Source organism: Trachurus trachurus, assembly GCF_905171665.1.
Source record: "Trachurus trachurus genome assembly, chromosome: 1".
In the NCBI taxonomy this organism is placed as follows: Eukaryota; Metazoa; Chordata; class Actinopteri; order Carangiformes; family Carangidae; genus Trachurus; species Trachurus trachurus.
The window spans coordinates 28,805,259-28,877,126 of NC_139891.1; the positions used below are offsets into that span (position 1 = coordinate 28,805,259).

Below are 71,868 nucleotides of genomic sequence, written 5' to 3' on the forward strand. Positions count from 1 at the left end.
ATCTCGCTTTTTACTGTTTTACTGTATTATATCTACTGTTTATTATGGATGGGCTGACTGGAGAAATTAATCGCCCCTTTGGGATAAATGAAGTATTCTGACTGACAGACGACATTGGTGGTAAAAAATACACAAGTTTTGTTATGATATGAAAAAGTGTCTACTTTCTGAATCTTCACCAATATCTCCAGCTCATCGGTCTCGTTGAGCAGAGAGTTGGTGTTTCTCATGATGACTGACAGCAGAAAGGATCTCCACTTCCGAAGCCTTTAACCTTTGCACCAGCAGCAGCAGCACGGCAACCCACGAACACACCTCTTCATCTCAGCTGGAACAGGTTGGCCTCCTCCAGACCTGCTCTGTTTTCAATGAAAAAAGCTCCTTTACCCACAGAAGTATCCACCAGTGACTGACAAAACACGACAAAAACCTGAGTAAAAACTCTGAGCTACCACCAGACTCTGCTGCTACCAGTTGAAATATTATATTTTAGATCATGTGCTTCAACTATATAACCATGATGCAGGTGCTAATGATGTCCTAAACAGCCAACAGCGCATATCGCTGATTACTTAACTGTTATATCCTCCCTCCAACCCTCCCAGATCCCCAATTCTTCTCACCATCTTCCTTTTCTCCCAGTGCATGGGACTACTTAATGCATGATTGATTGATATGGATGAATATCAAAATATGAAGCCGTAAGATTGAGGGCGTTGTTGTTGTTTTTTTTCAAGCCTGCTAATGTCATCAGCGTCTGTGTAAGAAACATTGTAGTGGAGGAAACCAGAGGTGGAATGTAGAGTCAGAAATACATTTGCCAAACATTATTTGTTCCACCATTTCAATCATTTCTTTTTAGATGTGAATCTAAAATGTGAACAGTGTGACGTCTGAAAATACCTTTGTTCAATTTTTGAATACTTTTATTGGGGGGACAATTCATGCCATGCCCATGCCATGATGTGTTTCAGTCCTTGACATGAAGGTGTCATGCTCTATATTATAGTGACTGCTTAAGGTCAATAACGAAAACACAAAGTTTGTCAATAACTTTTTTTTATTAACACAAAATGTATAGATCCTATATGATTAAAAACTGCTCCATAGTAAAAGTAGTCTCTGTAAAAATGACACTTCATTTGATAACATTAGTGGCATCCATTATAGGTGATTGTGTGATGATGATAATAACACTGACGACATATGGTATTATCACATTTTTCCTTCCAGTGGAACAAACGGTCTGTGAGAGACTTTAAAGCAGAAGTAAGTGATATATTTGTGTTAATATAAGTCTTAAATAGTTCTATCTTCCGACAGCAATCACTTACATAGAGTGTTTGGTCTGAATCACGGGTCTGTCAGTCCCTCTGCTCTGAGCCGAGGAGAAAACATTTATCGTATCCTACAGTTTTTATCCAATGAGGAGAGAGAACGGCATGCAGGGCTGTGTGTGCAGCCAAGGAACGCCGTGAATGTGGCGACGTAGGGACGAGGACTGTTATGGTGCGTTCAAGGAAACTCGTATTTTTCCGACCGTGAAGTGGTACCAGTTCGATCTGGTACGAGTTCACCGGTCGGAAGTTACGAGTGGCCGTTATAGTGACTTTCACCGGTAAAACAGGTCGGAAAAACACGAGTGGGTTGCCTGGAACGCTACAAAGTCGTAAGTTGTGACTTGAAGCTGTAATTTACGATTTCAAAAGCCTACCTGGAACGCAGCATTAGCGAAAACGACCGGACCACTTACTTCTGCTTTAACTCTTCTCCAGCTTGTGTTGCAGAGTTTTGTGCTGCGTCCAACTTCCACGACTGTTTCTGTAACAACCTGATTGTTGGTTTCCAATTAAAAGCCAATCCAAGTCAAAATCAAAAGCCATGCTTCCAACAATGCTCCTGCAAATTAGGAGGTTTATTGTCATGAAAATGATTTTGTACCAAAGCCAGAAGCTACTTTGTTGCTTTGTTTAGTTTATTTCCAGGCCACAAAGGAGATACACTCAGCTCTGACAGAAAAAAGGAAGGAAGAGTCTCTGGCAATTATTTTTTTTTTTGTCCTCATTGATTTAAGCTGTGTCAGTTCATCCACAGAAGCAGGCATCGCTGGAGTGGGAGATATTTTGTTAGCGTAGGTGTATGGTTTATGGTTTATGGTTTATGCTTGGAGCTGGAGCGCTGTTCTCTGTGAGGTCCTCACTTGACCTCCATGAAGCACAAACCAGGGTAGTTGTGCCCATGAGCACTAGGGAAAAGAAGAGAGAGGAGAGAAACGGATTAGAAATGGTTAATCTGGCTGCAGGTCATTTGTCCCCCGAGACGCTGTCAGAGTCCTCACCCGGTGCGTCCAAGCAGCAGCACCACAGACAAGGTGCAGTCTGGGAGAGATCTGAAGAGCTTCCCCAGGCGACGGTCCAGCTTCCCCATCATGTGCTGCACTGTGCGGTCGTCCTGCAGGTAACATTAAAGGGGACGTATTATGGAAATATCGCTTTTTGAAGGCTCTTGAACTTATATTTGGTGGTGTTTGTCTTGCCTTCCGGCCCCCAAACTGTGAGAATTGACAAAAGAATCTGTAATTTTCAGGCTCCCGAGGTTGAAATCCGTGTGGTTTTATGAGCTGTTTGTTCCCTCACTTGTCTTCCAATGATGTCATTAGTTTTCGAGATTGCATAACACCACCCCTACCTGTGAGTCCCGGTAGAGGGGGCGGGGCTAGCAGTGGCTCATTTGCATTTAAAGGGACAGGCACTGAAACTAGCCGTTCTGAACAGGGCTGTTCTGAGCAGATGAAAACAGCTGTGATGTTTGATCCTTAGGTTAGGTTAGGTTAGGTTTAGTCTGAGCTGGAGGAAGTTTGCTGCTGCGATTAGCCTCTCATTGGCCGGAACGAGCCAACCGGCGGAAGTCCCGCCTTCCTCATCCATTACAACGATTGTGATTGGTTGAAAAACATCCAAGCAACCGGGGCGTTTTTTTCCCCTCCGATCTCAGAATTATAATTCGGTCCAGTCGGTGAGCGGGACTAGGTTCGGTTAGGTAAGCTTTATTGATCCCACATGGGGAAACTATTTTATCGCCACGTCAAAAAAAAAAAAACATACAGCCGACAAACAGCACAGAGACATCAGACTACATAAAGACAACGGCAGATGCACAACAAACACAGTAAGGCCAATGAAACATGATCTAAAAGTAGGACATGAGTGAAAAAGAGAAGGACATGATTAAATACCACAAAAGCATGATAAAAAAGTGAATAAAGAAAGTGAATCCATGGGGTATTTTGACCAAAGGTGTATTTAAGACACCTGGGAACTATTTTAATTTGTGGAAAAGAGGAATAATTTGTCTCCTTTAAATGACAGTATGTTGTTAGACATCATTGGTTTACACATTTTGGGAAATTATTGACCTCCGAGATAAGATGATGAAGTGCTCATTCTTACATATTTCGATTGGATCATGAATTAAAAAAAAAAAACATGAAGGTGCTGGTTGGCTAACGTTTTCAAGATATTTCATTATAAAGATTATAATTATCTACACAGAGGAGTATATCTGCCTAAGGGAGGGAGGGGTGTCTGATCACGATGTCTCATAACTCCGAAAGTGCAGTAGAGCAATGAAAATGGTACGAAATGGAAGTTTATAAATGTATCTCCACTTTAAGACGAACTTTTAATCATTACTTAACTGCTGTATCTTGGAAACTGGAGCCAAAGTACACTCAGGTCTTAATTTTCCTTTATTATTAGTGACACAATTCAGGTAACATTTAGCTACTTTAGTTTCCAAGGTTTTCACCAGTGCATCATGCATATTCTCAAAAACCAAATGACACTTGTAACTGTCTTATTCACAACCTCCTCCAATCCTCCGGCTTCAAGAGGCTTCAACAATCACATGTTCATGATAAGAAATGTCAAGACACAAAGCACAAGCACACTGTCAGGCAGAGAGATGCCAGGGGGGGAAACAAGTCTCACAAAGCCACCCTTAATCTGAAAAGCTTCGTTTTTTAAGTGAGATCTTTGTCTAGAGCAGATGTAGAGAGAATTGACTGAGGCTGGCAGCTGAAAGCCCAAACAGCCTCTCAACTATGATGTTCAAACATCTCCCAAACAGCTGTTGTCTGTGTTTTTAAGAGCACGGGCACAAAGCAGACCAAGTATACACGACTGTAACTACACCAGCAGCCCCATGTGGCCGTTTCTGTCATAACACACCAAAAAAAAGGAGAAATAAGCAGCAGAAAAAAGCAGAAAACAGGAAATAAGAGAAAATTATTCCTCAGAGCCAATAGTCACATACAGTATAACACAATAATTGCCAATAGTGGAGAGACAGATTTTCCTCTTTTGCTCGAGGACGGCACCAGAGAAAAAAAAAAAAAAAAAAAAAAGAACTGTGGTGTTATTCAGGCTTTTGATTAGTCTGCTGCCGGTTGTCAGGCTCAGATGTGTGAGATAAAAACTAACTTACAAGCGAAGATACCTGAATCCACCCAACGGTAGCTCGCTGCATACTAATGAGTAATGTGTTAGTATGCTGAGGTATAAAAAGACACAATGGCAGATTTTAAATAAGACTCATTTTTGTGGATTCATGTGAAACATTGTAATACGTACACACTATTAAGCATTAATAAATACTGAATTCTTCATTTATAACGCATGAATATTCATTACTATGTAGTTTATAAATACAGTCAGTGTGTATCAATGATGAGTAAACATTTTAACTGTGTTTATAAATTACATACCAATGAGTATTCATGTGTTATAAATGATGAATTCATTATTTAAAGCTTAACCAATGCTTAATAGTGTGTACTTATTATAAGGTGTTACCGAAACATGCTACACACATAAACTTTACACACTTGTATTTAAGGTCCTTTATTGTATAAAGTGAGATTATCGCGACTTTTGATTTTAGATACTGGGCCTTCAAATGAGCTGTCAGGACTTCTGTAACTTTGTGATGTCACAACATCACAAAGACCTCAAGCCCCACGGGATGCGGTGTTCTTTTACATGAAATCTGATATATTTTTTTTATTAAATCAATCAGAACACAGTCAGCCAATCAGAGGGGAGGCTCACAGCTTCTCCTCTACCACTGTTAACCCCCGGAGGTGAAAGTTCACCTTAAACATGTGAATTCAACTACTTTAGTCCATTTTTTAACATTGTAAAAACACCGACTGTCTTTTGCTACGGACCGCAACAGTCCGTTTTCATGGATACATGACAACAACTTCCATTCATACCAGTCATACGTGCCTGACGCGGAGTGATAGCCTAGCTGTGATAAGGCTTTAGAATAGTAGCCGTGATATATTGCTTAATTATACCACGGTTAACAACCAATCAGATCGCCGGATTTCACCTTTCCGTTTTATAACTTCAAATAAAGTGTAAAATATGTGACTTTTAAAAACGTACAACAACCATCTACCTGTTTCTTACCTGCGGATCGGTGTGCATGTGGGTCCTCTCCTCGTCTTCCCCCTCAACATCCACTGGAGTCTCTGCCGTTGCCATGGCAGCCCATGACTTCAAGTGGGGCGGAGTCAGGGACGGACAGATGACGAACTCCTCCTTCCAGAGGTCGTCGGAGGAGCTCAGGGCTGAGAGTTTGCCCTCTGAACTCTCAAACTCTGCCGATCAAACACAAGCACGTTTCACAATCTGTGCACAGTAACTTACAGCAGTGACGAGTGAAAACTGCAGCTTCTCACTCACGTATGTGCGCATGTCTTGTTGTGCGTTTTCCAGGTTTGGCGGACAGGATTATTCTCTCCACCGCCCCGAAGTGACCGAACGTGTCTCTGACCGTTTCCTCCGACAGTTCACACTTGGTGGTTTTGAGCTTTGGCAGCTGTTTGCCGTTCACTCTACAACAAGGCCACGACCCGTTCGCTGTTTTAACACCGTCTAATAATGTGTGTCCGTTGACCTTTGGAGGAAGGTTTATGTGCTCGGCCACACGGGGCTTTAATTTAACAGCGTAGAGTTGATTGGAGTTGAGAACGTCATCCATCAAAGCATCAAGAGTCAGATCCAGGTCCAACATTGACTCATTAACAGGCCTCTGGACCTAGAGACAGCACACACACACAGATATTGTTTATTGTATTGTATTCTTTGGATCCCCATTAGTCTACATAATGATGAAGACTATTCTTCCTGGGGTCCACATTAAATCAAACACAACAATACAGTGTTAGTACAAAAGAAAAAAGAAAAATTACATGAAATCATTTATCGTAAACAAGATTATAAAAATGCATATTAAGTGGTACAATGTGAATAAGTTAACACGATCAAGAGGATGATTACATGATTATCAAATAGTTACATGATTATAGACATGACATGATCAAGAGGAGTAATATATTTTTTTTACATGATTATAAAATAGTTACATGATTATAGAAGAGTATACATATGAGATAACCTAAAGCATAAATAAATGTACAACACAGGTGTAATAACATGCTTGAATTCAACTTGACATGATTGCCTAATATAGTAGTAATCTATTGCAATATAATATTATGACAAAACACAGCTTCTCTCAGTTTCATTTTAAAACTGGACAAATATGATATGTTAGAGATAGTTCACCAAAAAATTAAATTCACCCTCATGCTGATGAATACTCCAGAGTAGTTTTTTATTTCTCAAAGTGCATCTGGAGTCCCGGGAGGCCGGTTCATAGTCCAACGAAATCCTTATATGAGAGTCAATAGCGCCTGACACAAAAAGGTCCATAAAACTACACAAAAACCTTGTAATATTCCACCTTACTGCTCATCCACTGCTATCCAAGTGTCCTGAAGGGATATAGTCCAGAGTTTACTCGAAACAACGTCATTTAGGACATTTTTACATCCTAAACAGTCCTGTATTGAATTTGCCTGGGGCGCGTTCTCGTGTTCACACGATGCATGCGAACGTGACCGGACTTCGAGTAAACTCTGGACTATATCCCTTCAGGACACTTGGATTGCAGCGGACGAGCAGAACGAAGGAATATTAAATGGTTTTTGTGTAGTTTTATGGACCTTTTTGTGTCAGGCCCTATTGACACTCATATAAAGTTTTCATTACTACTCCGGAGTATTCATCAGCATGAGGGTGAGTCAATAATGACTGAATTTCATTTTTTGGTGAACTATTCCTTTGACTACAACATAAAGAGGAAAAATAGGCAGTTACCTTCATGGACTGTCCCTGCAAATTAAGTCCATTCAAAGTCTTTACAGCCAGTGCAGCTCCCTCCAGCAGCTCAAACTCGATCTCTGCGTGAACCTGGAGACCAAAGCACATCCAGAGACAGAGAGAGAGGAGGTTTAATAGAACCTGAGGCAGCGGGAAATATGTTTTATCACCAGATCAAGGTCACAGGGCATCAAAGAGATAGTTTCCTTTTTCACAATAATACAGCTAAAGGAAAAGGGTTCCAGTGTGTCTGTGTAAATACTCATTACCTTTACCATTTCAGAAAAAAATAAACTGTCACCGTCTCTTAAGAGCTTTTCGGTTGTTCGTTGGTCAGGTGGTAACGGTTTCTCTAAAGGAAAAGGAGGATAATAACGCAGGTGAGACGTACCCTGACAGCTGTGTCCAACATTTTGACTCTCCGAACCGGTCCACAGCAAGAAAAAAGCCGCTTCACTTCCCTCTCGGAGAAACCTGCAGGTAACGGCCCGGCAAACACTGCACACATGTCGCGAAGGTTTTCACACACCTGCAGGATAAATACACACACACACACACACATACAGTAAATTATACAGTAAACTAATAGTCTGCCATTTGACATGTATAATGTTTCAAATAAGTGGGTCACCCTCTGATTCTGCTGCTCCTGACGAGAAACGCACCCGTTCAGGGAAGAGAAGTGGAGCACAGAGAGGAACGGACGCTTGGTCTGTCTCCTGAAGGACGACAACAACTGGAGAAGAGAGGAGGATGAAGAAGAAGGAGATGTAGGTGAAGAATGAAGGGGAGGATGGAAATAAAGATAAGACATTTCTGATATCTATATATCTATGTTTTGAACCAAACAAGCAACTTCACGCATCATTTCCTACTCTGTCACTTTATTGTTTCTTTTTCAAATAAGGAGAAATTGCCATTTAAGAATCTCTATCAAAACTTTGCAACACTGTTATGTTAACTTAAATACCACAGGGATCATAACATCTTCTGCAAATCTTCTTTCATCTTCTGCAAATGGTAGATGAGTTGCCAGACGAATTAATTTCTCTTTGGGGATTAAAGGAATAGTTCACCAAAAACTGAAATTCAAGAATTCCGGGAGGGGGGTCCATAAAACTACACAAAAACCTTGTAATCTTCCTCCATACTGCTCGTCCACTGCAATCCAAGTGTCCTGAAGGGATATAGTCCAGAGTTTACTGGAAACAACGTCATTTAGGACATTTTTACAGCCGTAACGGTCCTGTATTGAATTTGCCTGGGACACGCGCTCACGTTCACGCATGCACCCGCTTGCACTATGGAAGAAAATCCATGAAAACTCGCAACATCGGTATTTACATCCTGCTGAGTGACCGAGTGACACACAAAAACAAGAGGGATCTGCGATTTGATACTTTTAAAGAAATAAGAAAGATTTTGTCTGCCGCGGCTTCCGTAGTGAATCGTGTTAACGTGAGAGCACGTCCCAGGCAAACTTCAATACAGGACTGTTTAGGCTGTAAAAATGTCCTAAATGACGTCAGTTTGAGTAAACTCTGGACTATATCCCTTCAGGACACTTGGATTGCAGCGGACGAGCAGTATGGAGGAAGATTACAAGGTTTTTGTGTAGTTTTATGGATGTTTCTGTGTCGAGCGCTATTGACTCTCATATAAGGATTTCGTTGGACTAGAATTTCATCTTTTGGTGAACTATTCCTTTAATAAAGTCAGACTTATTCTTATCTGATAAACAGGAAAACCAACAAAACTCTGCTAGTTTCAGGGTCCAGCTAAACAGTGTTTACTCGGGTGAAGGTCAAATCAAACCTCTCTAACCTCTTTGTCAGAGTTGTGCCACTGCTGAAGCGACAGATCCAGAGCGACGTCCGAACGCCGCCCGAAAAAGGCGACAGAGCGGCCGAGTGTCTGCAATATGTCGGCAAACCTGCACAAAGAAGAGGAAGGGCGGAGAATTTGTCAAATGTATCATCACCAGGACGTGTGAGGAGAAGGATTTCAGACCTGAATCACTGGAGATAAAAGATTTTTCTTTTTTATTCTCCCAACTGGATTTTCAGATAGTGGGGCAGTTAAACCTCACAAACCCTGTGATTGCAGCTGAAATGATCCATTACAGACTTGTGAGGAGACAATTTCAGGCAGGAGACAGAACACGGCTCTTTTTTTGAAAAAGCTCCATTTTTTAGAAGTGAAAAATACTGACTTAGTACCAAGACCAGAAACTGTGAGGATGATACGCATCAGTTCTCAGAGAGACAAAGGGTGGACAACATGGTGTGAGTGGATGTAGAGGAAACAAAGAGAGAGGTGCACAGGCTGCATCGGGTTCAGTACTTGTGACTTGGTGGAGGTGCAGGTGCAGGTGCAGCGTCAGTGAGCTCCTCCTCCTCCTCCTCCTCCTCTATTGTGTATCCCCACAGCTCCTCCATATGATGCTCCACAACCTGACAGAGAGAGATGTCGTGTCAGCTCTGTATGTGCATGTGCATGTGTTTTTGTATTTGTATTTGTGTGGTAGGAGAAGAGTGACACTTTACCTGACAAGGTCCTGTTTTAATAAAATACTGAGCCAGCTCCAGGGCTGCCACCGCATCCTCGATGGGATCGTGACCCTTCCTCTCTTCACTCTGTATTTGCCTCCTGGGACACGAGTGGACAATTGAATAATAAGTCATGACGGCTGAGAGAGAAAGAGAGAGATGCAAACACACACAGAGGGGAAGAGTGAACTTACTTCAGCACCGACTCCGCCAACACCTTGAGTTTAAACCTCTGTCCAAACTCTCTCCTGTACAATAGTGATGTGTCGATAACATGCCGGTGGATCAGCTGCAGGGAGCACACACACACACACACACATACACACACACACGGCATAGGTCAAAAAAACTGAAAAATGAATGTCGGTGCTTGTTATAAAGTCCCACCTGAATGAAAATACCTAGGTTGTTCGTACACTACTGAGCTCCTGTTTTGTACCCGTTAGTATCTGAATCAGAAAATCTGAGCTCGCCTCGCAGGCCGAACAGAGAGAGAGAGAAAAAAAAAAGAAACACTTTCTAACATTTTCTCACTAAACACACACTCCTGTTGAATTTTCTCTGCGGTGTGTGTTTGCAAAGCTTCACCTGCCTCGTCCTCATGAAAGATTCAAGACCCCCTCGAACTGCACTCTTTCTTGTCAGGATCAATTCACGGTTGTTGCAAAAAAAAAAAAAAAAAAAAAGAAGCAGAGATCAGCGGCGTGTCGGTCGGTCGTCACTCACTTTCAGAGCTGTGAGGTCGTTGTTGAGCGAGTGTCCGACCAGGACGGCGTCCCGCGGCAACACCGTCCTCAGCTTCGCCTGGACGTCCCTCAGGGTCGTTCTGACCGGGCGCAACATCGCAGCGGTGATACCAGAGAACCTGTCAGGAGGCGCAGGGCAGAAATTACCTTTAAAGGGATAGTTCAACACTTTGGCAAATTCGCCTATCGCCATAACCCCTATAGTCATAGCAGTAGGTTCGTTACCTTTAATTATCGGTGCATGTTGTTTTGAGATCTGCGGGGCAGAGACGTGAGCTGCTCAGTGAACATAATGGAGGTGAACGGTACAACTCCCCTGTCCCTCATCAAACTCATCAAATACACAATCCAACAACTCCAAAAAGCTCTCATGGAGAAGATGTGACCTGCACATTCACCACGCTATGAAATAATTATGCATAATGACACATGAAGCAAATACTCTGAACTACTTGCACTTTTGAAATCACTCCGCCCAGCAGCCGTATCAGGAATGTAGCTCCGGCTGCATTTGCCTCTAAAACAACTCTGTCTCGTAATGTTACATGATTATTTCATAGCGTGGTGAATGTGCAGGTCCCAACTTGTCCACCAGAGCGTTTTGGAGTTGTTGGATTGTGTATTTGATGAGTTTGATGAGGGACAGGGGACCTGCACCGTTCACCTCCATTGTGTTCACTGAGCAGCTCACGTCTCTGCCCCGCCGATCTCAAAACAACATGCACCGATAATTAAAGGTAATGAACCTACTGCTGTGACTATAGGGATTATGGCGATAGGCGAATTTGATAAAATGTTGAACTATCCCTTTAACCTTTAATATAGTATGTGATGATGTTGGTTATTAATAATACAACATGTGTCTGTGTGTGTGCTTACTGGGTGAGGTAGTTCAGGATGCGGTTCTGAGGCTTAACCAGCTCGTCCAACACACATTTCCCATCGCTGTCCACCAGAGAGACACGTGCCAGCTCATTGCCTTTCTCTGTAAAACACTGAAGCACAACAGCAATCATCATCTGCAGCTCAGTTGGAAATAAAGGAATGAGTCAGGACGCAATATTGTGACAAGATCTTGTCAGCGGAAGTCATAATATCACCATATGCGGGATGCTGAGAGGGAAGGAAACAAAAAGGAAGCAGCAAAACGAAGGAGTGAAAATCGTTCAAACACAAACAGCAGCTCAACACGGTTTAGGTTTGGAGGTGAAGCAGAACGCAGTGATGTGCTGCAGACTCGGCAGGGTGACAGCTGCAGCCAGAGGAGGTGTCTGACAATTTGAGCTGCTCTTCAGATAAAATACTGAGAATGGAATAAAAAAAATCCTCTAAAGTGACGGAGCTCGTTCTGTGAGGTGGTAAATATCGATATCTACAACCAGTCACATTAATACGCTCACATTTAAAGAAGCTTACAGTCACTTGGTAAAAAAAACTTGATAAAACTGGATTTATTGTTTTTTTTAAGCGGATTTAAACTACTGGTCTTAATTTTCCCTTCAAGCATTTGTTCATTTTCTCTGCCGTTGAAGATGTTTTCTTGCCAGGAGCAGGTGGTTGTTATTGTCACTTTACTTCACAAGAGGCTTCAGCTATTGTTGCATTTACAAAAACAAGAGGTTATAATTCCTGCTCTGAGTGGCACTTCATCTTCAGGGCGAATCGGAGGCAAAGTGACCTAACTTCAGTAGATGAAAAGACATAATAGAGATTACAAACAGCTTTTAATGCTGATGGAAGCTATGCAACAATTGCAAAACTTATAAACGGTGCCTTAAAAAGAGCATTTACACTACTAATGACTATAAATCGCCCATTTAAAACACTAATTTGAAATATTTTTCACATATTTACCAAATCTAGTCTGTGACATTAGTGCAGTGTTTTTCAACCTTGGGGTCGGGACCCCACGTGGAGTCGCCTGGAATTGAAATTGGGTCGCCTGAAATGTCTAGTAATTGATTTTAAAAGAAATTACTAACTATTAACTAATTATCATTCTTTTAAAATTATGATTAAAAACACCACACACAATCTTAAACAACTATATTCTATATTTTCACTGTCTTGAATATAAATTGAGTTCAAATAAAAGCTGGCGCATCTTGATTGGCAGCCGCGATCGCAGGGTCGCCAGAAATTTGTGATATCAAAATGGGGTCACGACCAAAAAAGGTTGGGAACCAGTGCTTTAGTGTATCTAGAATGTGCATATGCTGCCAATCAATAATGAATGAAATATGAATGTGTTTGAAACTGCAGTAAAATAATAATTAAGAGCAATTCACCATTTCACAGTCCAGTCCGAACAGAGGGCTGCTGTCGGTCACACAGTCGACGCTGTCTGTGCTCACAAACTCCTCAAACCCTGTTATCCCTGTGTCAACAGATACAAAATTGTGAGGAGGTGGAGGTGTCCATGTCCACAAAAAGACATTTTTCACTGCACAAAGTGACCTAAAAAAGTGGCACTGCATTTCGGCGATGCTGGGTGAAACAGTGACACATGACAGATTTCTGCTGAGACTCAGGAGGAGCTGAGGGTTTGTAAACTTTCCTCTCAGACTGAGTCGTTTTACTGTGGATGTGTTCGGACAGAGATTCACCTCTGACAGGGAAGTGTCTCCTGATCATCTCCTCCTCGGTGAGGACGTACGCTGTTTGTCCTCTCCTCCGTGTCCCGAACCTGGTGATTACTGGATGATTCCTCAGAGCTGCAGCAGGAAACACAGGAACACAGACGGTCACAGAGAAAAAAATACAGAGAAAAAACACAAATAAACAATTAAAGCTGGGAGATATTTATGATAAAATGCATTATAAACTGATGATATTCTGATTTCAACAAGTATCAGATCCTTTACTTTAGTAAAAGTAAATGCTTTTGTTTATAGTTTTTGTTAGATAAAGTAATCTTAATAAGTTAATGTTATGGCTGCTCACAGTGGTGATAATCAACTACTTTATATTGTGGTAGATTAATCTGTAACAGTGTGCCATTTTTTATGTGTTAAGTCAATATTAACTTGTCATTTGTATGCAAAACAATAGAAAGTGACAAGTAAGTGTCGTGAAGCTGTAAAATAGATAAAGAGCAATTAAAGGTAGAATGTGACATTAAATCTCAAATATAGTAGACGCTTAACAAATAATGATAATAAAATATAAATATTTCAGGTAGACTACTGGTTACTTTCCATGATGAGAGCCAAGAAAAGGCAAAAAAAAATACAGGTTTTGTTTTGATTTAAATATTTCTTGGACATTCATCTCATGATATTCTGATAATATTAATATCACATTTATATAAAATCTCACCTTTGTGCAGTTCATTGATTTCCTTGTGTGTTTGCGGAGGTGATGAACTTTGGACTTCACTGCTGAAGATTTCAGACGCTACATTACTGGATGATGGCGTGAAGGTGACCCTCTGTAAGAACCCGAGAAAGACAGACATTAAAAAAATACTCAGACACAGTGAACAGGATTTCTCTTTCTCAGTATGTTCGTCACATCCCCACTCGACACTCACAGAGCTGTAGCTGGTCCTGAGGTGACGCAGGGTGAGGTAGTGTTTGTAGAAGTGACTCTGGGTCAAACTGTCCACAACGACGACATTCACACCTCGGAGCTTCCTCTGGTGGTGGAGACGACACCAACTAGCAGAGACAGAAAAAAACAGGAGGAGGATGATGACAGAAAGAGAGATTTTTAAAAAATACAAGTGGGCGTAATGTGCAAGATAAAGGACTTCAATTAGATGTCTTTACGACTGTTGATGTGCAGAGACACAGTATAAGTAAATTACAGCGAGTTATTTGGTGAAATAGATCGGATCTCGCTGCTAAAGTCATTACCTGGGCTGTTTGATGCCACCTGCTTTCCCCAGAGCGGCATAATGCAGCAGCTCCGTCAGCTCATTCACTGTAATTGGTTGCTGGAGGCGGTCGAGCGGCACAGAGATCCTGGGCGAGCGAGGCGGATGCACACACTCCTCCTCCGGCTTCTCATCCCCCCGCTCCGTTTTTAATCTCTTGGCCTCTTCATGTGCTGTCGGGGCAGTGCTCTTTCTTTTCCCGCTGCTGCTGCTTGTTGATAATGATGACAATGATGATGATGATGATGAAGGCTCCATGTTTGAGCTGATGTTCCTATTGGGAAATTTAAAAAAAAATACATACATATATATATACTTGAATGGCACTCTGGTTGTCAATAATGAACTTCAACAGGTTTATGTCCATATAAGTTTTTACAAAATCCTCTTTTGAAATTGAATTTCCTTCTGAGGTGCATATGAGGGGAAAACATTGGACCCCTGAGTTCAGCCAGCTCAGGCTCTGTGTCTAATCATGTTTTAAAAGTTGGCACTGAAATAGAAATGATTACTTTCATTTTCAACAATAACAGCCACAATGGTCTTGTCTACACTGACAAATAACTTGTTGTAAATTCTTGTAGCCCAAGAAAACATCTCCTAATATCTTGTGTTGAATGCCTTTACAGAGTTCATTTATTCTTTGTTCTGATATAAACTTGTTTAAATCATTATTTGTCACCACCATGATACATATAGTCATCCTTCCTTGTCCTGTTGCATTGGTATTTGGAAGAATAACATCAAGTATTTTAGATTTAATAATTAGACAAGTAAAGTTTTCTTACACAAGTGATGCATAAAAGATTAAATAAACAAAAACTAAGATATAGATATTGATAGGCCTACTGTATATAGATTTTTGAATACAAATGTCTTTACAGAGTGGTCATAGAAACAAGTGCAGTTCATGTTACTTAAACAGGGTGGTCTTTTTGGTTTGAGTATGTGAGCATTAGAGACATATCATAACAGTATTATAATGTTGTTTTTAATATATCGAGCTGCAGCTGCCATGTAAAGACAGTTATTGTATGGCTGATTTGTCCAGATGTGATTTCGATGTTTTTTTCTAGGTTGTGTGTTTCATGTAGGCTATATTAAACATTAAAGCAAGGCGTATGAACTTTAAATGTGTCTAATAACAGCGAAGATTAAATGGTTTCACTAGTCAAGTGGCTGAACTTCTCTCAGGGGTCAGTTTCTTGGAGTAACTAACACACGAAAGTTTACATACCGCCGGGTACCTCACTAGCAAACACGTCCAAAGAAGAGTTTAAACTACATTTACGATGCAGGAGTGCAGCATATTTACTTTAAAATCTATGTCTGAGAATAAAAACAACTGTAAAAATGAATAAATACCAGATGTTATTGGCTCAGCTGGTTCCAAATCCACATTATTTAGCTACCCGGTAAAAACACATGGCTACAACACCGGTGCTACTGTACGTTACTAGTGTCACGTAAAGTTCGTGTGCACTAGCACGACTTCCGGTTTCTGAATTTCAAAATAAATTAACGTATCGCCTTAGTGAGTCCGTATGTGTCGCTAAAATTGAACAGTCTTTACTAAATGTTCTCTGGTTATATTTTACTTTATATATATAAGACTAACGCTATATCGTTATGCCTTTATAGTATTCGTGAGTCATCTATATGCTTTTATTTTGATAGAACATAGTAAAACCGGAAGTTTAGTTCGGTCAATTCCGTTTGCTTTTCTGTGATCGACTCGGATCGACTACACGCCTCACAGACGAAACTAATCGAGCTCAACATCGTGGATCATTATGTTTCAAAAAAAGCAGCGCGTTTTCTTACGTTTTAAAATTAGCGACTCTTAGACTCTGATAACTATTAATTTCACGTTTTATTTTTTACTGCCTGGTAAAGTCACAAACATCTCACCGGTTCACTAGATCCAAGAAGATGTCGACAAAGAAACTGGCCAAGTAAGTGACCGATAAACCACCAGACATTAGCCTGTTGTTGACTAGCCAAATAACAAACTGGAAAGACAAAGACACGTGTTTAATGTGTACAAAAAAACTAACGCATTTCTGGCGAATTCAACGTGAACTTTTAAGGTAATTTAGTGCAAGAAAGAAGTTGTCGTGTTAGCGCTAATTCAGGTTTAATGTCTCCACAGAGAGCTCGGGTTGTTGAGGCAGCGGAGCCAGTCCTCTGGGTCAAAGAAATCTCTGGTGTCAAGTGAGTTGTTGTTGTTATGGTTGTCTGACTTGAAAACGTGTAACTGCGAAGTTGATGTTTAAATTAGATGATTATAATATTGTGTGCTTTATTTCAGATCAAATATTCTCATATATTATCGTGATTGACTTTGAGTCCACTTGCTGGCAAGAGAAAAACAACTGCAGCCAGGAAATTAGTAAGTAGAGTTTAGTTTCTTTTCAATATATAGCCTATGTACAGTGCAGTGACATTTGGGCACCCCTGTTTAAAATTTCTGTTAATGTGAACACTAGTTAAGCAAGTGGAAGATGAAATGATATCCAAAAGGCATAAACTTACAAATGACACTATCCCTTTACATTTTAAACAGTATCATTTTTATTTTTTACATTTCACAAAATGACAGAAAAGGAAAAGGGCCCACTACAAAGGTTTGAGCCCCCTGCATAGTTAGTACCTAGTAGCCCAAAACCAAAGACAAAGAAAAACACGCACTCTCCAACAAAACTCTCAGGAACAAACTGAAGAGGTGCACGGCCAAAAGATAAACTTAAAGAAACAAAAGAAAGGCCAGCAGCACTCGTGTCCTTCTCATTGTCTTTTATTTCATACTGCGTCGGCGCTTAACATGTACAAACCGGTTTCGACAACGTCTTCCTCAGTGTGCAAAATACAGCAGGAAGTGATGCATTTAAAAATTCATTAGAAAAATGTAATCACAGGCAAATCCACAGGTAAATAGACCCATTAAAAAAGATTTTTAATGGGTCTATTTACCTGTGGATTTGCCTGTGATATTTGATATGTCTGGGTTGTTGAATATTTGTTGTTTTTCTATATATTGTTACATTTTTCTACATATTTCTATTTTTCTAATGTCTGCAATTTGTTATTTGTCTCGAATGTTAATACTGATCAATCAAGTGATTAACCACACCTGTGAGTATTTAAATGCATCACTTCCTGCTGTATTTTGCACACTGAGGAAGACGTTGTCGAAACCGGTTTGTACATGTTAAGCGCCGACGCAGTATGAAATAAAAGACAATGAGAAGGACACGAGTGCTGCTGGCCTTTCTTTTGTTTCTTTAAGTACCTAGTAGCCCCCCTTTTGGAAACTATCACAGAGTGTAAATAGTAAATAATATCTTGTCTGATACCTTGGTCAAAGTTATCTGAGAGATCAAGTCTCCTGCGTTTCCTGTTATTCTGCAGGCTGCTGCTTTGTTTCCCCTTTTCACTCTAAAACTGTAGAAAACAAAAATGATATACTGATATTGCTTAAAATATTGCAAACATGTTTAATTTTATGCCTTTTGGAGATCATTTCACCTTCTACTTTAACAGAAATTTTGACCAGGAGTGACCAAACTTCTGCAGGCCACTGTATTTCTTATAGAACCACACATATTTCCCATCTTTATCACCAATAACACTTCTCCTTCTTGTGTTTCCACCTTCCTGTAGTTGAGTTTCCAGCCGTCCTGCTGAACACCTCCTCAGGAGAGGTGGAGTCAGAGTTTCACACATACGTTCAACCTCAGGAGCACCCCAACCTGTCCAAGTTCTGCACTGAGCTCACCGGGATAACACAGGTGTCTGTGCATAGGCATAAATATACAACTACAAAGACCACTGCCGTTTTTTGTTTATGTTTATCTCTATGTGGTTTTATGTTGCGTCACTGTCTGCTTCATTTCTATGTCTCTCAGGTGCAAGTAGAGGCAGGGATCCCCATTCAGATCTGTCTTTCTCGATTCTCCCGCTGGCTGCAAAATCTAAAGGTGGAGAAGGGTTTGGTGTTTCCCAACAGACAACAGAGATGTTCTGCACCTTCGCCCTCTCAAAAACTGTGTACTTTCCTCACATGGTCAGGTAAAAGTCTTTTTTATTGGTTTTTATTGACCTTGTTGAGGCCATAAATTATAGGTAATGAAGTTGATAAACCAACTCATGTGGTCTCAGCTCAGTTAATAAACAGATTATTTCCTGTGCTGAAAAAAAAGAGAAAAAATCACGTAAAATGTCTTCATACAACAACTCTTGCACAAGAACTTTGAATGATTTGCATCTGTTGGTACAAATGTAATGTGACACCAGTTGCGTTGCGTATCAGACTGGGATCTCGGAGTTTGTTTACAGTACGAGTGTAAGCGCAAACAGCTCCATAAACCTGATGTGCTCAACAGCTGGATCGACCTGAGAAGCACATACAGGGTAAGTACAAGCTCACTTGCTTTTTCTTTTTGACATCTGCTCTCTTTCATGCTGTCTAACCTATGATTATGACCAAACAATACATTTGGTAATTGATTAATCTATCAGTTATTCTTATTATTTAAGTTTTGTTTTTAAATTATATTTCATGGTTTTGACAAATTTAAGAGTTTAAAGTAAAGTTTTCAACTTTAAGGCAAATTGATGTAAGTAGGGGAAAGCAGCAAAGTCCACGCTGACGCAGCTGTAGCAGTTGATAAATTAAGCAAATTGTTCATTATCTTGTTTCTGAATGATCAGTTTGTCCAAGCCTAATCATGTTGGCCTTTGTGTTGTAATAAATCCATACTCTGTTTTTTCTTTCTAGCTGTTTTACAGCAGGAAACCCAAAGGCCTGAATGGTGCGCTACAAGATCTGGGAATACAGTTCGCGGGGAGGGAACATTCAGGTACGAAATATAAACTAAAAATCTTTGGTCCAAATAATTTAACAAAGAAGACAGACCTCAGATCTCAGCCTATGTGTGTTGTTTTTCTTCTTCTCCTCAGGTTTGGATGACTCCAGGAATACAGCACAGCTGGCAGCGAGGATGATGAGGGATGGGTGTGTGATGAAAATCACTAGAAGTCTTGAGAGGGTGAGTGGCTGTCGTCCAGCGATGCATCCCAGCTCCTAAATACCTGCCCCCCCCTTCTAACTCCAGAGGCAGCACCTCTTATGTGTGATGACTACAACCTATGGAGATGTTCATGAATTTTATATGTTGGCTTTTTAAAGATGTTTTATATAAATAAACAAATATAAAAGTGGACTGCTGCAGTTAATAAACCATGATCTTTCTGATTCTTATGTGGTAAAATATTTATAATTCTGTTTTTTGGTGAAATTTGAAATACATCTTTCTGGAGACGGAGCGAGATAATTAAACATGCAGCTCAAAAGGCTGTGCAATATAATCCCAAATAACCTTTAACACAACCTTGACAGTTTCAGAGGAAATCTGGAATGGGGTATATTACTGTATGTGAGTGGCTGACTTTATCACTCATCTTATTTTCTTCTCATAGACGCCACCAATGGTCAAGCCCATGTTTGAAAACAAGACTGCAGACGACGACAACAACAAAAAAGAAAAGCCGAACCCCATTAAAGAGGACGACAAACCATCAACATCTTGTCAAATAAAGAACAACATGATGGATTTAGACACAAAGGGAGGCCCAAGTTTGGTTCAGGAATCTATTCAGATCTGTGAAAGCCTAATATCACCGAAGACTCTTCTGGCTGGTACGGGTACACCACTGTGGGGTCATAGCAGGAGGTCGGTTACCTCTACTACCTCAACCAATACAGTAAACGGATCTTCACCACTCAGTGCCATCAATAAAAGCCTTGTACTGTGTTCCACTACTCTGGGCTCCCTTTCACATCTGCCTAAGCCAAACCAGTTCTCCAAAACAGCGAGAGCAACAGTGCAACTTGTGGAGGACAAGGAAAGTGAAGAACTTCTAGTGGAAGAAGAGGAGAGGTGTGGCTCGTATGATGATGTGCTATTGGATGAGGATGGACAATGTGACACCGAGTACATGTCTGATTTTGACAGTGGGTGTTATATGTTGGAAGACTTTGACAGTTCAACAGAGGGTCAGGTCATATCAAGGGAAAATACAAGTGTGGAGAAAAACTCCACAAACTTATCCGCACACAGAACGGACCAGATAAAGAGGACGGAGCAGCATCCAGCGATCTCTGAGCCAGACGCATATTTTGCTGTTCCTAAGGCCGTTACTTGGAGGCCCAAAACAAAAAAGCAAGAAGAAGAAGGACTTAAAACTTCTCTTCATCTCAAAGAGAAGTCAGATGGGGCGCCACAAACCTCCAGAACAAACACACCTTCTCCACTCAGGCACAAACCTTTCATCCCAGAAAAGACCTCCACACCTAATACCTCCTTTGCCAAGCCCAAACCAGTCAGCGTTCAAAACAGAAAGTTCAAAGAGACTCCAAAGTCCTTCTTTACCATCTACACTGACCCAACTAAACAGACTGCAGCCCCAACTCACCCGTTCTCGAGTAGCATCCTCCGCTCTATGTCAGCCAACACCCTCTCATCATCTACCAATAATTCCTTTATGTCTATAGCAAGGAAAGACTTAACAAAACAGACTGCAGCCCCAACTCACCCGTCCTCGAGTAGCATCCTCCGCTCTTTGTCAGCCAACACCCTCTCATCATCTACCAATCATTCCTTTATGTCTATAACAAGGAAAGACCCAACAAAACAGACTGCAGCCCCAACTCACCCGTCCTCGAGTACTTCTCTAAACACCTCTAAGACCGTCCTCCGCTCTTTGTCAGCCAACACCCTCTCATCATCTACCAATAATTCCTTTATGTCTGTGACAAGAAGAGGGGGACAGAGGATCACATCCCCACTGTGCTCTTGCGGCCGTCGTGCAAAGCGCCAAGTCGTGTCCAACGGTGGTCCGAACCAAGGCCGAGGGTTTTACTGCTGTCCGGTCCGCCGGTCGGGCAGCGGGGGCAGGATCCAGAAGGGGTGTGAGTTCTTCAAATGGGAGTCGTCGCTAATGAAGAGCAGCAGTGCAGTAGTGGCCTCTCCTGCTGTCAGGTCCTCAGTTTCTCTCTGTCAGATCAGTTCAGCTGTGAACTGTCATCCTCAACAAAGGTCAACACTAAGAAAAAGCTATTAAGGTTGTACAGAAACAGACATTTTCAGTGGGAAGTATGACTGATTCCCACAAAGATGGTTCCTGTATAACTCTACTTTGTTGGTTAAACTGTGTCTCCTCTGGGAAAAGCTTTAGTTTATTCCCTTAATTGTAAGTCCTTGATAAAAAAAAAATCTTCTGCTAAATGACTAAATGTAATTTAATGAGGGAAAAAAGAAAAAGCCTTGAAGAGAATTGCTTGAAGAAAATGAAGAATATTTATTTATTACACTACCACATGTATTGGAGAGTTCTCCTTTTATGAAGTACACACATAAATCAAATCAACGCCTTTTTTTAAACATTTTATATACTACTGAGTTACTGAGCCCCTTTTTAACGATTTGCTGTCTATTTGTTGTTTTTATGATTTTGCGACAGTCATTTGTCTCTGATATTTGTAATGTGTGAAATCAGTAGTAAACAGGTAATTATTATGTTATTGCTTTGAGATTAAATTAAATGTTATATAATGAAAATAAAATTGAATTCTTTCCAACTGGTGTACAACTGGGTTTTAGAGTTTGTGCTGTTTACATCCTGGATGCTCTTTGTCTTCATATTTATTTTATTATTTGGAAGGACACATTCATGATTTAAAAGAAAAATCATTGCACACTTTCCCACTTTGCCTCAGTCCATCTCAGATGTGTTTGGGCACAAATAAGTTGGCAGTAAATAACTTGCACTTGTAGATTCAGTGGCAAACTGTTCTCCAGAGTGGGTTTTCCAAAGAGTTTGTAAGTCTATGTGTTAATTTCCTTTGTACAATCCTTCAGGTTTTATATGCAGCGCTACCTGAGGAATCAAAGGTCATCATGGGCATATAGTGTTGGTTATAAAAACCCCGCCCTGTCCCTATATATGTGCAGAGATTTCTATGGATATTCTGAAATGTTTAATAAAAATTATGGATTGTAGATGGGGAAATAACAAAATTCCTTGTGAATGCGAGTTGAGAAATGTCCTTGTGTGATAGAGGGGGAGAGATGCAGTATGAATGTAGGCTACTGCCGATAAATTTGCAGAAATTATATGATGCGTTCAAATGAACATGGAGCAGAATCACAAGAAAGGATGTTTCCAACAATTTGCTGAATCCATGCCATGAAGAACCGTACTTATTTTGAAAGCAATTGTCGGTATTTTTAAATTATACCCTGTGAAAGTGTAAATTGTAGGTATGCTAACCCCCAGTAAACTCCCAATAAAGGGTAGAAGAAGAGTTTACTGTATTTTTGTTTCGCGAGAACGCCGAGGAGTTTTGTCCCTCCTCGCACGCCGTACGGACTCTCCAAAAAAAGAAAAGCGTGCTATGTTGTGACTGAATGAGACGTCGGTCGTTCCCCTGAAACCTGAAATAGCCGCACTTTCAACTTGAACGCATGTTTGCACTGAAACGTGAACTTATCGTGGCTCCTACGTCGTAGCCGTCGCAGTTTAAAAAAAAACCTCGCGTGGTCGAGCCGAAGCCGCCTGAGTAGTAACCAAAACAAGAAGGGTAGCCCGCCGCTACTGAGCTTTTAAAAAAAAAAATACAAGGGTTAGGGTTTGGAGCAGGACGAAATCCTCTCTGCTAACATGTCAGCCGCGCAAAACGACTCGAGGAAGCGGAGCAAGAAGCGGTATGGGCACCACAACAAGCGGTGGAAGGGCTGCAGGGAGCTGGAGGTGGGCATGGAGGGGATCCTCATCACATGCAACATGAACGAGAGGAAGTGCACCGCGGAGGCCTTCAATCTGCTCAATGAGTACGCAGACAAGCTCTATGGACCCGAGAAGGTGAGTGAGAAACACCAGCATGTGTCCAGTTAGTTACACTAAATAATATTTTAACCAGAGGACACAGTATATAAATATAAATATATCATTATTTGTGTTGGAAAGCTACATATACAGCTACATAGGGCTGCAGGTTGAGATTATCTCTGTGTCCAGACTGGGATCATGAGCAGGTTGGACAAGTGAATTGCAGCTAGTAAAAGAAGTAGAAGATATAAGTTAAATTGTGAAGTTAGTTTGTATTAATTAAGCCGTAAAGTGTGTTTGTTTCTTATATTGTGGTAGCCAGGGTGTGTTGTTGCTTTGAAATGTACTGCTCCTTAAACATATGTCAATTTAAACTACATGTCAACCTGCTTCCTTTTTCAGTGTTGACTTTGCTCAGGGTTGAGTCATAAAAAGAAAATGTACACAGGAATAGCTGATGTAACGCTGACACTGTTATTCAATAAAAATATAAGTCAGGAACAAATAATAATTGAGCTGGCTTTAGTTTTTTATGGTTTCCTCTGTCTGGTTTGATGATATCTAAAATTTGTTTTCTTACGTTGTCTCTTTGGACTTGGTTTGGAGAAAACTAAAATCAATTCAAACTCTTGGTACATATAATGAAATTTCCATCTTTATGACTGATACAGTTGCAAGATGATGCCGGGAGCAGCAGTGAAGACGAAGAGGCCGAGGAAGAAGACGTTGATGTCGCTCTGAAGAAGGAAGTGGCACAGCTGCAAGCATCCAGAACCAAACCGGAGCGGCGCTTCCAGGCGTTGGACAGCGGAGCGAATAATGTCATCTTCATCAAAACTCAAAATCTGGGTAATTATTTAACCGAATGAAGAGTTAGTGATTATTTCTCTGTAAAGTGGCTTTACTTTGACTTTGTTTTTTTGCGTTTGTCCCAGAATCTGACAAGTTGGTTCATCACATCCTGTCTGATCTCCACACCACCAAGAAGAAAAAGTCCCGTGTGATCCTTCGGATGCTTCCGGTAAGAACTGTGTTTAATATAACACCAGTGATCACTTGATACATAGAAATGCATTATTCTACATGAGGCTGAGGGATTTATGAGCAGCTCAGCTCTGAGATGACTAAAACCTGACAATCATGTCTACTTCTTAAAGGGATTGTTCAACATTTTGGCCATATAGTCATAGCAGTAGGTTCGTTACCTTTAATTGTCGGTGTAAGCTATTTTTAGAACGGTGGAGCAGAGCCGCGAGCTGCTCAGGGCTACGCTACGGAGGCTCATGGGATTTCTTGGTTTCCATCATCAAACTCATCAAATACACAATCCAACAACTCCAAAACGCTCTGGTGGACAAGTTGTGACCTGCACATTCACCACGCTATGAGATAATAATGTAACGTTACGAGACAGAATTGTTTTAGAGGGAAATTCATGCAAAACCACCGTCTCTGTATTTACCCCTAAAACGGCTCTGTCTCGTAACGTTACATTATTATCTCATAGTGTGGTGAATGTGCAGGTCACAACTTGTCCACCAGAGCGTTTTGGAGTTGTTGGATTGTGTATTTGATGAGGGAAACCAAGAAATCCCATGAGCCTCCGTAGCGTAGCTCTGAGCAGCTCGCGGCTCTGCTCCGCCGTTCTAAAAATAGCTTGCACCGACAATTCAAGGTAACAAACCTACTGCTATGACTATAGGAATTATGGCAATGGGCCAATTTGCCAAAATGTTGAACTATCCCTTTAAGGTGCAGCCACACTGTACCTGACAAACTCGTGGAGTGTCGCGTCGCTCCCATCGAGAATACATTGGGTCGTGCCGCCGTGCGTCACCTTCGCTGCGCTAAGCATGCTGGGATACCTGACGGCGTGACCCATTGTATTCTCAATGGGAGCGACACAACACGACAAGTACGCTAGTGGTTTTGAAAATGACATAATTTTACATCAGCATTATTTGACACATCTAAAGACGCGCACATCTAAATTAGAACAGTCTCACAAATGTTTAACACTGCATTTATGAATAGTTTTGCCTGACATCCAGCCTTGCTTAACAATTAAACTTGATGTTTGAGTATTTATTGAGTTTATTCTTGTTGTCTGCGTTGTGTGTGATCCCTCTTTTGATCTAATCCAGGTGACTGGAACGTGCAAGGCCTTCCAGGATGATATGGTGAAGTACCTGACCACTTTCCTGGAGCCTTGGTTCAAAACCCCAAACTGTGGTACCTATCAGATCGCCTTCAAGGCCCGCAACAGCAGCCACAACAAGAGAGACGAAATCATCAAATCAATTGCAGGTAGGAGTCTGTTTAATCCAACTAATATCAATCAGAAAAATTAAAAAGTGAATTTCAACTTCTCGATAAGTAATTTATGAAGCTGAATTTACCTTCTTTTTTTTTTTTTTTACGATTGCAGGTCTTGTGGGGAAGCTGAATCCCAAAAACAAAGTGGATTTGACAAACCCAGAACTGACAATCATTGTGGAGGTCATCAAGGCCGTGTGTTGCATCAGTGTGGTAAAAGACTATACGCTGTATAGAAAGTATAATGTTCAGGAAGTAGTGAAAGAGGACGCACCAAAGCCTGATGTGACAACGGTGAAAACGGATACCAACACGGAGCCGGAGATAAAGGAGGAACAGGACACAGCAGAGAAGAAGCAGGAAGACGAGAAAGGCGAAGAGGAAAACGACAAAAATGCGTCGGAGATCAAAAAGGAGGTGGATGAGGGTCAAGGGGAATAAGGGTTCATATTTAAAGAAACCGTTTGTTAGCTGATTTAGACCATTAAGTTGTGTCATTTTATAGTAATTTTGTTTTAAACGGGAGAATACCATAACTCGACAACAAGATGAGGCTTGCAGAAGTCAAACAGGATCCTAATTTAATTTAATGGTGTTTTTTTTTTACTGTTGTTGTTGTTCATAACCATGATAGACCGGTACAAACTTTATTAATAAGTCCATTTTCAACAACGAGCAGTGATTTTTTGAAGTAACTGTACACATCAACAGTCTGCAGCATAACTTTGTCAGCAGCTCACAGTTTTTTAACGATGAATTTTATTTTTTGAATTTCTATGTCTTTTTATTTTTGACATTTTAAATATAACAAGGTTTGGCTCAGGTCAGCTTGTGTGTCACATGTGATGCTTGACTTTTGTAAGAACTGTTATTTCTTAAAAGCTGTACCTGAATTAAAGCTGCCTGTGTTTTTTTGGCCGTATCTTTTTTTTCTCATTTAATGATGCGGTGTGCTTCGCTGGTCGCCACAGCGAAGAGAAAGGGAATTACCAACCTGCTACGTTAACAATAAGAAGTAAATATCATGTTCACACACCTGCAGGCTCTCAGGGCTTTTACATTTCACATTGGGGTTGGAAAAATGTCCTAATTGACGTGTTGCTCTAACCTCCACCATCATCCATGAAAGTTCTTCTCTGCACCACAAGATGGAGTTAATGCCTCATGTTGCAGAGACATGGATGTCCGTGAGACAAGTTAAATGCAATTTGTGCTCACACAATTATTATCACAAAACCTTAAATATTAGTAAAATGTGCTCGTTGTCTGAGCGGCTTCGTCCATTGTCCATATAATTTTTTACCAATTTCGATTGTGAAGAGTATCGTTTATCATATTGGTTTTTAAAAGATTATAATGATTATAATGATTATCATGACAGATGTTGTGAATTTGTACATGTTCGACGACAGAAAAAGTGACAAACTGAAAGGGTAGCCGCTACGAGCTGTGATACCAAAATACTCGACTTGTTTTGGGTGGGATGGTTAATTTTCTTGAATGGTAACACGCTACGCATCAATAAAATTTGTTATATTTTGTCATGTTTCATTGTTTAATCTGTGTTTTATAGATAGATAGATAGATAGGTAGATAGATAGATAGATAGATAGATAGATAGATAGATAGATAGATAGATAGATAGATAGATAGATAGACCTTTAATTGTCATTCACACCATGAAACATGAGGAAGGAGATGCAGTACTCAGGTCTCTGTACTGTAGTAATAGTATAAATATACAATAAGTAATGACAAATGTACTCAAAGAGAATAAGTCTGTATAGGGAAAAGTTAATAAAAATATACTACATTAGATTTATCAGGAAGTGCTGGACTTAAATTGGAGCAGTTCAACAGTCTCACACCATCTGAGGCTGTAACTAACACAACAGCAGTGATTTGTCATAACTGCATGCTCACTGTGAAAATGTCAACAGATTTATCCTATTGTAGCTTTAAATAAACAATGAGTTTAATTAAGGCTGATGGGAATATCATTAATTTTGCAATATGGTCAACAGACTTATACAATACATATTGGCATGATGATGGCGCTACATCTCAATGATTATTAATCATCCTGTAGGCGGCATGTGTATCTCAGGGCTAATCTGTCTTTATCTGTCCAGCAGTTGTTGAGACACCACAATAATAAATAGGATTTATTCTCTGGGCATCACAAAGACCTGTGCAAAATTTAACAGCAAAAACCATGAAATAGCTGTTGAGATCTTTCCATCTGGCAGATATTTTTTTGCCGTCTCCAGGAGCCATGTGACTCGTGCAGCCAAACTAGATTTACTGCATTTATTATTTTCTGTCTCGTCTTCTGTGGCTCATTCAGAGTTTTGTATCTGGTCAGTTTGCAGCAGTTTCAAGCCAGAACATTTGCTCATATTTCTGCTGAATTACCTTGGGCCTCTCTCCTCCTGCGTCCTCCGAGCCCCATCCGTAGAAAAGGTCACGGACGGTTTTACGGTTTGTCTTTTTGAAGAGATCACCAGGAGAACTTGGCTTTGTTCATACATTCGTGGATAGACACATCATAGCTGGACGTCTAAAATTAAGAGAAACTTTAAAACAGAATAATAAATCTATTGTTTTTTTTATAACAGTGCAGTAAACAATGTCTTAGTCACAGTGGTTGCAATAATCACCGTGTGGAGCAGCAGCATATACGGCTCTGTAGCTCGGTCACGTATACAGTGAGTACACAATATACACAACATACACAACAACACACATGCGGATTAACTGAATTGTGAATTCCTTTTCTGCTCATTACACTTGGGCTGGGACTGTAGCCGTGACCCTCCACTCATTATCTCCACTGCATTCAACTAAAAACTCACAAATTACAATGCCACTGACTCTAGGTGCCCCAATCAGTGTGACCTGAGCTTATAGCGCCAACACAAGGGGAAAGGATTACTACATGTTTTCAGCCCTAGCCAGTGTGTTATTAGTACAATACCAATTAGACTGTGTGTCGAGCCTACAGGATGGCTAAAGTACAATGATGCCTCGCGATGATATTGCCCTCACCTTAATGATATCTCTGCTGTCAGTATATAGAAGACATACGAACAAAATTTGCTATAGATGCAACAACAGTTTTTATTCTAACAATGGGGATTTTGGGGAGATGGCACATTCAGTTCGTTAAACACACTCAGTGGAGGCTGGCAGTTTGAAATGTTTAGCATAATCAAAATCAAGACAATATTTACAGTGGTAACCACTCGGTGTTGTCCACATGAGAAAGCAGCCTCTGATGTTTTAATTGCCCCCAAGGCCATGTCTAATTAAACCTCCATGGGCGCGAAAGCCCAATGCTTTTCAGCCAAAAAACCAGGCACAGAGGCACGTACGCACTGTTCTGCCACCCAGGACTGTACCGCTCATTCAGGTTTAAATGTCATAGGCCTGTGAAACAATTGCATCCACGGGCGCATGTGCACACACGGTCCCTGGGGTCAGGATTAGCATCCACTGGTGTGACTCCATATCTGACCTTTATGAGTAGATAAGTAGTGCTCTCCAGGGTCTCATTTGTCTCACTTTACCCAAACAATGGCCTCAGCCCATTTACAACTGTAGCCGTCTCTCTCTCTCTGTCTCGCTGCAGAATGAACACGGCGAGGCTCAAATTGTTGAACCTCAAAGGTTTTCAAGGACCATGAGCTTCTTTTTTTACTGAGCGTGAATGTGGTTAAACTGACCGTGGTGGTCAAAGCCACTGAAATTTTGGATTCAGAACTTAAAGGGATAGTTCAACATTTTGGCAAATTGGCCCATTGCCATAATCCCTATAGTTTTAGGAGTATAGGTTTGTTACCTTTAATTGTCGGTGCAAGTTATTTTTAGAATGGCAGAGCAGAACGGCAAGCTGCTCAGAGCTACGCTACGGAGGCTCATGGGATTTCTTTGTTTCCTTCATCAAATACACAATCCAACAACTCCAAAACGCTCTCATGGACAAGTTGTGACCTGCACATTCACCACGCTATGAGATAATAACAGAACGTTACGAGACAGAGTTGTTTTAGAGGTAAATTCATGAAAAACCGCTGATGCGTGTTCCCTGCTGAGGCAGTTTTTCAGCAAGCAGTCTCTGCATTTGCCTCGAAAACAACTCTGTCTCATAATGTTCCGTTATTATCTCATAGCGTGGTGAATGTGCAGGTCACAACTTGTCCACGAGAGCGTTTTGGACTTGTTGGATTGTGTATTTGATGAGTTTGATGGGGGAAATCAAGAAATCCCATTAGCCTCATTAATAACGAATTATGGCAATGGGCCAATTTGCCAAAATGTTGAACTATCCCTTTAAGTATTACATTATAACCATCCATATTTATAACTAAATTAGCCAACAGAACCGAAGTGATAAGTGTGGTTTTATCAGATTTGATTGACAGTTGCTGGGTGTCATAAACAACAACTGACATTGCAAGGTGATTGCATAGAGATCACCTTTTCTGATTCACTCACCACACTGCTACCCAGAGAGAAAATGATGAAGATAAAGAGACTAACATTCATAGAGAGAAGATGATAACATTTGTTTGCAATACCTTGTATTACCTATTGATTGAGTGGCTTATCTGGTCATTATTATAAAAATGCATGAAATCTAGAATTAGAGAGTAGGATATGATGGATGTCTGTATTGTATGAAAGCTGCTATACGAACATTAAGCTGTACGAAAACGAGCATAACATTGTGGATGCCTGTGAATTTGTATTTAAGTGTTGGAGTGAGAGAGACTCACACAGTAATTTGACAGAAAAACAGAAATACAGAGACGAGAAGGTGACAGAGCTTTAGCCATAATTCAGCATCGCAGCTACATTTACAGTTCGTCCTTGTCCTTCCATCCTTTTCTTTATCAACACAAAATACGTGATCCAACCCAGCACAATAAATGCATTCATACAGAAAAAGAAAACGTCTGAGGAATGTCGGACTGCAGCATTTAGAGATAAACCGAGCCACACCATTCATGACGGGTCTATCTGCTAAAAAATCTCCAGAACAAATAAATAAGTGGACGTTGAGTTGGGGTTATTTCAACCACAAATAAACTCCTTGTTACTTGTCCTCTTAATCGTTTTAGGATCCCACAAGTTTTATCTTGTGACAGCTGAGTGTTAGGAATAATTAAATTACTATTTGCACAAACATAAAAGGATGTTTTTGTGTATTAACATTATCTGATTAATTTACTTATACGGTACTTTTCAAATTATATCTGTGGTTTTATTTTATTGGTGTCATCAATACAGTTATTTTAATAATAATTTCATTTGACATTTGTTTGTAAAAGCACTCTATAAATTAATTGTCTTGACTTGAATTCACCTTTAACCTATTTACTCAAACACATGTCTATATAATGGGCCCTTTTCACAGACGACATGTGGACACATTATCATTGTAAATAATGAAACGGATGCTGGCTCCACTGCCACATTGTCCTTATTTACAATACTGAGACCCGTCAATAGACCGGAGTCATTGTGAATGTAATAGTACATCAAGTGTCTTCCCCTCTACAACACAACAAGTACACACCGTACACACCGCACAGACTAATGAACAGATTTGAAATGTGGTGGCCGGCGTTACCTATAGCTCATTTGCATAAATCCGTCAGACCTCTAATAGCCGAGATACAGTAGCAGCTCAGCATCTGCACAAGTTGGTAACGAGATTTATCAGTATGAAAGATAAGGTCCCAAATATCAAGAAAGATTGAACAGTTTCACGTATAGGAACTCATAAACTGACCAATACTGACACAAAATGTGGTTTCTGCTTGATAACAACTCACGGCCTCAGAAATGACCACTGAGTTGAATCCACACACGTCTGACTGCTACAACAGAAAGTGATTATGAGCTTTGCTAAGCTGCTTTTTTTCCCCTGCAGGGCTATTGTGTAGTGTTTCTGCGGCTGCTGCTGCTGCTGCTGCTGCTTTTCTGCTATTTTGTCTGTCCTCTCTAGGTATGTATCAGTGCGTAGCTCTCCAGATGCTTTTGTCACGTACATGCATAGTCAATAGATGCACGTTGGTTGGTTTATATTTATTTATTTATTTCTATCTATTGTTACAGGGAGGGGGGGATATGTTCTGGAGAGCATCTGTTTCTCTGAGAGATTGTGTGTGTGTGTGTGTATGTATACTATGTGTGTATGTGCGTGTGTGTGTGTGTGTGTGTGTGTGTGTGTGTGTGTGTGTGTGTGGCAGCCAGCTGTGAATGGGGTTCGATAATGAGAAATGCTTATCAACCGTCTACAGTCTGTCAGCTCGCTGCTATTAGCCGTTACCCCCAACAATCCTACAGGTAGGCCAAGAGTGCTCCAAATGACTCCAAACACTCGTATTTGTCCCTGCAGAAAGGCAGCAATCAGCAGACGGATTTAGTTGATTAGGATTATGGTACAAGTAATTTATGGAGGAAATAAGTGGGTGATTTTTTAAGGCCTCTCTATTAATGTGTTGAAATTAGTTTTTTTTTTAATACCTGGGATGAAGTTGCTGTTTGAATTTAAATGACTGTTTATGTGATTGAAACGTGGACAAGAAAAATAAGGGGCTGCAGTTTTAGGACAGTTTAGTGGAGAGGGAGGGGGGGAAAAAGGACGAAAGTGAGTGAACAACAGATTCAGGAGGAGTTTTCTATCCATCCTCCGTCTGTCCACACACAAACCCTCACATTTACTCACTCAATCTCATCAGCGGTCTTGTCCTCAACTCTTCTCTGAGGAAGGAAGGGGTGGTGAGGGTGAGGGGGGGGGGGGATACTTTCCATATCACTGTGTGGCTTTTGCTGCAGTGAGACGCATTTTAGCATAATGCTAACAAGGACCTTGACAATTAGATAGACAGCAGGGGGGGGGGGCGTCGGGGGGCAGAGAGGCAGGAGGGCAGCGAGCGGAGCAGGGATGTGAATAAAAACCTCTGAGACAAAAAAAAAAACAGAAGAACATGGAGGCTCAAGGGAGAAGGAAGAAGTGGGACGTCAACCGTGTGACTCTAAGATGCTGTAATTACTTTTCTTTTTCTTTTCTCCGTGTTACAGTCAGTGCTTAAAAGGAAGACATCAAGACCCCGTCTCACTAATTAGAGCTGATACTCGCCTGACACACATGTATGAACACAGGGAGGGAGCTGTGTGTGTGACGTAGTGGCACTAAACTCTTTAAGATGTGATATGAGTCAATATAAAACAAACAAAACAAGAAAAAAAGATCTATTTCCCCGGTAAACATTGCAGCTATGTTGCTGGTGCATCTTCAGTCATGTTACCATGCAGCTTTTCATCATGTCTTTTTAAATGTCTTGTTTTTTAAACCTATACAAACCTACAGACTACGACGTTATACTTATATGGGATTATAAATAAGAAATCAGATTTATGGTGGGTTGGATTCAGCGTTGTTGCTTCTGTATAGCTTGTTCGCTCTAAGAGAAATACAGATGATAGTGTTGGTGTAACTGGATTTTTGAACCAACTATTTATATAGAATTAGTTATGTTTAGAGTGAATGCTTCAACACTGCAATTATACAAATAATAACAAAACAAAGGGTAGAAAATAAAAACAAATAGTAAACCTACCACATGTTTCTGTACACGAAGTTACACACAGAGGTGTAGCATAATTTCAAGTTTAAACCTAAGAGTCAGTATTCACAGTATTGAATATATGCCAAAGAAATCTGTCATTTTAGAGAAAGGAGCAAATCAAATTGACAGTAAATATGAGATAAAGTGAAAATCCAAACTTCAGGAAACAGCTAAGATACCTAAAACAAGAGACATATACATAAATCTACCTTGCACCCTTCGCCAAAACATTTTTTCTCAAGTTTTTTTGTATTTGGAAAACATCTAATTTGATGCAAAATACTGTGGTTTGATGCAAAATACTGTGGTTACATATAAAATGCTATAAAAAACTATACAAAGAAAATATTAATGACCAAATTTTCCTAATTCAACTTTCTTACAAAATCCTGGGTCCTGAGAAAGAACATAAGTCCTACCGTCCAGCTTAGTGGAAAAAAGTACGGAGCATCTTTCACAACATAAACAAGCTGGAAATTATAGTAGGAAGGTGTACAAACAATTATTCATAAGAGTCAAGATGATATTGTAATTCTGGATATGGGAGCAAAGAGTAAAACTTAGCAGAAAGTATGCAAGTGGTGCGTTATTCCTTAAGTATCAAAACAAATGTTTATGTGTACAATAATATACATCCTAACAAGACATTGTGTTTGCTGGTACATTAATTTAATGTTGAGCTTGATCTGTTGTTAATTATGTGTGTGTGTGTTTTTTTCCAGGAGGGGGGAAGATCTCACTGGATCGGACAACAGCTGCCGCCGAGCGCTGCCTGCGAGTGTGACAGTGGAACATGTATGTGTGATTTTCAGGCAGATGACAGACAAACAGAAGGGGGCTCCTTAAAGACGACATACAGCTTTAACAGGATTGGAAATGGTAGCGACCAGCTGTAAAGAGGTAAGAGAGAAAGAGCAGGGGATGAGAGTCAAACAAGTGGGAGGAAGGAGGGGTCGGCTCGGCTATACTCAAGGAGGAGAGTTGGTGGTGGATCAGTTTGAGAGGGAATTAAGTGTCATTTAAAAAGAAAGAAAAAAGTTTGTGTTTGTGCTGCAACAGCTTGGGAAGATGGAGGGAGGAAGATGAAATGAAATGAATAGACGGTGAAGGGAGGAGTGGGGGGCTCCAAGCTTTGGGATGAATGAAGCCGTTAAACACATCATCAAACGCTACAGGCACAGCAGGGGGCCGCGGGATACACACCCGTCTGAGAGATGGGTGGTGGTGGTGGTGTAGGGGTGTGTGCATGTCTGTGTGTGTGTGTGTGTGTATAGTTTTGTATTGGTCTAATAAACCATCCATCTGCAGGGAGAGGAGAACAGTGGATGCAGGGAGCTGGTGGTGGTGGTGGGGGGGTTACAGGACTCTTTATGCTCCATATTTAGGGTTTCAAACGCACAGAGACGGACAGATACACACCACAGCCCTGCCCAGAGGTTTTCTTTGATGCCTGTCGATACCGCTGCTGCGTGATGATGTCATACGGCACAGAGCAAGGGGAGGGAGAGCATGATCAAAGGAGGCGAGGGAGGGATGAAGACGCAGGAGAGGATATATCCAAGACACAACAACCACGGGACAAAGATGGCGACTGCTTCTTTACTATGGGACGTCCACCACCACCACCACAAGGAGGAAACAAGCAGAGCCGGAGCCAGAGCTGGGCCGGGCCGGGGTGGGAGGGGTGGGGTGGTGGGATGGTGGAGGGTGGGATGGGGGGGGGCTGCAGGTGCATCATTCACTTCCCTTATTCTGAAGAGGACGAACCACCAGAATGACACACTGGAACCACCACCAAGCCAACCGCAGCCACCACCAGTACCGCCGGGCTAGCACGGTAAGCTTCCCTCCGTCCGTCCGTCCTTCTACCTTTAGCCTCTTCCTCTTCCTCCGCCGCTGCCGTTTTAAACCATCAAACCCTCGGCGGCGGCGCCTCCTCCTCTTCCGATGTCTGGTTACCATCGCTCCATCCCAACTATTTTATCACGACTTTCCGTTCTTTTCTAATAACACATTTTCTACCCATTTTCTTTTCTTTTTCTCGGCCCCCTTTCATCATGGTCTTTTGGCCGTTAATATAGGCCTCTCTTTGCCATCAAAGGCAGCACATCAATTGCCTTGACTCCCAAGTGTATGTGTGAGGGTGAAAGAGAGAAAGGGAGAGAGGAGGAAAAAAAAAAAAAAAGAAGAACACCATGTATCAAAGATCAAGGCACGCTTTCATGCCTGATTTTGGCCCGTGGTTGGGTTTTTTTTGTGTGTGTGTGTTGCTTTCCATCATCTTTCCATCCTCCCTTTTTTCTCGCCGGTCTAGGGGCTTGGCGGCGCTCTCCAAAAAACCCCGTCGACGTTTTCTCCCAACGCTCGGTCGTCCAAAAATCCACATTCGCTGAAAAATGAAATCAGATTCTTTTGTGAGGAGACATTTTTTCTTTTTCTTTTTTTTGGGTGTGATTTTCTTTGAGTATATTCTGTAGCTCGCAGGCTACTGGGCCACAGCTCTAGCTCCGCAATGATGACAATACGTGAAACAATATTTGAATAAGCAGCAGGAGGGCAGCCAGCTAATCCACTGTGGCTAATCCAGTATTGGTGCGGGCCATATTGGTAGCTGGAGTATTCAACTCCATCACAATACACATCAGCAGGACGCCATGGCAGATATACTGACACTCTTACTACAGGCATGGCTGGGAAAGGCCAGCAGATGGATGGACAGGTGGATGGATGGATTGGATGGATGGAGGGATGATAGAGAGACAGATAGATGGATGAGTGGATGGAAAATGTTGATATTGATGCTTTGGATTCTTTTTTTATACTCTTTCGTCATTTCCTGTGATGATTATGTGGTAATTAGGATACTTCAAGAAAAAAGGGCGTAAATGGAACAATTACGGCCAAAAAAGGGATAAAACACTAAATCCTTAAGTGTCTTTTGTGCCTTAAGGACAATATTTATGTAAAAGTCGATAGTAAACATGAACACAAGCTAACATAATAATAAAAAAAGGAGGAGGTGTTCGACTGTACAAGATCTTTCTCCTTCTTTGTTCTGGAGCTTTTCCTCGCAGCCCAAACAAACTACTTGTCTCCAATTAATTTTCTTAAAGAGCAAAGGTCTGTCTCTCTTTCAAGAGGTATATAATGAAGATTTCACTCTCTGTGAGCATCTAAATGGGTCTTTGTGCTGGGAGGCCCCCAAGAGATAAGCCTGTTTCTGACAGGCCTCCGTACAGACGCCTAAATCTGCTGTGGCAGCTGGAACAAAGGGACCCCTGAGCTCGACCAGCACACTGACCAAAAGCTCCATCTCGGCCATCTAAAAGGAGGCTGCCTCAATTTGAGAATTAATAAGCCACTTTTATCTTCACTGGAAGTGGGTGTTTCCACCACAGACGTGACAATGGTTAAGGAGTAACTCATGTTGAGGCTCTTTGTCTTTTCCTGAGCAGCCTGCCGGGGGGTCATCATGTTGATCCCGGACCCCGGAGCAGTGACATTGTAATTAACCAGTGCTAGTAACTAATGCTGCATAACCTATATAATAATTACTGCTGCACACACTTATTAACTTGAGTGTGTGCTGCCCTAGATCATGTCATCACAAAGCAAACTTCAAACAGGGAACAAAAGTCACTAAGAGTGACAAATATAGATGAAATCCTAACGCGTTACATGTAATTTCTTGTTAAAAATATGCAAAAATAGTTTTTCTAACAGAGTTTGGGGTTATAATCTGAAGGGGGAGTTCAACTTAAAACATCAGCGGGCACGCACAACGTTAAAAAGTTTTTGTGTTTCTGTTTGTGGAGTGAGGTTGTGGAACAAATTGGATGAGGAGCTCAAGCAAGGTCCAAGCATGACCCAGTTCAAAAAGCAGTACAAACGCATTGTTTTCACCAAGTATAGGGAGAAAGAAGGGATTTAAACAATCATATGTTTTCATAAATGATTTATGTATCTGTTTATTTATTATTTATTTTCTATTTTTTGTAAATATGTATGTTTGGGGAGACTGATTGTTAATTGATTAGTGGAGAAGGGGTAGGTTTAATGCTTCATCCTACTCCTTTTCGGACATGTTGGGTTCACATTGTTATTGTTGTTTTGACTATTATCATTGGTTTTGTTTGTTTGTTTGTTTGTTTCTTTCTTTCTTTCTTTCTTTCTTTCTTTCTTTCTTTCTTTCTTTCTTTCTTTCTTGTGTTACGCATACATGTTCGAAATAAAGCAAAGAAAAGCAAAACATAAACTAAAAAAATCAGCTAAAGAAAAAATTAATAGAATCAAACTAAATCCTACAATTGCCAACAAAGTAATGTAAAATCATCATCATAATGAAATACAACCTTATTCTAATATCTGCAACAATGCCCAAAATAACCCTTTTTTAAATAATTGACATGTTGCAGTAACATATAATCAAAATGAATGACGGCTGAATTGAATTTATCTTCTTACTGTGTATGTTGACTCACTGACACACTGGGACACTGTGGAGCCATTGTTGGTGTTATTATTAGTAACTTTTTCTAAGGTGGAAAAGGTTGAGTATAGACTAATATAACCAGAAATATGAAAGGGATATGTTAACCCTGGTTTTAACAAAGCGGCACTGTTTCTGCCAGTTGACAAATTTAGATATAGACATATTGCCTCACAGTGAGTATTATATCAAATGTAGTAACCCTAAAATAAAATAAACATAGATAAAAACCTTTGGTTCAGGCTCAGATCCCTCCACTGTGTTGTGATGGACTGTCATGAGATGTGGTGGATTCATTCACTTAAGATTTGTCATAATAAATTAAGTTTTCTCTTCATTTTAGATTTGAAACTTCTTGTCTTAGATAGATAGATAGATAGATAGATAGATAGATAGATAGATAGATAGATAGATAGATAGATAGATAGATAGACAGATAGACAGATAGATAGATAGATAGATAGATAGATAGATAGATAGATAGATAGATAGATAGATAGATAGATAGATAGATAGATAGATAGATACATACATACATACATACATACATACATAGTTAGATGCATGCATGCATACATCATACATACATACATACATACATACATGTATACATACATACATACATACATACATACATACATACATACACAGTTAGATGCATGCATGCATACATACATACATACATACATACATACATACATACATACATACATACATACAATTTTAATGATCTTGATGATACGAATAAATTGTGTGTAATTTTAGCTGGCAAACACTGCATTAACCAATGTGCCAAAGCCTGCCACCTCATCCTCAATAGAAGACTCTCTCTCATGAGTTCCAGTTCATAAAACAATTGTTTTGTTTTGTTTTGTTTTGTTTTGTTTGTATGGTACTATAATGTGCGTTTTTATTCATGATTTTATTAGTTGGCATCTCACAACTCTCTTTTTGAGTGGTCCCCAACACTTTTAATTTTGTCAAGGGGGAACGGGTAATTTTGTAATGAATATTGTATTTTTATATTGTCTCTGGATTTTTATTGTGTGTTGTGGAGTGACACCGAAATAAAGCTTATCTATCTATCTATCTATCTATCTATCTATCTATCTATCTATCTATCTATCTATCTATCTATCTATCTATCTATCTATCTATCTATCTATCTATCTATCTATCTACATAGATACAGTACATAGATACATAGATAGGTGTCTATCTATCTATGTATCTATGTACTGTATACTGTAGGCTACATATACATAGATAGGGGCCAGGTGTATCAGTGTCTCCCCCCCTGTGATGACCTTTCTTCAGCTAGAGCTCAGACCTCTACAGTACTCTCTCTCACACACACACACACACACACACACAGAGTCAAGATTCATTATACATTCATAAGTACCAACGTGCCCCCAACCCCTCCTCACCAAGACATCATAAAGGTCAAGTTCATCTTCCTCTGTATTCTCCCTCCGTCTGCCCTCCCTCTCTCTGCATCGTCTCTGGAGACACTGACTGACTGCAGCAACCATAACAACACCAGCCTGTTGCAGCACGAACCTGTGTTTGTATACATGTGTGTGTGTGTCTGTGTGTATGTGTGTGTGTGTGTGTTGACCACTGAGTAAGCCAAAGTGATATGAATACATTTCCATAATGAAAGCGTGTTTAGCCTGTAAAGTCTGCCAATCAAACACACCACCAAGCATTTCATCATCATTTTCTTGAGGCGACGCTGCAGCAAACAGTCGCTCTTCATTACCGTCCTCTGACTCTGAGAGGCCTGGACACATCTCTCACTGAAGTAACTCACACTGCTGCTGTGTTTAAACACTTCTGGATGAATTTATGAGTGTAAAATAAATGGTTTCTGAGATTTAATTGATCTTAATAAAGAACAGGACTTAATAAAAGTGTCACACAGTATCGACATATGACAGTTTTTCTGGATTAGTGCTACTGCTGCTCTCAGGCATGAAAGTCCTCATTAAGAAATTAATTAACTGCTTATTGTGGGTGTATGATCAAACAGAGAGTCATGTATTGTACATTTGAATCATAATGGGAAAAAAAAGAAAAGGATTCACTTGACTCTAAAATATCCTTGAAAACCTCAATTTTGACAGACATTTTTAGCTCATAGGACCAAAATCCTTGACTGAATCTGTTTTTAAAATATGATATCAGTGTAAAATTACAGTGTCTTGCTCAGATTGTACATTATGTACTCAAAAGAAAGTGAAAATTATTATTACTTATTTCTTAAAATCCATTTATAATATTGATTATTATTAATATTGTTGGCATTATTTCAATCTGTAGTGGTGTATTGACAGAATATTATTATGGCTAAAGTATAATAAAATATCGTTATTATAGCTGTTGTTTTAATCAATTCTTGTTGTTTATCATTACCCAGGTTCAGGTCATGATGGAGACTCAGTCCATCCAGGAGTGGACAGAGATGACGACAGGTGTCTGGATCTCACCTGAGCCACCCGACCCCGGTCCTCTCCTCATGGGGAGAGCTATGACACCTCACAGGAGGCATGGTAAACCACCGTACATCACTGTTTAACCCCATGAGACTTTATTCTCATATTTTGACTATAATGGTGATGATCGTTATCAGTGGAGACACAGAGTTTAACGTGATGCTTTTGATTGCTCTGATTTATAAACTCATTGACACTGAACGATGCAAAGTCACTGGAATGGAAATGGAGTTGAAATGATCAGTTGATTTATCCATCCAGAATTTTTCTTATCAATTAATCATTTATATCAATTTTTAAGCAATTTACCACATATTTGGTTCTGCAGTGTGGGCGTATGTCGTGAATGTATTGTATACTGTATGTGGCTTTTGGAGTAATAGTTAGTTGAATAGGAAATGCTGTCTGAAAACACCTTTTGCTCTGATAAAGTATATTATTTTTTACCAAGTATCTGCTGTTTTACAGGCGAGACAGCAGAATCGATGTAATGACAAAATAACCTGCAAATCGGTCAATAATGAGAACAGTCATTAAATGTAATGTACGTGAGGCTGGATTTTATCTTTAACTCGGACTGACCTTATTGATTTTGCCGTGAAAATTTATGTTGTTTTCTTATAGTAAACAACATTGTAATTAGCTGAGAGTCAACATTCATCCTCATCCCTAGAAATAAAACTGTGCACTGCAGTTTCCAAGGTCGTGAATCAAGTGCTCAGAGAAATAAATATGGAAATTTGAGCATTTTACACTTTCCTGACAACTCAATCTCCAGCTAAATGATGAAGATCATGTGATATGATGATTGAAAGCTCCAGTACAGCCACTAAATTAACCTTTTAGTAAGATTTTGTCCCCAGTTTTTTATGTGTGTGGAGGGGAAAGGGTGATTTTCTGATATTTCTTATATAAAAAGAGTATAAATTCCATATATATGTAGAATAGCATGTGATGATAGCCAATTTACTTCATTTTGGAAATGTGAATTAAACGTTTTTTTTGTGGTAAATGATGTGTTTAATCTACTGGTAGCAATATGAGGAAATAATCTCTCTCCTCTCTCTCTTTCTTTCTCCCTCTCCCTCTCTCTTTCTCTATCTCTCCCTCCTTCTTTCTCTCTCTGTCTCTCTCTCACACAGACGCGCACTCTCTCACACACACAACCTGGTGGCAGCTCGGTGCTCCTGACTGACTGACTGACAGCCCGGCTGGAGGGGAGTGTCAGCCGGGGATGCTGCTCAGGTGGCGGCGGCAGCAGCAGCAGCAGCGTGCTCTCTCTCTCTCTCTGTCCTGTCACTCACTCCATCGGAGGACATGGGCTCCTCCGTGAACTGAACACCTGCACTGGACTACGAAATCCGAGGTGAGTCGCCTCCTCTTCTTCCCTCTTCCTCCTGGTTTTTTTTTTTTTTTGCTGTTGGTGTGTCCCAGGAGAACATGTGGCTCTCCTCCTCGGGTCTGTGTCGCGCTCACACCGGCTGCTGGAGCAAAGTGAGCTGCACCTGGTCATTCTGTCTGTGTCTGCCTCTTTTTTATTTTATTTCAGTATTTAGATTTTTTTTTCTTTTAGTTTTAACTGCATCCTGATTTTTTTTTTTGTTAGTATCAATGACAGTATTTAATTCTTACTGTTTATCATAAGTCACATAATTACTCATTACAGTCTATGAAAAGAATAGCGTTTATTTCATTTTGTCAAACGGTGTAATGACCTGTTGCCGTCGGTGGGGGCGCTGTTGGACGCGATTTCACCACCTCGACATAGAACTACAACAGATAGAACTGATATGATCTATAAAATCTGTTTAATACCAGTTTAGTGGTGGAAATTAATTCAGCAAGTTCATTCATCTGCTGTCTTTAATTAACAGTGATTCTTTACATAGGTTGGTTCATTCATTAATGCTGTTTTTTCCTTTTCTGTGAATACTTTTTTGTACTCTATTAGGCTATATATAATAAGAGTTACAGTAAAAAAAAAAAAAAAAAAAGACAATTTACATTTCAACTCCAGAACATGTCATTAACCTGTAAAATATGATGTTATGGGTCAGTCTATATGTAAAAAATGACTTATTCACGCTATGCGTTGTCTACTCAAAATACATAAACCACATTTGCAATACTTATTCTGCGCTTCAGCTTCACAACTTTTCCTTTTAACAAAGTATTTTTGAATGATAGTGTTGATACTTTCATTCAGTTAAAGAATGTGAATACCTTTAGTAGTGAATCCTCTCTTTTGAAAGGCTGAAATCTCCAAATATTTTGAGTGAACTGACCTTAAAACGTTCTGATCTGAGATTAAAGTATTTGCAGGATGTTTTTTGGATTAATCTATTCAGCTCAATATAAAATATGCCTGCATAAGAGACTGTGATGATGTACATGCACTTTATCTGAAGGCTGCGGCTAATGATTGTTTTCATTACTGATTCATTTGCCCGTTATCAAATTTTCCCTTTTGAAAGGCTGAAATCTTTTGGTTGAGTGACATGGCTGAAACAGTTATCAAAGTAGTTGAATATTATCTTATTTTTTTATTTACAAATAATCCATCAAGTACTTTTACTTACATTTTGTTTTAATCCTCATGTACTGTAATGTGGATTTCTGAATGCAGTAACTGAATACTTGTACACTGCTAATTAAACAAGAATAGTACGGTATACTTTATTAATCCTTTGCAGGACATTATTCAGCAGCTCTAATAGAATAGAATAAAGAATACAGATACGATAAAGAATAAGAATACAATAACTTAGGCTAGCAATAATATTAAGGATACAGTAACAAAATCTGCATAAAATGATAAGGAGACATAAAGGTAATAACATTTACAGACAAAGCAAACAACTGTAGAGACAAACAGACAAAAAATAAATAAATAAAAACAGAACATAATGTCATAGAAAAATAAGTACATAAACACATAAAAACTGAAAAAAAAGTAAATAGGCTACTATTTTTATGTTGTACACACCAAAGAAACCAAAAATCAAACAAAATATACATATTTCGACCTACATCTATTTAAACAATTGAAATGAAAAGAAAAAAAAAGGGGGTTTTCGTTTTAAATAATCATACAGAGGTTTTCAATCGTTTATAAATGTCTAATGTTTTCATAGCTTTATGGTAGCTAAGCTAAATTAGCGTCACTGTGCGTAGCGTCTATACGTCACGGATCTACAAACGTGCTACACACAGCGTCGGCGCGCACGTACGCACGCACGCACGCACGTATTCTCTCCGCTCCGTATTATTGAAACCAGCCACCATGGGGAGTTAAGGGCAAGACGACGGGTTTATTTTCGTTAATATTTAATATTAAAAAAAGCTATCCACATGCTGCGTTTCGGAGCACACAGTTCGCGCCAGTATCCCCAATGCAGCGGATCAAGGGGATCGGGCTTTCAGAGACGGTAGGACGGACACTTTTGTTGGGAAAACACGGAACGTTAACACACCTTAGCTAAAGCCAGCTAGCTCGGCTCGGCAGTTAGCGAGCGAGCTAACCCCAAACTAGCAGAGCGGTGCAGTGCAGCCCGGCCAGCAGCAGAGAGTGGTGCTGGTGGGGGGGTATAGTGGTGGTGGTGGTGGAGAAAACGTGCCCTCGCTTTCTTGTTTTGTTTGTTTGATTGATTTATCGATGTGAAATCGCGCGGATCTGATCGCGTTTAGCAGTTGGAAAAGTTTGGCGTCGCTTCTTGTGCGAGTTTGCGCCGCACGGATAATAATAAATGTGTCCAAAGTACGTTACTAGCGGCGGCGGCGACGGCGGCGGTGGTGTGGAGGTGTTTTGCATGCAGGCCCGTCTTGTGTGGTTGGTTGGTTGGTTGGTTGGTTGTAGAGTTTGTTTCTGTACCCATCCCCCCACCGTCTTTGCAGGCCAAGATGAATGAGATTCTCACTTTAAAGGCACTGGCATTGGTGTCGGTGGTGGGCATTGCTACGAGGCTCAGCTAGCTGTCTTAGTTAGCATGGTGCTATTTTTTTGTCGGTTGGTTTAGTAAAAAAAAAAAAAAGAAGAAGAAAGACAGAAAGAAAAAATCTGGATTAGTGTGAGTTTTGGTTTGCACAGTGTCTGGCTTTTTTAAAAACACTGTTAAACTGACGACAAAAAAAACTTGCATCCATAATATGATGTTATTGTTATTGTCCGGTGTCTCGGTTGGTGTTTGTTCATTGATGGTAAAGATACTATTGATTTTTAAGACATTACACATATTTGTTAGCTTTCGTGCATTGCTGAGTTAATAAACATTATTTTTTTCTTTTGTGATTAATCTCATCCACACATATCTCCTGTGCTGTGCAGTTTCATTTATCTGGGTTTCACATCTCATTTTCTGACTGTAGTGCTGCATGTGTGTGTAGATGTGTGTCAGTGATCTGACACAGAGAGAAGCCAGAGATGAGTCAGTCGTTTTTTCATCATCTTAGTGATAGTGTTTTTATTTCCTTTGTGCAGCCTCCCACTGCTGCAAAAGCTTTAACCGCTTTTTTTCTTGTGTCTTTTCCATCACAGGGTGAATCGTTTGCCAGCAGAGTCGTTGCTCGAGGCGAAGATCTGACCGCTGCCTTGTGCAATCAGAGACATGAGTGTTGTCAGAGAATTACATGGGATCGGGTACAGGGGCGGCGGCGGCGGCGGCGGGGTCGTGGCCTCTCTGAGCGGTGGCCCTACCCACTTCACTGAGGATGCCCCGCGGCCCCCGGTTCCCGGCGAGGAGGGCTCCGATGTGGATCCCCCGGTCCAGTCGGCCAACACCCGTCCAAACGCCCTCTCCCAAACCCTGGGCTACCCGCCGTCGACCTCGTTATCGAAAATGGGGGATCCGTCGAGCTACACGCCCTCCTCGTCGTCCGCGACCCCGCGTCGCCCCGATCTGGACTTGGGGTACGAACCCGAGGGCTCGGCGTCTCCGACTCCACCTTACCTGAAGTGGGCCGAGTCGCTCCACTCGCTCCTGGACGACCAGGAAGGCATCCAGCTGTTCCGAAACTTCCTGTGCCAGGAAGGGTGTGCGGACCTGCTGGACTTCTGGTTCGCCTGCTCGGGGTTCAGGAAGACGAGCCAGGAGAAGAGGGGCAAGCTGGCCAAGGCCATCTACAGGAAGTACATAGTCGACGGAAGCGGGATTGTCTCCAGGCAGATCAAAGCGGCCACCAAGAGCTTCATCAGAGACTGTGTGGGACGGCCGCATCCAGACCCCGCCATGTTCGAACAGGTATGTATTGTAAAGACGGCGCTGATTTCACGCTTGTAAAGAGTCCTCGTGCACGTTGGAGACACAGAGAGGATGTCAGCGATTTTGCACAGACTGTATTCTGTCCATCTTGGTTCTTTTAATAATATCAGACCAAGCCAGACTAAATGTTTGAAAGTTCAAACTGTGAAGGCGAAGCAGCGTTTCTGTGCAGACTGGCAAGAACACAGCCACTTAATCTGAATATTCATATCGTATTTTTTTTTACACCCAACAAGTTCTGCCGTCGGTGTTGTTGATGGCAGAGAACATCGTGTTTCTTCCCTCACAGCTTTAATCACTTCTCCTCAGTGCACATTTGTTTAAATGCACATAAATCCACCGTAGTACAGTTATATATCTGTTATATCTATTATATTAAAGGGATAGTTCACCCAAAATTCAAATTGCACTCATTATCTACTCACCCTCATGTCGACTAAGGGCTGGGAGAAGTTTCAGAGTCCTCCGTGGCTTCTCTGAGGTACAGGGGGTCTCGGCGTAGCAGTGCATGTCCATATAACGGTTGCAAATGGATACCACTTTTCTTCGTAACAAAAAGACACAGCAATAAACATCCAAATACCTCCATGCTGCTCGTATGTAATGTCCGCCTTGTATTGAAGCCCCGAAATGCGAAATTGTTCCGAAAAAAATTAAATAAGTCTATATTTCAAGCTTGTTTGTAGCGGAAGCTCCTCTTCCTGGTCCGTCCAAATCTCGCGCAAATTTTGGGTGAACTATCCCTTTAAGCAGAAGATTTAGGGGGTACGCACCATCAATTGACTCACAAAGCAAATATTCACATTTCTCTCATTATTCACCTTTTCATTCATGATCCGCAAACACTGGCCTGCCACTGGTAATGAGAGAGTCTTTGAGTCGCTTCTTCCATGTTTCACCCGTGTTAAAAGAAAAATAGCAAATTTACTGGTTGCACATGCGCAAGTAGATGGAAAATGTACTTGCGCCGTCTCAAAATGCCGCTATTTAGAGTCAGTCTGGAGCCCTGTTACTTCAACATTTCGTGAACTTGAAAGCCACATCTGCTTCCATCGTTACTGATGCAAACCAGACTTAGCAGAGGTTTGAATGAATTGAAAATCAGGCCTAATCTAATTTCAGCCTAGTCCAGACTATATGTGTTCATTTCATAATGAAAATGTACGGCATTAGTTAGAGAAAATCATTTATTTTGCAGCGCAGGATAAATGTTGTGAAACTGTTGTTGCCCGTCAAAGACGTGTCGACTCGACGACACGCAGCGTCGCTCCGCTGGAGAGATAATTTTAGGGGCAGGAACCTGCGGCCTTGGATCTAAAACTGGACCTGCAGTCAAAACAAAGTCGTTGTACCTGAGCACCTCGGCAAGATTTTCTCAGCTTCTCAGTCGTGTTGCCGTGGTTGTAAAAAGGTTGTAAGATAAGATAAGATGAGATATGCCTTTTATTTATCACACAATGGGGAAATCCACACTGTTGACAGCAGCAGTACACACATACAGTGCACACAGTAAGAGCACTAATTATAAAGTTAAAATAGAATAAAAAAAAAAAATACAAAACAAATAAAGCTATTGGTTGCAAATACACTCTACAGACAGTGCAAATGCAGGTATAAATATAAAAACAGTGCAGAATTTCTTAAGTAGTGTTTTTAAAATACTGGATACTGTTCAGGGTTTCCGCTACATGTAATTGATCGTGGCGCACCGCCACGGCAAAATAAAAGCCGCCACACCTTCAGAATGATGATTTTTTTTTTTTTTTTTTTTTAATGTTAAAACAATGTAAAGCAGGTTTTCCACTAGGGGTTGCACAGACTAGTCCCCTGCTCCACAATGACGTTTTGAGCTTGACGTCGACTAGTCGCTGATCATGTAACAGTAGGCTACAAGAGTAGCGGCTTGAAACAACAGCTGAGTGCGCTGAATGAAAAAAATACGAGCGCAGTCAAGCTGGATAGAACGAGCGCGTAGGCCCACCAGACAGGAAGTGGGCACAGAAAAGGCGAGAGAATCCGGTCAATTTTCAAAATAAAATAAATGATAAGTTTGCTTGTCCGTCTATAAATATTTGTCAGTTGCGTCTGCACACAAGACACACATCCATAGGCTACATACAGCGCTAGAGACAGACCTGTGTGTGTGTGGAAAACCGAGTAGCAGACGGGTCGATGTTTGACCGGCGTGGAGAGAGAGAGCAGGAGAAACTGCCGCTTCCGCGGGCAGTGTGTCCGGCTGCCGGCAATTAAAAAAAAAAAAAAAAAACTCCGCTCTTATCGACAGCTTTACGTCGCGCACAACAACAACAGCAGCAACCAACCAGGAAAAACAAAAACTGTGAGTGAAACTGTGACTGAGCAGGACTGTGATGGTGACGAGGCCTGTGTGTCGTTTTCCTCCCTAATTGTTTAATGAACAGTAGCTACAGTATTTTCTTTTGCACCTGTATGTTACAAAAAAACAAACTGATTTACAGTTTGTTGTTTATAAAGCTGCTGTTCTGTGGACTCATTTCTGTGCGTGAGCTGTCAGTCAGTGAATACAGATTGTTGCAGAGCATTTCCCTCCTCCTGGGATTTTAGTTATGATGGGAAAAATATGAATGATGTCATCAGCGACTAGTCGACGATCCGGTCGCGCACACCGCGCACCCCCCCCCCCCCCCCCCCCCCCCCGTCGATCAGACCACCCTCGCCGCCACTCTTTAAAAAAATCCTGGAGGAAACACTGCTGTTGTCAATCTGCATGTGTCGCCTTCAAAAGTACAGATGAATGTTTTCTTGTGTGTTTTTTTCCCCCAACGTTGGCAGCCAAACCACAAAAAAAAAGAGACCAAATTCAGTTTTAGTTTCGTGTTTTTTTGGCTCACCCACCTGAACCCTCTGTCACCCTCCGGTCCTTTTGATGCTTTGTCTTCTGATATGACGTGTTTTTTTTTTTTTTAGTCTTACGGTTCAGACCCACATAAAAGTGTAAAGGCTGCTATCAAAGGTCTCATCAGCAGAGTCCGACTGCAGCGCTTCACACTTCATCACCTCTGCAGAACAAAGCTGGTTTTCAGTTTTAGTTGTACTCCACAATCTCTCCCTCTCTCTGTCTTTCGTTGTCTTTTCTAATTCTGTTTCCCCCGCAAGATGTTCAAATGTCAATACATTGAATTCCTAATTAAAACACCGGCGCCTTAAAGACGAGGCGAAGGGTTGCAAAAGCGCGTCGAGCAGTGAGTGCACGTTGACCCTCCTCTCCTCTACGCCGCGCTGGGTGTTAAAGTAGCTGCGTAGTCGGTTACATAAACGCGGGTTTACCTCGGTTCACTGTGTTGCTCTCTAATTGGTAACAGTTTGCTTATGTGATTATTGTGGCTTGTGTTTGCACTTAAATGTAAAAAAAAAAAAAAAAAAAAAAATCCAGAGCGGCGTGAAGAGCAGGAAGGGTCACAACCTTTAACACACTTAGTTCATGACGGGTTTGTCCGCCGCAATTAAATCACGGAGTGTGCCTGCGTGATTTAATTGTGCGCTGATGATGTTATAGGGCAAAGATGCGGAGTGATTGTTACATATTTGGGCGTCATGTGACCACTGTGTGTGAAGGAAAAAGAGAATATCCGCACACTGGATTAAGGCTCCCATATGTTTATTGGGTAAATGCAACGTTTCGACCAAGAAACGTTGCATCGAAACGTTGCATTTACCCAGTAAACATATGGGGGCCTTAATCCAGTGTGCGGATATTCTCTTTTACCTATTTCTCTGACCCTACGACTATCCAGCACCTGGCCTAAAATAGGACTGGATGTGCACACAACTACTCTGTTTTTCTATGTTTTTATTATAACCTTTATTTAAACTCGGAAATACATTGAGGAGCAACCTCATTTACAATATAGCCGAGACAAAACACAAAACATTTGAGGACAAGACAAAACACAAAACGTTTGAAACATATATGAGCATATCCAAAATCTGAAATACCAAAAATTAAAGTGACAAATTGAAAACAGAGAAGTCTCGTTAAAAACAGGAGCAGTTGGAGGTCAAATAAGATGCAGTTATGGATATAAATTGTCCTAATGATAAAAGTGTGGTAAGTTTCAGGTGGTTTTGCAGATTGTTGCAGGTTGCAGGTGCACGGGAAGAAAACCTTGACTTTCCAAATTCAGTGTTAACTGTGTGTGTGTGTGTGTGTTTTTGTGTTTGTTCCAGGCCCAGACGGAGATCCAGGCCATGATGGAGGAGAACACCTACCCTCTGTTCCTGAAGTCGGACCTGTACCTGGAGTACACACGGACGGGAGGAGAGAGCCCCAAACCCAACCCCAGCGACCAGAGCCCCTCGTCGGGCGCAGCCAAGCCGGTGCCGGGTTACTTACCCACGCTGGCCGAGGACGAGGAGTGGAGGTGAGACGATGCCTGAAGATTTGATGTAAAAACCAGCACGTTATGACACTTATTGTCGATTAAATGCACTTTAATATTGTACCACTCCTTGCTCCTTCCGACCGAAGCTACCACTGTGTGATATATTGTATTTGTAGCATGTTGTACTTTGTTTTGTCCTTGTCTAAATGTTGTTTTTAGTGTGAACTGCGGGACTGTGGATGGAAATTAGCTTTAGCGCTAAATCTGGCATATTTACTGTACATTTTGTATGTTCATGAATGTGCAGGATCCCGTTACAAATAAACAAATAAATGAAATGAAATGTCGCTTGGTCCCACACCGACAAATTACTGGTGAGATAATTGAAATTGTATCCAATCTGATGATCTCAGGTGTGGGGGAGGAGGAGCGCAGGAGGCGGAGGAGGAGAAGGATGAGGAGGAGTGCGGAGACACACCAGAAAGTCGGCTGACTCACAGCCTGCTGATGCACACGGCGCCCCAGAGAGCCACGCCCAGCAGGAGGAGGCAGGACAGCAGGGAGTACAGGTGTGTGTGTATATGTGTGTGTATATGTGTGACAGACCTACAATCCACTTTCTCTCCTCTCTTCTCTCTTTTCTCTCTTCTCAGCGCGCAGGGTGTCACTGTCGGCCCTGCTGCGTTTGCTCACGCTTCGGGGTCGTTCAATAGAGTACCTGCAAATACATTTTGTTGAAATGTATTGAAATGTTCACAAGGACTTTCATAAATTCCTACAATGTTGCAGCGCTGCCGCCTTTGCAGGTTAAAAAGTTAATGACAGCGTCTTGAAGTGCAGGAGCAATCAACAACCTTGTTCACAATAATTCAATCTAATGTCAATATAGACCCAATCATAATGCTCATCATATATTAATAAAAAACCATGTGCCCAGGCCCCAAAAAAGAAGACATTGTAACAGTAAAATCATTCTATATATCCTTATTCCTAATTATTTAAGCAAACAATCCACACATGCAATCATATTCGGATAATTCACAAGTCAGTTTATTAAAACACGAAATATCTTGGCCTCAGTGCAAATTAACAATCTGAGATAAACCCAAAAAACTCTTCTTTGCCACCCCACTAAAGCCACAGCGGAGTCGGTGCTGGCTGCCATGCTGACTGGTAGTGATCGATGTCAGACACGTGCCAAGGCTGTAACCCCCGCCCCCTCCTTGGCAATTTCATCGTGTATTGGCAATCTAGAGCAATGATAATCCACAATATGAAATTTAGAGGCAGTCCCCTAGTGTGTGTGTGTGTGTGTGTTGATAACGGGTTACAGGTAATTTCCTGTAACTCAGAGTGATGACTTTTTAATATTTTTGTTTATTCTATGTTACTTTTGACACAATTTAAAGGAAATTACGTCAATATTTGTCATTGCATGAACAGTTTATTTTCATACATGTCAAATATACAAGTGCAGTGGAGTTGTCACATTTTACCGTAGTAGTGGAGCAAGTACAGTAGATTAAATCTATTGAATACAACAAAAACATCTGCACATCGACGTCTGTTGATAATTCAGCCTTCACACTGGTTGACTCATTGCATCAATTTCAAGCTATATTGTTGTGTCCTGAATGAAACTACATTGAGATTACATATCTAAGTTGGTAAAATCATTATTCTGTTTATTTTAAATGGCTAAAAGTGACAAGAAATTAAACATGCAGACTCAGAAGAAACCAAACATGTACCTAGATCAGCCCTGGATACTGAAATTGTATTAAATATCTTAGAAAAATTAATGATCAGACCAGTTTTCCTCCAGTTGTCTGTGAGTAAATTGAATGTGTTTATATTTTCCTGTGAGTTCTCCTCATTATAAACCGTCTCCTCCCCCCCGCTCAGGCCGTGGAGGGAGCCGGTGAACCCGTACTACGCGAACATGGGATATGCTCGCGCTCCAGCCACCAGCGCCAACGACAGTGAGCAGCAGAGCATGTCGAGTGATGCAGACACACTGTCGCTGACCGACAGCAGTGTGTAAGTACACACACACACACACACACACACACACACACACACACACACACACACACACACACACACACACACACACACACACACACACACACACACACAGACTAACCACCTTGAATAATCCAGTCTAAATGTTAATGTAGTTATTAATAAACCAGACACTGTGTCTCGGTTTGTAATGAACGAGCTGTTATAAGATGTGTGTGTTGATGGCTGTTTGTGTGTGTGTGTGTGTGTGTGTGTGTGTGTGTGTGTGTGTGTGTGTGTGTGTGTGTGTGTGTGCAGAGATGGTATTCCTCCATACAGATACCGGAAGCAGCATCGTAAGGAGATGAATGAAAGTGCCAAAGCCAATGGACGTGTGCCCCTACCTCATATACCTGTGAGTTAAACGGACGCTGTTCATGCTACATGCACACCTTTTGTTGAGCCATGTGCTGTTATTGCACCCGTAGGAGATAATAAATGCTCATTATAATAATATAAATAAGTTATATTCTCACTTTATTTTAAGGGGTCCTTGTTCCTGTGTATCTACCTAATTAATTACAGTGTAATTACCTATGTAACCGTATGTAATAACATGTACTTACATTGTAAATACATAGTGTATTTTGGTGTACTTACAGGTCCTTGTTACACTTGTAATAAGAAATGCTTGTGCAAAGAGAGAGGCCACTTTGGCATTTCTTATTACAAGTGTAACAAGGACCTGTAAGTACACCAAAATACACTATGTATTTACAATGTAAGTACATGTTATTACATACGGTTACATAGGTAATTACACTGTAATTAATTAGGTAGATACACAGGAACAAGGACCCCTTAAAATAAAGTGTTACCTATTCTCATTATTAGGTCTTATTACAGCGATATTTAATGGTTTTTACCTTGTATTCATCCGATATGTGCTAGATGTCACAGATTTGGCGTTACAGTGTCAGAAGCAGATGTGTGCAGGAATTTGTGGCCTCTAATTTTTTTTTTTATGTCGACGTGTCTCCATGCAGCGCACGTACCGCATGCCAAAGGACATCCACGTACAGCCTGAGAGGTTTGCTGCGGAGCTAATCAGCAGGCTAGAGACGGTTCTCAGAGAGAGAGAGGCTCAGGAAAGACTCGAAGAGAGGCTGAAGAGAGTACGACTGGTGAGTGCACAACAGCACAACAGCACAACATACTGTACGTGCCTCTCATGATGCGATGGGGCGGCAATGCCAAAGAGGAAGAAGAAGAAGAAGCTGTAATTCATTCCAGATATTCACACTCGTTGCCTCAGAAAATGCTCTGTGAATTATTACGAGCGAAAGTCACATGGAGAAATTGGACAGTTTATTTCTTCAGTAATGAGAAACTGTGCGTTACGGTTGGCAAATCGGCTCACGGCGAGTTCAGCCGCCGTGCAGGAGGGAGGCTCCATGCCGTGCTGGGATTTTATAACCCCGAGAATGTGGCCAGGATGTGCACTTCATAGTAATATTTCTCTGACGGTGTGGAAATCTCGTGTTTTCACATCACGGATGAGAATCAAAAGCAGGTGTATTGCAAAAGCAGAAACCACAAGCACATGATAAATAACAGTGATGTAAAAAGTCCTAATTCAGCTGATCCAGGTTCGGATATAAATATCGAGTATGTAACCTTGGTGTGTTGCAGCCTCGGTCTGAACTCACAAGACACAAGCTGTAAATGCTCTGTTTTAAAACTAAATGAGCTGTTTAGTAGAAATCTGAGAAGATTCTGCAGCAGAATAATGAATTCTGTCAAAATCATTTGAAAAAACACAAGAGAAATTAGTGTGTTTTGTTTTTATATTATGTTTTTCTTAAATAACGCAGCATTAAACAGACAGGGAATCTTAACAACAGGCTGTTAGTGTTGTTCAATGATGTCACTTTATTTTTAAATAAGAAAAAGCCAAATACTTTACATTACATAAAGTTTGTCTAAGCAAATTTCCGTCTGTAGAATTTGATGATATATTTAACGCAGAAGGAAACATAATATTTCACTGAAAACTGGTGTAATTATTGAACGCCACCATCACTACTCTTATGTCTTGTATCATGAGTGGGCTGTACAGTATGCAAATTAGGGCTGCAACTAACGACTATTATTAACGATTAATCTGTCGATTATTTAAACTGATTAATCGGTTAGTTGTTTGGTCAAAGAAATGTCAATCAGTGTTTCCCAAACCATGTCCTCAGATGTCTTGTTTTGTCCACAAACCAAAGAGAGACTCAGTTTATCGTCATAAAGGAACAAAGAAACCAGAAATATTCACATTTAAGAATCTGAAATCAGATAATTTTGACTATTTTCTTCTTAAAAAACTACCCAAACAGATTATCAGATTATCAAAATAGCTGATGATTGATCTAATAATTGATTATTGTTTGATGAATCGATTAATTGTTGCGGCTCTAATGCGAATAAAGGTTGAATTTAATTCATGCAAACTGTCACAACATTACTGTTTATCATACTGATACTGAAATTATCTTGGACACATTTTACATCATTAGTCTCATGTTTTATACAATGTTAAAATAAAACGTTTGTCTCTGTTTGTTCCCAACAGGAAGAAGAGGGGGACGATGCTGACATCTCCATGACAACCTCCATGTCTTCTCATAGCATACCACTCCCCCTCCCCTCGTCGTTCCCACCTCTCTACGGCGCCCGTTACTCAGAGACCACTGCCAACACGGCGACAGTCACCACTTACGGCGGCCTGGTCGCCATGGAGGATTCCCACGACGACGACCCGGAGTCTATCTTGGACGAGCACGTGTCGCGCGTGATGAAGACGCCGGGCTGCCAGTCGCCGGGGGCAACCAACAGCACCTTAGGAGGAGCAGGAGGAGCAGGAGGAGCAGGAGCAGGAGGAGCAGGGGGCCGACACACTCCTCCCAAGTCGTCGCGCTCACCCGACGGCGGGACCGGACCGCCTCACTACCCCCCGCACCGAGGGGCGGGGCACAGTCTGCCCGCTGCTGGGGTCAAAGGTAAGAGGCTGAGGAGGAGGAGGAGGAGGAGGAGGAGGTGGAGGAGGTGGAGGGGGAGGCGGCTGAGTCTGAACCCTGAAGCATCATTTCAAAAAATTGTTATTTTCATTTTAGAAGATTTAATCAGCACTGATTAAAGGGATAGTTCAACATTTTGGCAAATTGGCCCATTGCCATAATCCCTATAGTCATAGCAGTAGGTTCGTTACCTTTAATTGTCAGTGCAAGCTATTTTTAGAACGGCGGAGCAGAGCCGCGAGCTGCTCAGAGCTACGCTACGGAGGCTAATGGGATTTCTTGGTTTTCCTCATCAAACTCATCAAATACACAATCCAACAACTCCAAAAACGCTCTGGTGGACAAGTTGTGACCTGCACATTCACCACGCTATGAGATAATAACAGAACGTTACGAGACAGAGTTGTTTTAGAGGTAAATTCATGCAAAACCACTGATGCACGTTCCTGTTGGGGGCAGTTTTTCAGCAAGCAGTCTCTGCATTTACCTTGAAAACAACTCGTAACGCTCCGTTATTATCTCATAGTGTGGTGAATGTGCAGGTCACAACTTGTCCACCAGAGCGTTTTTGGAGTTGTTGGATTGTGTATTTGATGAGTTTAATGAGGAAAACCAAGAAATCCCATTAGCCTCCGTAGCGTAGCTCTGAGCAGCTCGCGTCTCTGCTCCGCCGTTCTAAAAATAGCTTGCACTGACAATTAAAGGTAACAAACCTACTGCTAAGACTACATGGCAATGGGCCAATTTGCCAAAATGTTGAACTATCCCTTTAAATTTCAGGCCGGTTGAGAACTGTAGCAGCTTAGAAAGTGCTCAAACAGGCGATCGCGGGCTTCGAGAGGTTTTGTACACTCACAAGGACTTGGCTGAAAATAGAAACAGACCCGGCTTCTAATTGAGAAACGGCTTTTATTTGCTCAGACCCGTTACACCCACTACAGGAGACCGGAGTCTATTTGAGACTCGGCTTTTATTTGAGAATTTGCGGTAATTGTAATATTATATTATATTATCACACATTGTCACAATTAACAAAATATATAGCTGAAAATGTTCTTGGCGAATGTCACACAAACAGATGGAAGTTGCACATTCGCTCCAGTGTCTATTTACAGCAGCAGCACGGGGCCTAATGAAGAAACATGTCACACTGTGAAAGCAACAGTGTGTCTCAGCAGAACAGACACACACACACACACACACACACACACCAACTACTCGTTAGTGGGATCAATTAATTATATTGGTCCTGTAATGCAGTTTTGTTGACTAAGTGAAAACGATGGAGTATCACCTGTTTTTGCCTTCGAGGTAGAGAAACACAAATTGGCTTTAAAGAGCTAATATGAAACACGAGTCACAGTGAGCTGTCGTTGGAGAGATTTGGGTTTTTTAGGTGTTGGAGTAATGTGTTAGTTGAATCCGTGGTGGCAGTCTGGGTTCACATGCTTCCTGGAAAACCTGGAAAATCATTGATTGATTTTCCAGTCATAGAAAATAGAAAACTTGTCCTGGAAAATGTTTTATCTCATCGTGACATCGGCTACCAGAGCTCTGTCTGTTTGACTTTGAGGTGATGAGTGTTTTCAGTGTTGGATCATTAGCACAGAGCTGCAGTGGGCCTGGTTTAAAAACAAAAACAACATGTTTGCTTTGTTTTATGATACATTTGTCATAATTTCTAAGCATGTAAGAGATCATTTCATGAATTAGAGCCACTGCACATCTTTAAATCAGACTTCTATGGTGTGAGAGAGGAATAAACGGATAAATGGACAAAATAAGGAACAAGTGACACCTGTCAAAAAGAGCACTTCTCCAAAGCATGACAGAACAGGGGATGTATTAGTGTTTGGTGACGATATAAGGCTGGGAGATGGGTGCAAATTATTTTATCACGATATATTTTTCCATATTGATCAGTTCTTGATATTTATCATGATCTGTATTTTTTGCTGATGCTGCCAGTTCGAGGAGCATTGTTGTCTTTTTTTCTACCAATCATCAGCTTTAAGATAAATGTGTCTATCACATGACCATGAGGCTCTGGTCTTTCTATTTATTTGAACAAGTTGTTGATGAATATTTAGCTTTTTACTCAGTTTACAGTTTTATTGTCCTGACTCGTTAACGACAAGCAGCCTTCACGGTGATCTGCAGGTTGTTGTTTCACTTCACCGCTCTGATGCGACGCTCCGTGTGTGTGCGTGCGTGCGTAGAGCTCCACACCGGACACACACACACACACTGTAAACCTGCATCTACGGGAGCCTTAGCGCATGTTCTTTGTGTTAGATAGATTGTGTAGATGAGCCAACACATGAGACGCGTTACCGCAGAATAAACATCACGAGCAGCTCCCGTGTTTTCACAGTCAGAGTTTTCTCCTCAACTTTTCTAACCATCGCATCATCCGGTCGCTCTGACACCACACTGCCAGGCTTCTTGTCATAACGACCCGAGGCAAACGACTTTTACTTAATCTTTAGCTGCAGCTGCTCAAACAACAAACTATACAGGCGTACGACAGGAGGAGGTGTATCAGACGGCACAGTGACAGGCACAGGCGGCTGTCGCACTTATTCCTGAGGAAATGTGACCATAGCAGATAATAGAAATCAATCAAAAATGTATTGCGATCTCAATTGGAGATCGTCTCATTGCAGAGCCCTGGTGTGATAACATGTCTGTCAGACTGTAGCAGCTAAAAAAAAATGTCCTGCATAATGATTTTTCAAGAAAAGTGCTTTTGTGTGAACGTGTCGCTAACGGATCTCCGTCTGGTGTGGTGGCAGGTATGCATCACCACAAGCAGCTGTACCACCACAGAGGACGAGAGGGACAGGAGGAGGCGGGCTCCAGGTCTCAGCCCAACTTCCTGTGGAACGGAGGAGACCCGGCCGGCCAGTATCCAGGGAGAACGCGTAACTACGCCGACGGGGCCGGAGCCAGCACGCTGGAGGGGATGGGCTACAGGTAAGAGACACGGAGAGAGAGAGAGTGCGTTCGTAACGTTTGTGTCGCTGAAACATTTTATACGAGCTGTGTGTTACTCAGATGACTTCAAGTTTGTGTCGTCTGTTTGCTCTGCAGTAGTAAAGGCAGCACGCTGTCACGGCGAGGCTGTAAGAAGACCTCGGAGACGTCGGGTAAAGGAGAGGAGCCCGGCCGCGGCGTGGAGACCCAGGTGCAGCTGGAGGATCTGGAGAGAAACCAGAAGATCCTGCAGTGGATGATGGACGGAGACAGACAGAGGAAGGGCTCCCACGGGTGAGTCCAGTGACAAACAGACAGTTTTGAAAGTGAAGAACTGAATGTTTAGTCTTTTTTAAAAAGATAATATATAGTTAAATTATTTCATGAATGGCGTGATCATTTTACGCTGTCAAAATCAGTGTGTTTACATGAACAGCTAAGAATTGGGCGTCCCGTGGCAGTTCTGCCCTTGTCCCAGTTCACATGCAGCAGGTTCTCCTGAACATAGGTGGCGATATGCGTCGTTTCAGCGGCTTCATACGGACTCCTTTTTCTGGACTACTTTTTTTTTTTTTTTTTAAGTATATTTTTTGGCTTTTCGTGCCTTTATTAGATAGGACAGTTCAGAGTGTGACAGGAAATGGGAGGCAGAGAGGGGGGGAATGACACGCAGGACAGGGCCGTCCGACGCGGGACTCTAACCGGGGCCGCCTGCAGTGAGGGCTATAGCCTCTACACATGGGGCGGGTGCTCCACCAACTGAGCCAAACACCGCCCCGTGGACTACTTCTTTGTCACCCAGTAAATAACTGGATATACTGTAAATAACTTAGAGTTCGCAACTACAGTTCCCAACCGGTCGGGGCTGAAGATTTACACAAATGACTCTGGTTGGGTCGGTCCACGGGCCTTTTTCCAATAAAACACTTTTTCTTGCTGGTTGCACTTCATGAAATGCACTTAATCGGTCCCGACCCATCAGCCCAGGCGCTATTTTATAAATCTATCTATCTGTCTGTCTGCTATCGATCGTTCTATCGATTGTTCTATCTATCTCTTGTTCTATCGATTGTTCTACCGTTCTGTTTGGCCGGGTTCAGTCCGGCTTCTATGCTTCACTTTGTGCGTCTCTACTGTTGTGACACATGGGCACATGCATTGTCTGGTTTCAGTCAGATTAAGGCATCTTCATGAAGAAGAAAACTATTTTCCAATCACATCATCTGGATGTTTTAGTTGGATCTGGAGAAGTCGGATTAATGCGTTTACATGCACTTTAGTCGCCCGGTTATACTCGGAGTAATTTAAGGACATACTTTGTTTTTCATGTAAACGTACTGACTGACACATTACAAGTCCAGCGTTCACTTCTCTTTCGGCTGTGTTTGCCTCCACCTGAGGAGGAAGAAAACCTGAGGGAAATCTCTTGTTCTTTAGCTGCTAAATGTGTGACCATGATCACTAACTTGTCTGCCAAAATACATATTTTAGCTCTGTCTTATCATGGAGATAATATTCATGCACAGTGTCATCCCCATTGTGGGTTCAAGTGAAGTCAAATGAATCCAGCTGCATAACAAATGTATGTAAATGCTTTGTTTTCATTGATTATTTGAGGAGCAGTAAATCAGCCTGAGGTCAGTAGGTTCAGTGCTTTTGTCTGTATATATTTAGTCAAGTCCTTTGACACTCATCCTCTCTCTCTGTCTCTGCGTGTGGTCGTTCCAGCGGCAGCACCAGCAGCTCCAGGAGAACGGGAACCAGCAGCGAGTCGCCGCGTCCCACCTCGGTGGAGCGGCCCGGCGCCGTGCACCCCTGGGTCTCCGCCCAGCTGCGCAACAACCCCTCGTCGGTGTCCACCGCCATCCCCGGCTCGTCGTCCACCCAGGTCCAGCCCTCGCACCCGTTCATCCAGGACCCGGCCATGCCCCCCAACCCGGCTCCCAACCCCCTCACCCAGCTGGAGGAGGCTAGGAGGAGGCTGGAGGAGGAGAGGAGGAGGAATGCACTACAGCAGGCCAAGCAGAGGTGAGACGTCGGGGCAGAGTTGATGTATACAGAATAACGTTAGATGTTGATGTACGCATTCTCACTTTACAAAAACAGACTCACTAGGTCCACACCCCGGTTTCAATCCCTGAGTATTCTTCCTATTTTTGCTGTAAATACTTTTCAAATACGTATGTATTTTTGTTTATCAATCTATTCACAAGTTACTTCCAATCTGTTTCCAAACTGTATATCAGTTCACTTCTCAGATTCATACTTTAAACACTAGGTCAGCAAATAATCTTCATCACACTTTTTTCAAATCTACTTTTTCTCAGTTAGATTTAGAGGTCCGCACTTTTGGAATTCATCACCAATTCACCTTAGAAACTGCACAAGCATAAATTCATTTAAGAAACAAATAATTCACTTTCTATTGGCCCAGTTGAGCAATGCATAATCCACATATTTTCACCACACAATATTGATTTTCTCTCTCTCTCTCTTCTAATTGTTTTATGTTGTTCTTGACATTACTGTAAATTAAATTTATGTTGAATGTTTATCTTTAGGAGGAACCAATTGACAAGCCCTTAGGGTTTTTTTTTGGTTTCTCCTGCTTTGCCTTATCTACTGTATACTTTGTATGTTTTTTGTTGTTGTTCCACTTTTTAATATGCTGTTTTATATATCTTCCATGTGCTAATAAATACAATACAATACGCAGCAACAGAACATTACGTGTTCCTCGGTGGCCTTTGCCTGGGGCTGTTTGTGTGTATATGTTCCTGTTGTGACATAAATCTCCTTCTCGTTCAGGCATAAGTCTGGAAAGCGCCAAGTGTGTGAGAACATGACGGTGGCTTACTACTTCTGTGGAGAGCCGATCCCGTACAGAACGTCAGTCAAAGGCCGTGTGGTGACTTTGGGCCAGTTCAAGGAGCTGCTTACCAAAAAGGGCCACTACAGGTGAGAACAGCTGATGCACTGATATGAAAACTGACTAATGTACGGGTTCATGAGATAAGAATTATAATGTAAACAGAAAGGGACGCTGTTTATTTGTAAGTGCGTCCACTCGACATCTGAGTGACATGAAGTACAGTACTGCACATACTGTACTTCTAGTGCAAAACCATTGAGGCCTGGAGTGGGCCTGGTTTAAAGGGACAACGAGGAGTTTTGGAAAAGCGAAGTGTTTTCACACTACATTTATGAGCCTCCGCGCACACCGTGAAATTCTTTGACCGGCGCAAGACGGACTCATGTTTTCATTCATAAAGAATTAAAGTCAGAGGTCCGAAGACGATCACATACCGTCGTTGTTCCGACCATAAACGGCGATTCGGCTGCGTTATTCTCATGACTCGCCACAAAACCGAAAGTAAGGAAACGCCGGTCGGCTCGCCCAGCATTTCCACCACCACTAATAATAACAAAATAACGATAGAGACAAAACGATATATTTATCGAAAATGGGCCCATTAACAAGTGTGGGTAGCGGAGATTCATCCACATTAACGTGAGACTTTTTTATAACCAAATAGAAACTCCTCGTTGTCCCTTTAAAAACAAGAACAACATGTTTGCTTTGTTCTATGATGAATTTATCTTAATGTCTTAGCATGTAAGATGTTATTTCATAAGTTAGAGCTATAGACTGCACATCTTTAAATCGGACTTCTAGGTGTGAGAGAGGAATAAACAGATAAATGGACAAAATAAGGAACAAATGACAACTGTCAAAGGGAGCACTTCTCCAAAGACAGAACAGGGGATGTATTAGTGTGTGGTGTGATAAAAGGCTGGGCGATATTGCAAAATATTTTAATCACAATATATTGTTCCATATTGATCAGTGGCAGCAAAACCATTAAGCAAATTAAATATGTGCTTGTAGTCACCGAGTTACTCAGTGTGGCTCTTAAACAGACATAATAATGTAACATAATCATTATTATAATAATTAATATTATGTTGGCAGATAATGAAATTAGGGATGTGAACGTGTACTAAAATATGTACACAATGTGTAAACTGTGCAGTGCTTTCCGTTGAAACGTGTACACGGTAGTGTCCATCGGAAATTGCGTGTATCCTTTAGGGATTTTTATTAACTGTTTCATTCCATGTAAACGTTTACACGTGTACACTGACACACCCCTAATTGAAATAAGAAGCTCAATTTCAGTTCGAATGGTCATTTTTAAATTTAATTTAATTTCATAAATAATAAGATTATGGCTTTATTGGATTTATGTTTGTTTTGCTATATTAACATCTTCAGAATATGATTTATAGGCCAGGACTGTTATAGAAGGATTGTAATCTACTTGTACTTGAAATTTTGTTGTGTTAATCAAAACAAATTGATGAATATTAATAGAAAGGAATATTGAATTGTCATTTTGACAAATTAATTTGCGATGAATAAAGTTATTCTTATCTTATTATTCTTATTCAGCCCTATAATGCATCAAAAATAGAAGTAAACATGACAAATCAACATTTCAATGTGAAAATTGAGTTTGACCCCTCTAGTTAAACTTAGAGGAGCAGATTATCCTATTGATTGTTACTGTCATATAGATAATTGTACCTGAGAACTAATGACTTCTCTCTCATGTGCAGGTTCTACTTCAAGAAGGTGAGCGACGAGTTCGACTGTGGTGTGGTGTTCGAGGAAGTTCGTGACGATGACGCCATCTTGCCCATCTTCGAGGAGAAGATCATCGGGAAGGTGGAGAAGGTTGACTGAAAATCTTTTTGTTTTTTTGGAAAACAGGAAGACGGAACAAAAATTACAAAAAAAAAAAAAAGATTACAAATAAAAACACAAATAACATCATTCGGAAGAGAGGAGATCGGAAGAGAACATTCAGGTCGGATTGGAGAAAAATGAAACGACAGAAAGTAGAAAGATGGACGGAGAGCGGGGGAGTGACGGAGGAGGGGGAGGTTTTGCGCTGCATGGTAGAAGCTCAAGTATTAAAAGGAGGTGGTTGTTGTTTTTTTTAAAACTGAATATCTGGACGTCTGCGTCGGCTCCTGGATCAAACCCACATCAAGCGAAGAAGCTCGGCCAGAGGAAACGAAGAGGGGAGGGAGGTGGGGAGGGGAGGGAGGGAAGGAAGGAAGGAAGGAACATAAATTATTTCACCTGTCTTGTCTCCACTGTGGATATCGGAGGAGGAAAGCTGTTTAAAACCTGATGTCTGACCAGTCTTCCACTTCCACTGCGATGGATGGGAAAAGGGTGAGGGGGGGGGAGGAGGAGGAGGAGGAGGAGGAGGAGGAGGAGAGGATAAAAAGTAGTCTTCCACTTCTGCTTCGGAGGAGCCTGTCCTCCGCAGACCATAACGATGCTGCTACATTACCACGGAAACTCTTCAATCGGTGCTCGGGACAGTCAAGAAACCAGTTTTTTTTTTTTTTTTTTTTTTTCGTTTTTTGTTTTGTTTCCATTCGGGAGTCGTCTCGCTGCCTTTTGCTGTCTCTGTTCCTCATCAGCTGGTGACAAAGGGGAGAGGACAGAGGTTTTTTTGGGGGGGAGGGAGGAGGAGGAGGGGGGGAGTGGAACTTTTTTCGCCTGCTTCTCCTCTCACTGACTTCATAGCCTCAAAAAAAGAAAAAAAACGGAGAAACTTTCTCACCCTTGATTCCTAGATGTCATGTAGTGATCTTCTCTCACATCAACATGTTCAGACAACAGTTCTCTACATAACTTGTTTACCAAAGCTACATATTTTTGATAAGACAAGTATCCCCCTAGCTACTTGTTTTCATTTTATTTGAATTGTGTATGTACAAGGCAGGTACTGTTACTTACTAATGCAGCCTAATTTCGTCATATCTCAACTTAATTTTTGTATTATTGTGTATGTTTTGAAGCTAGCTCATTAGTCAACGTCAGCGCAGCCATTTTTTGTTTTGTTTTTGTTTTTGTTTCTTTCCTCTAATCCACATCCACGCACCTCAGTTCTGTACTGTTTACCTTTTTTTTGTTTCTTTTTTTTTTTTTTTGAGTGTGCAGTTCTGTTGTTCACCTGCGCGATAAGAGTCTAAAACCATAGGGTAACTTTTCATTTCCATCCTCAGAAATCCTCACGAGAAAAAGAAAAGAGGAGTGCACACTAAAGGTGTGTCGTCTTTGCCCAAACGGATCACACACACTGTCCCCTCGCGTTACGTATCTTTCTCTGCTTATATCTCGAGCCTGTGTACAGAACTCGGAGCTCAGTCGAGGTGCCTGCCCGGCCAGTGCCATTAACTATCTATGATGCTTATTCTGAAGCGCGTCGGTGAGTGTGAGAGGCCGTGTCGGTCGTTGTGTGTCTGAACTCAGCCAAAGAGCATAATGTAACCCCCCCCCGTCCCCCCTCCCCTCGTGCGCTTACATGCGTGTGTCTGTGCAGTCCCAAGTCTACGAGTATCAAATGTAAATGTGCTTCTTTTTATCTCCTTTTCATCATGAGCAGAAAGGAATCTCTTCCTTCCTCTTGCAGATTCCCCCAAAAATTGAGTTTTTAAAATCTGGAGTTAATCCTAAAGGAGGAGTTTGACAGTTTGAGAAATGTGCTTGTTTGTTTCCTCGCTGAGCTTTTGGGGTGAGGAAATACAGACATACAGCTGTGCAGCAGATGTGAAGCCCACAGCAGGCAGGTGGGTCAGTAAACTAGGCCTGCAACTACTGATTGTTTTCATGATCAAATAGCCAAGTATTTCAAGAGAATACCAAGAGAGAAGTCCTTTTTTTATATATATATGAACAAACTTTCCTAAAGCTAAACTTTTTCTTAATTGCTTTGTTAATTTAAAAGATTAAAGATATTTCTTTAAGAAGCAGCACATTCTCCCAATTTAGGAAATGAGACGAGAGAGTGTTGAGTTTTTCTGCAAGAAAATGATTTTGATTCAACTCTGTTTTTTAGCCTTAATGCTAAACTAAAGCTAACAGGCTGTTGGCTGCGGTTTCTTATCTAATGTACGGACACAATGTCGGTCATCTTATTAAAGTTTCATAAAGGAAGCAACAAAAAAAATGAAGTTAATTTCCAAACCAACGTCAAACTCTTCCTTTTTTCTGCCTCTCAACATCACTGGAGTACAGCAGTATCGCCGCGGTACCATTACATCACAATCATTAAAAAACACAACGTACACTGCACTGACGGCACACCAGCTATGTAAGCTGAATGTAATCTGACTTTTTAAAAACTTTTACCCGCTATATCCTCAAAGGAAACCCCTTCATCAATTTTGTCAACGTCATCATTGCCAGAGTCTAAACCTTCAGTGCGGATCTCCAACTCCTGGTCTGAGTGTTGTGTTTTGTGTTTTCTAGTTAACTGAATGTGTTCATCAAACTTAAGGGGTCCTACAGAAAAGGTCTTGTTGCAGGAATGTCGACTACAATTTGTCCTGGTTTTTTTTTTTGTTTTTTAGCCCAGTAAGGGAAACATAGGATCATAAAACATTTGTCCTTACTTCAACACATTTTGCCTTCAATATAAAATTTTAAATTTAGATATGTATTTGTTTATAAAAAAAAATGTAATTTTAATAATCACCAAGCATGTTCTTTATAAGGAATGTTTTCCTGACAAGTTGAATTATCTATTTTGTTTTAATGTCTATGTGTAAGATGCTATGGCCCTCTGATATATTTTACCTGTTTTGTTGGATCGCCCAGGGACAGTTAAAATGACACATTTGTTAAAGAGTTGTTTCTTGTGATTATGATTTGATGGACAAAAACAAACAAGCGCGTCTGTCGTGTTGTCGATTTGTGTGAAACAGTGCCTTTATCATGTTATCTCTCAAAAAATATGTTTATTGAACCAATCCATGCTTTTTAAACGCAAGTTTTTTTTATTTTTCAGTCGGTCCCGTTATATTTTTTAGCCGCAGTCATGCTTGCTCACTTCTGTTCTGATAGACTCTCTGCTGTAAATATGTACATTACCATTTCATACGTGTCTTCAGACCTGCACCACATGTCCATGGTGTTTCTGTTTTTCAAAGGTAAACGCCAAGATGTCACTGTGCTGGTTCCACTTGTACATTTCTTTTAAAAAGGTACTTCATAATAAAGATGTTGAAATAAACCTTCCCTTGCATTTGGTTTTCATGAAATATTTAGTATCCACCTTTTCTTTATTGCATTTCTTAATCAAACATACAATGAGTGACCTGTTGCACATGTTTTAAATGTACCATCATCTTTTTCAGCCTTTAATAATTGATTTTTACTTAATTAATAATGAATTAATAAACAGATTTGTACACAGGAGAAGTGATGACGTCATGTAGTGTTTCAGGTATTGTACTGTACTAAATTGGTTGGGCTGGGTGTTCTCAGTTGCCATAGATAGGGATTAATCAAGCTGCAGTAGTGTGTAGTTTTAACCCTCAGAGAAAAAAATATTCAGCATTCAAGTAATACTGATGTAATACAACATTGTAAGTGAGTAATTCTTCAAAATAAAAAGGGAGAGAGTAATTCTTAAGTACATTGTAATTAATTAAAAAAAAAAAAAGTATATGATGGATATATAGTACATCACAACACAACATTTTGTGTAATTTTACCTGGTGCCTAGAAACCAATCAGAACCATAGAATTGAACTGGTTAACCAATTACCTGACAGACAGACAGACAATGAATTGGCAACAGGTTTGATTTTTAAATAACCACATGAGGGATCCTGAATAACAACAAATTCAATATCTTGGAGGTCTTTTGGAGGTCAGATGAGGCAAAAATAAATAATAAAATAGACTGTTGATTTGGGCTCCATCATTTCCTACGATTACTTATTATATTTTATTGCCTAAACAAGAAATTGATTCAGAGTGACTTCTATGATGGAGTAATACCACCTTGCTGTGGGCTTACTGTGTGTTTACTACTTGAAACTCACACAACACAATGGTAAAAGTTTGATAAAACAGAATTTAACTACAAATTATAGTAAATAGTTCAGGTTTTAATAAAAGTTCATTTCAACCAGATTTCAACTCAACTCGAGTCTTCAAGAATAAATAATGTAAAATTTTTGAAGTACAGATTTTTTTTCTGTCACGCACGACGTAAGGTCAAAGCGCAAATGTGACGCAATTACGTAGGCACGTACACACACGCTACAGCTACAAAACATAGCTTGACAACGAGAAACCAAACAGCAGTTAGACGAAACATTTCGAGAAGTTGTTCTCAATATTTAACATTTTTCACTTTATTAACTCGGTTATCCGACTCGAAACCAACCAGAATATTATTTATTTTTGTTTAATACAGAGAATTAATTAGTCTGGGACGAACACACAAGCTGCTAAGTCGCTCGCCGGTTGTTATTAGCAGTAGCTAGCATTAGCATGCCCGTTAGTTAGCTGACAGCGTTAGCCCCGGAGGTTTCTGAGCCATGGACCCGTGGAGCGCAGTGTTGGATGAAGTGGCTCTGGAGGGACTGGACGGGATCACTATACCGACCCTGTGGATCAGACTGAAGAACAGAAAACCCGAGTTTCCCCTCAAGCTCGACGACAGCACCAAGGAGTTCATCTGGAAGTTATTCATCAACAACACCGAGCTGACGTTTTATCAGATCCCACAGGAGAGAGAAGATGTCGTGGTATCAGACAGGTGAGTTTCATATAAATATATATATGTATATCTATGAATGGCTCAGGAAAGCTTAGAAAAACAGCAGCAGTGTGCAGGTTGAAAACAGAAGTGCTCAGAGAAGAGACTGTCGTGTAAAGATCATAAATGATGATGATGATGTGCAATGTAAAGAAGGTAAAATAAGAAGTTTAGAGGGACTATCATCACCAGATGAAATACACACAGGTGCCAGACTAAGACAAACTAATGCAAAACTCTCCCGCTGTAAATCTTACCTTCATTCATGATAATGTCCAGTTTGTGTTGCACCTGTCTTGCTGCTTATTCAGGAGCTGTACTTGCCTGTTTGTGTTGGTTGGTTGTATAGCCTACTACTCATTGATTTCAGTGGGGTGGACAAGGTAATGTGTAACTCTCAGTGCAGCTTAACTGTTCCACACATGATATCCCTCAAAATGAAAACATGGTTGGATAAAAACCACCCGGGGCATTTCTGTAATGTTGAACTAATATATTCATGACACAGTCTTTCAACATTGATTTAATGCTTTGAGCACGCCCCCTATTACTTCTTTAACTGGTACTTACTTATTCTACTTGTGTAAAGTTTGGGATCAGTAGTCTCTAGTATGTATGGTTCAGGCTCCAAATATACTGTACAACCTACATTTCCTCACTTGCATCTTTGATTACAACTTTGCTGTCAATTTTGTGCCGCCTCGCTATTCAAACAAGAGCCCTGACGGTCACCTTTAGATGAGGATAGTCCAACCATACAAAAATGTTCGCACACTGGTAAATGCTCCCAAAACGTTATTAAGAGTGGATGATCAACATTTAGATCTTTTCAGATCTTCTTCAGGACTATTTTCGGGGAGCATTTAGGCTACCAGTGTGTGAACATTTTTTCCTCTTTGCCTTACTTTGCTTTGCACCAGGACTCACACACTGGACGTGCGTGCACTATTCTCACAGTAGTCCAAACCAGAGACGTTCTAATATTGAACCTAGAAGGACTTTGTCCAAACCTAGTCATGACTGGTCACTATGTAACATCTGTGTAATGGTCTCTCTAATGCAATAGGCATACATCAACATCTAAAAAATAGTACTCTTCTTGTACAATATAGGGAACACTTAGGCCATAAAGAAATTGTTGTTCTGACAGTTTGGTGAGTTTGTAATTGAGAGTCCAGATGTGCAGTGAACCCAATCCACCACTTTTGGGGATGAACCGGAGCCCCTGCTGTGAGTGAGAGCTCTGTGGCCTTATCACTCTGCATCACTGGTCAACTCCACTAATGCTCTTGTTGCTGACTGCCGGCAAATTCCTGCAGCCAGGCTCCAAGATACGGTGTAAAGCCTGTCGAATGTTACATCAGCAGATTTACTCCCCTGATTTTAGGCTGAAGCGTTGAGCAATCACAAAAAAAGAAGACATTGAATCATCTTTATTTGCAGGATAAGTCACGTTCCATGTGTTTTTTTCTTCGTATAACACAAACTTTGTGCTTGCATGCCTGTGTTGCCAGGTTTGAAGACGCAGATGCAGAAAAGATGCCGAGTGACAATGACAAGAAGAAAGACATCTACCCGGTCGATATTATTCTTCAGGATGGCATACAGGGCTCGTGTGTCTTCTTCAAACAGAGGACCAACATCACTAAGCACGTCCGCTCCACCACCCTCACTCCGTTGATCAGCTTGGAGGAGGCTCTGAAAAGGTTTGTGGACCTTTTATTTTGAAAAGTAGCTGTTTCCAAACCGCCGACTGCCTAGACATTCATCTACTTTCATCTACGTAATATCAATCGACTCCGTCCCGCCCTCACTCCCAACACCGCCTCCATCCTTGTCCACAGCCTCGTCACCTCCCGTCTTGATTATTGCAACTCTCTCCTCTTCGGTCTCCCTCACAAGTCTCTCCATAAGCTTCAACTGGTTCAAAACTCCGCTGCACGTATCATCACCAAAACCCCTTCTTCCCACCATATCACTCCCATCCTACAGCAACTTCACTGGCTCCCGGTCACATTACGAATCCAATTCAAAATCCTTCTGTATACTTTCAAAGCTATCCACAACCTCGCCCCTTCATACTTGTCTGATCTTCTCCACATTGCCACTCCAGCACGATCCCTCAGATCTTCCTCCTCTCTCCACCTCACTGTCCCCCCTGCTCTCCTCAGCACCATGGGGAGCAGAGCTTTCAGTCGCTCTGCTCCCCGACTCTGGAACTCTTTACCATCTCACATCCGTAACATTGACTCTCTCCCTCTTTTCAAAACAAAAATCAAAACCCACCTGTTTCAAATTGCCTATCCACCCCACCACCCCTCACCCTAACACTTCCCTTTTATTCTGCACAGTTTTATTTATTTGTTCTTTTCATTATTACTGATGTGTTTATTGTTGTTTATTCTGTGCTTTTAATGTTGTTTATTCCGTGCTGTGTGTTTTGTTTTGGTATTGTTTATTGATGATTTATTCTGTGTTTTTGATGATTTTAACTGCTGTAAAGTGTCCTTGAGTGGCATGAAAGGCGCTTCTAAATAAAATTTATTATTATTATTATTAGACATGAACAAGGTGTGGACTCATGACTGTGAGTTTATTAATGCAGTGAATTCAAATTATTTAGCATAGCATTTAGCAAGATTTGGACTTTTGTCAGAGTCGTATTAAACCATGAAAACAAGCTTTTCTATTTTCTTATTCTGTTCCAGGATGTCACTGATTAGGAGCGGAGAATGTTAAACCGACTTCGGCAAAACATTTTGTTCTCTGTGAAGTCATGGACATTGTTGTGAACATATTGATAGAATCTGAATTAACCTCTCGATAAGAGACGCACACTAAGAATCCTGTAATGCCATTAAGTCTCAGTTACAAATGTAAAAAGGATGTGGTAACATTAAAAGCAGAAACTCTTCTGACTTTATTTAGTAATGACTAACGTTCTGCAGACAAATTGTGAAAAACTGTTGTAAAAACAATTTATTCTGCCAAACATTAACACTGTACTTAGTTTGTTTTTCCTCCTTGTCTGTCAAATTCACAAATTATTATTATTATTATTATTATTATTATTATTATTATTATTATTATTATTATTATTATTATTATTATTATTATTATTATCTCTATGATCTCTTTTGTAAGAGAGACCTGGCCAAGAATGGCAGACACATAGTCCCATTAATCATAGACATAAAAAACAAATAGATTGCAAATAACAATTGAATTTACAAGATTAGTTAAATGAATCTACAGAATTAGTAAAAAAAAAATAAAACATTTGAACTCTTGAAAAAGACAAATGTCTGAACAACAAAGATCAGATAAGATAATGTGGATTTTAAGCAACTGTGCATTTGTCTCCTTTTTCTCTCTTTCTGGACCTTGACCTTGACCCTTCCTCTCAGATACGGCAGGAAGCTGGTGGTGGTGGCGTCTCAGACTCTGCGCCTCCTGGCTCTGACCGGCAGCGAGAGCGATCCGGATTTAAAACTGAACGACGACTCCTACTGCGTGCTGGAGAGAGTGGGCCGAGGACGATGGCAGGGGGAGCTGCAGAACGAGCTGCATGGATCCGCTTTCAAGTAGGCGACACACACACACACACACACACACACACACACACACACACACACACACACACACACACACACACACACACACACATTTAGCTCAGGGTCAATTGTTTCATAACAGCCAGTTGTTGTGTTGTGCTTCAACAGGGCCGATGCTCGAAAGTTGCACTACATGAGGAAGTCTCTTGTGGACAACGGACTCATCAGCATGCAGCCCTTCGTCTCACGAAAGAAGACGGGACAGAAGCAGCACTCCATACTCCTGATGCTCAAACGCTTCCACGTGAACAGGTCTGTTTATCGTCTGTGTCTCTTTTTCTCACCGTTGGTTTCCTGTTGGGCATAAAGGCAAAACGTGGAGTGATAACCAACTGCATTTTTACTGTAATTTCTGTTCAATGAAAGTCAGACCGTAAAGAGTCATTTCACCCAAAGTCAATAATTCACAAATTCCTCTCCAACCCGTTCTCCTCTTTCAGGAGGTCTAAGTATGACGTACTGATGGAGTACGTGTCCGACATCCTGCAGCAGTTACCTGAGCAGCGCGGCACTTTGAACTCGTTCAGAGAGCAGCTTGTAAGTGTCTCTCTCTGGAGGTCTTTTACACTGTTGTCATGTGTTCATTTTGCTCATAATTGTGTGTTTTCTTGCAGAATTTGGGTGAGGGTTGTTTTAAGCGTGTGTGTCGACACATGCGAGACTCCAAGTTGGTGGAGTTTTACCAGGTTCCTCTGGAGGAGTTGGATCCCGCCGCC

General features: G+C 41.1%; 5 protein-coding genes across 5 annotated transcripts in view; 4 read left to right on the forward strand and 1 right to left on the reverse strand.

The window, feature by feature from the left end:
• Positions 1-2,196: 2,196 nt before the first annotated feature.
• On the reverse strand, positions 2,197-15,845 carry rexo5 (RNA exonuclease 5; the record flags this gene model as incomplete). Its single annotated transcript, XM_083972286.1, has 19 exons — positions 15,770-15,845; positions 14,385-14,678; positions 14,060-14,186; positions 13,846-13,957; positions 13,134-13,241; positions 12,816-12,904; positions 11,407-11,522; positions 10,508-10,646; positions 9,976-10,070; positions 9,779-9,881; positions 9,576-9,685; positions 9,057-9,165; positions 7,864-7,968; positions 7,624-7,761; positions 7,230-7,322; positions 5,751-6,105; positions 5,475-5,665; positions 2,339-2,451; positions 2,197-2,245 (listed from the first exon to the last, which is right to left on the reverse strand). Exons 2-19 carry the CDS (start codon positions 14,660-14,662, stop codon positions 2,197-2,199), a joined length of 2,430 nt encoding a protein of 809 aa, XP_083828412.1. The 5' UTR covers positions 14,663-14,678; positions 15,770-15,845.
• Positions 15,846-16,212: 367 nt separating this feature from the next.
• eri2 (ERI1 exoribonuclease family member 2) lies at positions 16,213-21,571 on the forward strand. Its single transcript, XM_083972412.1, has 10 exons — positions 16,213-16,359; positions 16,557-16,618; positions 16,716-16,796; positions 18,068-18,195; positions 18,313-18,475; positions 18,717-18,817; positions 19,185-19,266; positions 19,367-19,455; positions 19,886-20,462; positions 20,670-21,571. Exons 1-10 carry the CDS (start codon positions 16,337-16,339, stop codon positions 21,527-21,529), a joined length of 2,166 nt encoding a protein of 721 aa, XP_083828538.1. The 5' UTR covers positions 16,213-16,336; the 3' UTR covers positions 21,530-21,571.
• Positions 21,572-22,868: 1,297 nt separating this feature from the next.
• On the forward strand, positions 22,869-27,038 carry thumpd1 (THUMP domain containing 1). The gene is made up of 5 exons (XM_083983660.1): positions 22,869-23,329; positions 23,968-24,145; positions 24,232-24,317; positions 25,441-25,603; positions 25,725-27,038. The coding sequence occupies exons 1-5, from the start codon at positions 23,129-23,131 to the stop codon at positions 26,051-26,053; spliced, it is 957 nt and encodes a 318-aa protein (XP_083839786.1). The 5' UTR covers positions 22,869-23,128; the 3' UTR covers positions 26,054-27,038.
• Positions 27,039-43,523: 16,485 nt separating this feature from the next.
• LOC310992731 (axin-1-like) lies at positions 43,524-65,975 on the forward strand. The gene is given in 14 exon segments (XM_083980889.1): positions 43,524-43,667; positions 44,774-44,887; positions 44,889-45,476; positions 49,704-49,897; positions 50,272-50,427; positions 51,764-51,898; positions 52,181-52,277; positions 52,909-53,046; positions 54,483-54,909; positions 57,723-57,903; positions 58,021-58,197; positions 59,632-59,931; positions 60,712-60,861; positions 62,524-65,975. Coding segments are annotated over 14 exon segments (2,820 nt in total). The 5' UTR covers positions 43,524-43,631; the 3' UTR covers positions 62,651-65,975.
• A 1,065-nt stretch (positions 65,976-67,040) lies between these two features.
• gtf3c1 (general transcription factor IIIC subunit 1) overlaps positions 67,041-71,868 on the forward strand; it is a 30,933-nt gene continuing 26,105 nt past the window's right edge. The window contains exons 1-6 of the mRNA XM_083972528.1: positions 67,041-67,538; positions 69,053-69,244; positions 70,946-71,122; positions 71,261-71,404; positions 71,593-71,689; positions 71,767-71,868. The exon at positions 71,767-71,868 is cut by the window's right edge and continues 22 nt beyond it. Coding sequence (XP_083828654.1) covers positions 67,318-67,538; positions 69,053-69,244; positions 70,946-71,122; positions 71,261-71,404; positions 71,593-71,689; positions 71,767-71,868 — 933 coding nt within the window. The 5' untranslated portion in view covers positions 67,041-67,317. The remainder of the gene's footprint in view (positions 67,539-69,052; positions 69,245-70,945; positions 71,123-71,260; positions 71,405-71,592; positions 71,690-71,766) is intronic.

Bases quoted from the DNA above. Each gene is read 5' to 3' on its own strand.
- eri2 (XM_083972412.1), top strand. From the start codon at position 16,337: ATGTCGACAAAGAAACTGGCCAA. The intron at 16,797-18,067 runs GTAAGTAGAGTT...ACCTTCCTGTAG, and splicing joins CAACTGCAGCCAGGAAATTA to TTGAGTTTCCAGCCGTCCTG. The intron at 20,463-20,669 runs GTCAGGTCATAT...TTCATCTCAAAG, and splicing joins CTTTGACAGTTCAACAGAGG to AGAAGTCAGATGGGGCGCCA.
- thumpd1 (XM_083983660.1), top strand. From the start codon at position 23,129: ATGTCAGCCGCGCAAAACGACTCGAGGAAGCGGAGCAAGAAGCGGTAT. The intron at 24,318-25,440 runs GTAAGAACTGTG...GATCTAATCCAG, and splicing joins TGATCCTTCGGATGCTTCCG to GTGACTGGAACGTGCAAGGC. The intron at 25,604-25,724 runs GTAGGAGTCTGT...TTACGATTGCAG, and splicing joins AATCATCAAATCAATTGCAG to GTCTTGTGGGGAAGCTGAAT.